The sequence below is a fragment of the Tinamus guttatus genome, unplaced genomic scaffold (assembly GCF_059628265.1).
Source record: "Tinamus guttatus ecotype Peru unplaced genomic scaffold, ASM5962826v1 Tinamus_guttatus_pri_ptg000038l, whole genome shotgun sequence".
NCBI classification, from domain to species: Eukaryota; Metazoa; Chordata; class Aves; order Tinamiformes; family Tinamidae; genus Tinamus; species Tinamus guttatus.
Genome location: NW_028288572.1, coordinates 5,571,074 through 5,643,162, shown reverse-complemented (window position 1 = coordinate 5,643,162; position 72,089 = coordinate 5,571,074). Strand labels below are relative to the sequence as shown.

General features: G+C 42.0%; 1 protein-coding gene across 3 annotated transcripts; it reads right to left on the bottom strand.

Moving 5' to 3' along the window:
- Nucleotides 1–31,223: 31,223 nt before the first annotated feature.
- Nucleotides 31,224–69,296, bottom strand: CYRIB (CYFIP related Rac1 interactor B). 3 transcript variants are annotated; one of them, XM_010224367.2, is made up of 12 exons: nucleotides 69,217–69,296; nucleotides 58,667–58,703; nucleotides 47,523–47,605; nucleotides 41,699–41,820; nucleotides 39,818–39,923; nucleotides 38,649–38,785; nucleotides 37,972–38,049; nucleotides 37,768–37,884; nucleotides 36,895–36,974; nucleotides 35,774–35,900; nucleotides 34,523–34,593; nucleotides 31,224–32,007 (listed from the first exon to the last, which is right to left on the bottom strand). In XM_010224367.2, exons 3-12 carry the CDS (start codon nucleotides 47,593–47,595, stop codon nucleotides 31,944–31,946), a joined length of 975 nt encoding a protein of 324 aa, XP_010222669.1. In that variant the 5' UTR covers nucleotides 47,596–47,605; nucleotides 58,667–58,703; nucleotides 69,217–69,296; the 3' UTR covers nucleotides 31,224–31,943. The 3 variants fall into 3 exon arrangements, with proteins under 3 accessions (XP_010222669.1, XP_010222670.1, XP_010222672.1); XM_010224368.2 differs by lacking the exon at nucleotides 47,523–47,605 and adding an exon at nucleotides 48,607–48,689 and having other exon boundaries at nucleotides 69,217–69,287; XM_010224370.2 differs by lacking the exons at nucleotides 58,667–58,703; nucleotides 69,217–69,296 and adding an exon at nucleotides 48,607–48,689.
- Between the last annotated feature and the right edge of the window lie 2,793 nt (nucleotides 69,297–72,089).

Genomic DNA, 72,089 nt, shown 5'->3' with positions numbered 1-72,089 from the left:
GCACAGATGTGGTTGGACTCAGAATTTTAGCCTGCCAAATAATACATTATTTCAGCACTGCAGTGCTCTCTTCTCAGCGCTTGTGCATCTCACACAGCTATAAAGGGTCTAAAGGAAAAAAATCAAGGTAATTTTGACAAAGACTGAATGTGGGCCCTTCACTGGATTGTTTAATGAGGAAATACAGTTTTCCAATATTTTATAGCTGCTGGTATCAAATTCACCAGCTCTTCCTTGGTAAGTTTTCTAAGGCATTAAGAGTCGGAGTAAGGCTCTCTAAAGAGCTGCCAAGTGGGTAAATTCCCTCTGATCTCCAGCACCATGTTCAGGACCAGGATGAAATGCCAAGATCTGAGATCCATGAATAGCTCTTATCTCAGCTTATTGCCCTGGGCATCCACTTACTTGCCCTGTGGAGCTTAGGGGATCAGATTGCTCCCAGCTTCGTTATTTTACAGGAGACAGAGTAGCACAGGGTCAACAGGCTGAAGCTGCACCATTGGTCAGGGGTGGAAACCCCTGTCTCCTTGCAGACATGTCCAGCCTCTTGCTCTGGGTGCGCAAGACCCATGACCAGCCCCAGCGTTATCAGGAGCCCCATCGTTCCTATCAATCAGGCAGCTCACTCCAGAGCACTGGGTCCTGCCTATCGAATACACATGCTCCAGCTGAGGAGACAAGGGTCAACTCGCAAGGAAGGCTGAGGGACTGCAGAGGCAGACTGAGGAGAGACCCTGGTCCTGCACCCAGAAACCATAGGTGCATGATATCTGCATAGACTTCAATGCGTCATCTTTCACTCCCTGAGCTATAAGGACTGCCAAGTGTCCCTGTTGGGTAGTATTGATTATGCTGATGGAAAATAACTCAGCAACCACCAAAAATGGAGCAATGAAAGTGTTGGTGATCTCCTTTCCTTAATCCCCACCTTGGGGTGAAGCCCCTGTAGGTGGTGGGGATGTTGCCCTGTCCTTGGGTGAGTGAAGGCGTCCAGGCAGCAAAAGCACAGGAGCATTTGCTGATCTGGATGGGGAAGGGGGCCTTCCAGGAGAATACGAGGTTAAACACACATGAACACACAGCATTTCTCTCCTCTCCCCACTCACCTCAGTCCTGCCTGGAGGACAGATCCTCTCTGCTTTTTTTATTTTTTTTCAGGCCAAACAGTGTTGTGGATGCTAAACCTGACTGCCTTTCCACACAGTTCTCCAGGGCTCAGACCAGTGCTGGAGCCCCCAGACAGCTGCCACGCACCCTCCAGCAGGCACACTCTCCTGGAAGGGGGGGAAAACTAGTCAAAACGCATGGCTTTGCCTTCCCATCCGAGAGCCTTTGCTGCCATCTACAGCCCCGCATGCCCCGGGGGACAGGGACCAGGTCCCTTGTGGCTTTGGAGCCAAACAAGGGCTGGCTGGTGGCTCATGTCCATCCCCAGCCGATCGCCCCTGACAGCTGCCAGGAGAGCTCCCCATGGCCGGCTGAATAATTCATGGCCAGTCACTTAGATCAGGCAAGTCGCCCTTTTTTTGTCTGCAGGTTTAATCGTTTGGAGATAAATCGCCCAAGCCATTGGCTTCCCGGACTAGGAATCGTTAGGGGCCAGACCTGCAATTTATTATGTTTCAGCAGAGTGAAGGTTTAACTGCTCTGGCGGAGAAAAGGCGAGGAAGGAAGGAGCTCTTAGCAAGAGAGGAACTTTTATGATTGCGGATTCCTGATGCTAATGCCCACCTCCTACCTCATGCCTTTGTGGGAGGAATGATTGCTGCCCTTTGGAAACACAGAGAAAGTGAGGATGCAGGACCTCTGTACCATGCCCTGTGTGTCCAAAACCGTGTGTTTGGTCCCACTGAGCCTCTTGGCCAGGCTCCCCACTGAAATATTCTGAATTATCTCACACTGCAAACTGGAGTTTTCTGACATCAGGGCTCTCTTCCCTCAGCACCCAGCAGCATCTTCTCACACCACACTCTGATATAAAATATAACACCAACCATTAACTCCTACAGAAAGGATTTTACCAGCAGACCTCCATTTCTCCCAGGGTACTGCAAATATTGCCCTGTTTGGATATAAAAGGAGAAAAGTCTCTTTGGAGGACTCCCCACGATTAAGCTGATGGCTGGAGCTGAGGTCTGCAGGAACAGCACTGATGCAGAGATAAGCTCGGTACTGCGTGTATCCATGCTTCATCTCCCCTGACATCCATAGCTAAGAACAGCAGACTTGCAAAATCTTTTCTTTTAAAGGATGAATTCCTTTCTGGTATTTTATGTCATTCATCTCCTGTGGTTGTTGGAAAAGTTTCTAGGAAGTCGCTTTACTCACAGGACAATGAAGGAAGACTTTCCTCATTTTTATTATCGATATCTAATCAGTGCTATGGTTGGTAGAATATTACATAGGAAATGAGGTCCTCTGTCATCACGTTCTGGAAAACAGTTTGGGTGAAGTCCTTTGGTGGAGATAGGGTCTGTGAGATAACAGGAGGATTTACCTATCCCTCCTGGCTTCCTTCTGCCCTTTCCCCTTACCTGCTGCCTTGTCACTGTCACAGCAACAGGTGCTGATGCTCCCTTTAAACACCATGCTTTGATCTTCACCCAAAAGTTGCTGGTGTGTTAGAGAGAAGACCCAGCATATTGCTGGTCCCTACAGGAGGAAATGAACCCGACCTGCCTGAGGCAGGAGCAGGGCAGACAAAATTCTGGAGTGCCTAAGTTTGTCCCCAAAGTCATCAAAGCTTTACTACTCACATCAAATGTCAAGCACGCTATTTAGGACCCATTTCCAGAACTAAAGTGACAGCTATGTACCATCATGCAGCACTGATTTTAGGTAAATTCCAGTAACCTAGGGAAAATGGAGCCAGGGTGGGTGAAAAGCACACCTGTGAGGAACTACTCCTGGCAAACTCTGCAGCTCTTGGACTACAGAGAAAAACCAGCAACGTTCAGCCCACCAGAGAGCCTGTGGACATCTGGGCTAATGCACAGGCTTCTCCTTCAGCACAGGGCAATGGGACACAGACAGTATCCACTCTCCTCTTGCAAGACACCAGCAGCAACAACATTAAAAATGGAGTAAACCTTGCTGGAGGATCCCTCCCATCTGTATGGCCCTACCTGATCACCTAGACCTCATCCCAACACACTTGGGTCTTTTCTGGATCCCCATAAACATCCCGTGCCATCATAACTACCCACAAGAACTTACCTTTCATTAGTCATTTGCTTTAAAAAAGAAGTAGGTCTCTTACCCTGGACTGACTGCAGTTGGGAAGCTTACTGAGGATATTTAAGGAAAAAAAGAAAAAAAGTTTATACCAGGAGTTTTTTTCTTTCCATGCAACACACTGCACAAGTAAAAACAGAGAATCCACAGCCAAACCACCCAGAGACTCATTACTCCAGTAGGAAACCCTTCTGAAACTGCTTTATTATTATTATTATTTGCAGCCTAAGTTTAGTCATGGACTATTTGTATCCACTTGACACTACTCCAAACTGGTCCTTGAACTACTTCCCACTTTCGCCATACTTCTTTCTGTAGTTCCAGAAAATATTTTCTATACACTTCTTTTTTTTTTAAGGCCCGTTTCACTAGTCCATAGTTCTCTGCCCCAAATTGCAGAAGTCTCATGCAACCATCACATCTTGGGAGATATCCACTACTGGCAGCCAAACCCTAGTGAGAAGAGTTTGAATCTGAGCCCAACCTCTCTACTGATTTAGTCTAATCTGGAAGCTGGATCCAGCCACTTGCTCAATTTTTGCTTTCTCTGCTGAGAAACAAGAAGCCAGGGGAACATCTTGCCTGTCTCTCCCAGACTCTCTTGACTACAATTCAGAAGGTCATGGTCCCCATCAGACCCTACATACTGAAGGTCTCCTCCATTTTGGTCTCTTAGGGGCTGGCAGGAGTTTATCTTTACAACAGAGGAGTTTCTAGTTTCACAGTGATGCTGGGGAGGGGAGAATTGTGTTTTCTGCAAATGTCATTCCACAGCATGTGTTTTTCAAAGACACACTGTCCTCTCAGGGCTTGTTCTGTGAATTCATTCTGGTGTCCCTTATCATCTGCTCCAGAAGCCTTCCGACAGAGGATATACAGCCTGACCACCACCTATACCAACCATCATAATTTGCCACCAAGCTCTCTAAGGCCCTGCTGGTTTGCACAGCCACAAGCAGCTCAGGATGAAGAGTGTTCAGGAATTTGGGATTCAGTCTGTAAATCCCATGATCTGAATCTAGGATCCATTCTCTGGAGAGAGTCTGTTTATACAGCTACCGTCCAACGGCTGGGCACACTGTTCATATTGCCTGCTCATCTGGCGCACCAATGAACTCTCTGTTTTAGATCCAGAACTGAAATCCTTGTGCACATCTTCCTTTGCAGCACTAGCTCTGAGAAAAAAAATAAAATGCAATTACACCTGGCACACAAGGTGGAATCCAGGCTCACCACCAGGTCATGGTACAAATGCTCCAGCTTGCTCCTCCATCAGTCCTTTTAATTTCAGAGCACATCAAAACCTGGTATTACAATCTCATTGCTCCTGCTGGCACTGCCACTCCACCCTGGGATACGTAGGGACGGATGCCCTCACAGCATTGGTAGATGCAAGTGTTAGGTCCCTTTTCACATCCTGCAAAGGGCTGAGTCTGTGCTAACGCCTTCCTCCTGGCAGAACCCCAAAGTGGATCATCATGAGTTAATCCTTGTCTCCCAGTTCTGTATCATGAGGGATCAGCATTCGCTGTTATCTCTTTTGTGACAGTACAAGTGAGTTCAATAAATCCACAGCAGGTTTCTCTTGAAAAAGTGCCCATGAAGACTCCTTCCAAGATCTTGATTAGAGAAATTTCAGAGTATTATTAGGAATAGGTAGTCAGGAGTTCCTCTCACTATAAGACCTATTTACATCGAATAGCAAGACTGTACAGGGCCAGCTGCAGACAGTCTTTCAACTCAGGGGTTGTTTATGCCACTTTTTTGTTGTTTTTGTTTTTAAGAATAACAGTCATTAACAACACAAGGTGGATGACCCTGTTGGCCTGCAAAGATTACACAATTCCTTGTAGCTATCACTCCTTCATGGAAATATCTTGCACTGACACCAGGGGCCCAGAAAGGCAGTTCTTCGCACTGGGCAGTTATGCTAAGTTCATATCAAAGTCAGATCTAGGTGCTAAGGGAACGGAGGGGCACAAATAGGATGTGGCTTTGGGCTGAAGCCAGTAGACAGCATTCACTTTTATTTCACATCTAGTTTCTCTTGTCCCAAATCTACTATTTCTACGGGTTACAGTGTGGGGTGATGTGCACATATGACTAGCAAAATTTCAGTGTTAGGAATGCCTCTCAGGGAAGGTCAGGGAAGTTAACAGCATGCCTTTTGAACAGAGAAGTCCTATTTCAAAATGGTTTTAGGCAGTTTGGAAGACAGCAGACACTTGAATAAAAGCTCCACATTGTAAGCCTGTGTGAAAAATCTATCCCACCTCCTGTTCCCTGTGAAATCCTGGTGATTAATTGCTTGCCATTAGAGAGTGAGACTATGTTGAGAAATAAGGGTAGAGGGATTGGTAACAAACAGGTTCACCTCCACATCTTTTCCACTTACATTTTTAAGTACTGCTCACACTCAGGAAGTTTAGTCTCCATATGAGGAAGAACTTCTTTCCTGTGAGGGTGACAGAGCACTGGAACAGGCTGCCCAGAGAGGTTGTGGAGTCTCCTTCTCTGGAGATCTTCCAAACCCGCTTGGACGCAGTCCTGTGCCACGTGCTGTAGGTGACCCTGCTGGAGCAGGGGGGTTGGACTAGATGATCTCTAGAGGTCCCTTCCAACCTCAGCCATCCTGTGATTCTGTAATTCTGTGATCTCTATTTCAGAGTTGAAGAGCTTGTAGTGGAGGTGAATGGACTGATTTTATAGCAAGGCAGAGGCTGTTCCCTCTGTTCCTCTGTCTTTTAAACCATTAACTTCCAAAAATAACAAAAAGTTCAACTCCTACATTTCTGATTGTTAAAGACCTGGTAATTTTTGCTGTAGCATGTTTTGGTGCTATAGGTGTCATACCTGTCTCATTCTGGAACCAAGAAATAATCGATATCTGGACCTTGGATGAAGATTTCTTAAGTTAAGCAAATATGCATGTTACATGATCTAGGTGTATTCTTAAGCAAGACATATTTGCTGACTCTGAATGATTGGCTACCATACTCAGTAGTCCTTCCTTCCTCCCCAAAATCAGTTTTCATGGTTAGCCACCCTAGTTACATCCATACTAGAAAACTAAATCTGGTCAGGGCAGTGGCTTGAGCATGGAGACGTGACAACCTTCACCACAGAAGTGCTGATGTAGCCTTGACCTGTGTCAACCACCTACCTCCCAGCTGATGTCTGGGCACAGCTTGGGGAATGTTTTTTTCCATGACTGCTTAGATGCAGCCGCTCTACTTGGTGGTAGACAAGGAGAAGGAAGTTTAGCCATGACGTTTGATAGTTGGCTTTGCTTATTAGCACAGAGGAAATCGCTGACTTCAACGATGAGTGACATAAAGTCCTGGGTAGTGCCTTGTCTTCGTCTCCTTGCCTGTCTTGTTCTCACTCCCTGTCACTCTCTTCCAAGTATTATTTTACATAGATATTGCCTCATCAAAAGTGAAGAACACAAATCCAGATGTGTTTTTAAATACACCAAGAAAGATTTGGGAATATCACGCAATAGTGACACCTAGCAGCACATGACCAAATAATAGGCATACTTAACTCATCTAATTGAAATAATGAACAATTGCTGAATATTTAAGTCATTTTAAGTGTGATATTTCTGGGATCATCACATTTTCCTGAGTAGGTTCACAATGGCTATTCAGGCTTTGGACACTCACTTTCTGCAAGCTTCCATTTAAACCATAGATGACCACAAAGATGACTAACCAATTGTCAGGTTGTATGACCAAATTATCTTCAGTTTCTACTCATTAAAGTGAAATAAAGACTTCAGGGTTAGTCGAAAAAGACAATAGGAGGACTCATTGGTCCATTTGGCCATATGCATATTGGTATTTGACACATCACTCTGTAGGGATATTTCCATTTCCAGAATGTTTCTTGGCTGCATAAAATAATATAAATTTCTCAGATCACCAGCTAGCACGATCATAACTTCTGCTGCTTCTGCTGCAAGAAATCATTTTGCTCTGATGGAGTAGAAAACAAACAAACAAAAACAATCAAACAAAAAAAAACCAACCAACCAAAAAAAAAAAAAAAGGAAGGTTTATTTTGATCTAAAGACTAGAGGGAAGAAAGAGAAAAAATCTCCCTTTTTATGCTTATTCTTTACCAGCTTAGTGCTAAAAGGACAGAATTAGACTTCAAATCTTGGATTATCAGCAGCACTGGGCATTTATGGAACTATTCAATATCTTTAATTCAGTAGTAATGCTATGTGTAAAATACTGTGATAAATTCTTTGCTGATGTAAATTTTCATCACTTCATTAGTTTCATGTTAAAAAAGGACTGGCTGACTTTTACTGAGAAGAATGACTGGCCATATACTTAGCTGGTGGAAAGCTAAGGTAGGTCATTTGTAGGAAATTTGTCATGCCAGTAATGAGACTGGAGAAGCTGAAAAGGTGGAGAAAAGCTTTCTACACCTGTAGGGACATTCCAGCTGCCCAAATGGTAATTCAATTAATTTATAGTAGCAGAAAATCTACTTTTTGTGCCCTCTATGAACCAGACTAAAAACCACTTATTTTAAGCATCAGATTTGAGACTTACCAAAAAAAAAAAAAAAAAAAAAGATGCATTTTCACACAAGGAAAAAAAATATCAGTCAAGAAAAGTGATTACGCTAATTTTACTCACATTTTCCACCTCACATTTGGACTAATCAAAGTACGTGGTATGTGCTTTGATAATCTCCCAAATACTCTCTCCTCCCAATGTAAGAGGAAAGTATCTGACTGGAAAAAACATCTGAGGCCTTATTCACCTCAGGAGTCCTGCACAGGAGCCTCACAGCTGCAGTTAGCAAGGTCAAATGTATCAACCAAATATTTTAGGTCAAGTACAGCCTTTTGAAGCTGTCCCACATCTTGTTGACGATGTGAAATCAGGACTCCCATATGTGCACCTGCCTGTATAAAACAGCAATAACGAGGAGATGTTATTACTGATGTGACATCTAGACACCTCAGCCTCACTGTGAAGAGCATGTACTAAATTTTTTATTTACAAAGAGGAAAAGGTCTTTTTTAATTCCAAAATGGCAAGTTTTTGTATGCAAGCTTTTTCCCCACACCAGTCAAATCACTGGGATTTCCTTCCATTCACCATAAGGAGAACATGGTGACGCTTTGAAGGAGCTATGTGATGGCAGGGACAGGAAGGGACTGGGCAATGTCACTGGAACATAGCAACTTCTGCAGGGTATTCAGGAAATAAAACATTCTTTTGCAGGTGAAACACAGGTGCATTTTCAAGCATCAGCATTCAGTAAAGCAATGCACAAGCAGCAATGATGACCTCGCTGCTACCGCACAACACTTCCTGCCATGGCTGCACTCCTCAAAAATACCTAACAAACTTCATAAAACAGGAGAGTGGACAGGAATGCTGTTATTAATTGGGAAAGAGGTTGCTGAAGTATTGTGGATTAAATCTTATTAATAAACAAGTTGTATTATATAAGGCCTGAGGCTTTGTGCAGGGTTGCAATATCAACACTCCCTTTCCTCCCTGTAGATCAGGAGGTAAATTCACTGTTATACAATCCTCATGCCTAATCTCTAGTCTGGTCAGATTGTAAATGACTGCATAGGAGATCACTAGCAGGAAGATATTTATTTCCAAGGCTATGTTTATTATCATAGACGAGCTAAGAGCATGTTATTTCTTTCCCATATCTGCTAGAGATGCCGACAGGGAAGGTTTCACTCTTTCTGGGAGGTTCTTGCTTTCAGCTCCGTAAGTTTCTGTTTCACTGCTGGACTTGGTGGTACGAGGTGCTCCACGAACCGGCTTCTTCCCAATTCTCATTCAGAAATACCAAGACCAACCAAGACCTCTGGCAACCCGCAGAGCAAACAACCCCTCCCAGTAACCAAGCCTGTCGTTTCTGGGTTTGCACAAACATGATGTCCAAGTAGAGAAATGCCAGGCAGTTTAGCATTACCCTTTGTGCACGCTCAAGCAGCCAAAAGGACTGACATGAGTTTGCGTCATTGCAGGAAATAAACAGTGACTTGGACCACAACAAACGCATGCAGTCTGGCATCGATGGGGATCTTGTGACTGCTGTCATTCCCACAAGACAAGAGCTCCTCTTTGTATTTGCCTGCCCCGTGCTGCAACACGGCCTGAGGCCTTATTCAAAGGCTTGACATCAGCAACACAAGTGTAAAATAAAAGGAAGGGTTGGCTGCTCTCCAAGGAACTCATCTTGCTGGCCTCAGCTGTGGCAGTTGGAGTTAGTTATCGAGGAGCAGCCACAGGAACGACCATACGTGCTGAAGGGATTGGAAACGTCATATATGGCGTAAACAGGAAATACAGAGACCCAGCAGAACCTGCTTGATCTTCATGCTATGAGACAAAACACATCCAACTTTGCTTTGTCACAGTACTCCTCACCCTGAGCATAAAATACAGGCACTATTAGTGCTATAGGACAGGTGTAAAAATGGACATATTTCTAAGAAAAATAAAATAAAATAAAATAAAATAAAATAAAATAAAATAAAATAAAATAAAATAAAATAAAATATGAATGACAAATCCCTGAAGAAGGCACATGCTTTTACCATCCATTTTACTTCTGACCTATGTCAGTGTTTCCCTAGCTCTTCCTTTCCTAGCCTGTTTCCACTGCTTTTCACCAGCAAGGTCAGCACACCAGATTCAGGACTCTCAACCTCCACCCCTGCTGTAGCTCTGATAACTAACCTGCAATCATGCTGGGGGAGAGGAGCTCCTGCAAACTACAGACTCAGCCATAAAGCAACAATTGGATCTCAGACCCCTGTTAACCTTATCCTCGAAAGGGGCCAGCATCAAGGTACATAGACAGATTCTTGGTATGAGTTATAGGCAGTCTGCAGACTTCACTGAGGTGGGACAATTGGATATTGCTGGTTCTGTCTCAGTCTTTACTCAAGTGGCAACTGATATAACCAGGGCAGTGCATTCCCTGTATCCTCCCCTGAGACATATTCATGTGCCCTTGCTGGAAATGCTTCCAGAATATATATAAGCCTGGGAGTTCTTAAAATTTCCTCATGTTCTATTCACTGTAGCCTTGGTGCAAGCCAAGTAGCCAGCCAGTCTCAACATGCCAACCAGACACAGCTCTCAGGCAACTTCTGTCGTATTGCTGGAGGCTCGGAGTGCACAGGCTGCCATTCCTGACAACACTCGTGCATGAAGCCCCACCAGGAATCACAAGATGACCTGAAACAGGAACACACTGACCTCTGGGGTACTTTAAGCTCTGGTCAGGACCAGAGAGAAAACATATTCGTCAAAAACGTGATCTGCTTGGGAGACCTATGAGGAAAATGAGTAAAATGCACCATTTAGGTTTGACAGTTGTTATTAAACCCACACATCTCTCTTTACCTCCTTGCCCCTGATTTATGAATCGGATGCCACATCCTCTGGACAGGCACACACATGTTTCAAATTGACACAGGTTTTCTTTCCCACACATGGCTGCTGTGTAAGGTGACCATTTGAACTCATTAATCTATCACACAAAGCAAGCATGTTCCTAGCGGATGTCCTAGAGAGCTGGATCTCAAGTTAAGGGCAGAAGAGAGAAAAAAAGACTCCCAGTTCTGGGAAGGAAAGGGGCAAAAGGGAAGAAAGGACGTGCAAAAGCTATACTTTAACACAAAACAACTTGCCTTTCTCCATCTGCAGCATGTGGTGTGCACATGATCCAAAGGCAGCAAAAATCCCATCACTTCTTGCAAACCAAGCTCAGCACATATGTAACTAACTCTGATGGGACCCCAAGTCAATCTGATCTCAGTGATGCAACAACCTACACTTTGTCCTTACTAGAAGCAGCACATTTCCCTCAGTGTCACCATGATGGTGAGGTGCAACATGGCCTCACAGGTGAAGAATGCAGCTGGCCAGCCTGTTTCTCACTCCATCCCTGCACATCCTGGCCCTGATTGCACTTCCTTAATGCAGGGCCTGTTCCCCTGCACGTGGAGAGCCACCCTTGTACCTCCTATTCTGCACTTTGGACAGCCAAGTTTATTTTCCAATCTAACACTCAATGCATTTTTTAAATATTAAGGAATTAACTTGGATGGGCTTTGGATCAGGGCTTGAATAGCCAAGATGAACAAAGCATGCAAGGAAAAAAACTTATTAATCTTCCAAACAAATGAGATACAGGATACAAGAGGCCAGCTGATTTACCCACGAGACACACGAAGTCAGTGGCAAGTCTGCTTGTCTCTATGTAATCCAGGGACCCTGACAGCAATGTTTCACAAGGCTCCTGCCAGCACTTCTACTTCTGTGCAACTCTCAGAAAAGGCAATAACTCTCCAAACCCAACAGGACTATAGGACTCCACCTTTTATAACTTCAGGTGCTGACATTATGTGTGAGTTTGTACTGGATAGTTACACAATTTTACTCATTCAAGAGGCTATAGGACACTCGCAGATTATGTATAATGTTGTCCCTTTCAACTCCACAGAGAAGACAGCTGAAATGTGGCAATGTGCACCAACTTTAGACTTACCCTCAAATATCCCTAATACTAGAGGTTCGCAGAGCATGTTTGTGACACATGCAGAAAACAAAGGGAGGAAACAAGAGAAAATAATTGTTGGGTAGTATGCCTGTAAGGAAATAAATGCATGGTTAAAACTATCTCCGTGGTCAATAAATGAGTTTTTCTATAAACATTAGGGGAGAATACCTGCTTATGATAAATCATGGAAACAAAGGAAAAGAAAAAGCTTTTTCTTTGTTAAAGTGCCTAATGTGAGCAAAAAGGGAGCCACAGTCTCCCAGGGAACTTTGAAGTTCTTTCTTTGTAATATTCCCCAAAAATCTGTCACTCAGAGTTGGAAGAGAAACAAATAACATCCGTTAAGATGCTCTATGTGCACACCTCCCACTGACAGTCCCATCCCACTGCCCGAAAACCAGGCCCATAATTAGTAGCCATATACTGTGGATGGAAAAATCCACGCCAACTATTACTAGAATCTAGTAACATTATTTCCAAGGGCTTTTGAGATACATCCAGGGAGAGGAAGACCTGACTCATTTCTTGTTACTTATTTTTTGGCCGGGAGCAGTGGGGAAAAAAAGGGTTAGACTCAAATTGCCGAAAGAGAATGAAAATGATAAACTTGCTGTGCCGAGGTTGGGCACAGTAGGTCACTCACTAAGGGCCGCATGGGGAAATCATTTCTGTCCCTTCCCCACACTTCACAATGCCAAACACCTCAATTCATGTAAATTATCCTTCTCCTTTTGACTTCAGTGGCATCATGCCAGTGTGCAGCAGCTGAGGATGTGACACAATGATTTTTCACTCTCTGTGAATGTGGGTAAAACTATGCAAAAATTCAGTAAAATGCACTTGAAAATTAACCATCTCTGAACTGTGTCCTGGTCTGGAAAAAAATGTTTTAAAACTGCATTTAAGAGCTTGAGGTCTAGCATCCTGCTGGGATAACGCTGTTGGTGGCAATGGAATTTGCATGAGCCTATAAAATAGGCTTCTTAATCTTTCTTTCTCCTGACCTTGTGTTTAAGGTATTACAATGTTGGGTGATAAACAGGCAAATAAATTCTTATGGCCAGTGAACAGGGGATCATCACTACCACACTACTCCTGAGCCCGGGTATTATCTCAGGCAATCAAAACTTTAAAGAGAGACAAAAAGTCAGCTGCAGCAAAACCACAGGCTGTGAAAACCGCATATGTCCTTGTGTCCATATGGCCGCAGCATGCAGAAAGGGGAAATGCCTGTAGTCACTGACACCAGCCCACAAGGGGCCAATTCTCCCAGCACAGCACTGAATTAGCAGAAAAGAAATGTGTCCTGCACAGATCGGAAGTGCTACCTTTGCAAATGGAATTTCGTCTCCCGAGGGAGACCATTAAGGGTTGACCTGCTGGAAAGCAGCTCTGTAGAGAGCGATTTGGGAGTCCTGGTTGACAACAAGTTAACCATGAGGCAGCAATGTGCCCTCGTGGCCAAGAAGGGCAATGGGATCCTGGCTGCAGCAGGAGGATGTTGCCCGCAGGTGGAGGGAGGGGATCCTGCCCCTCTGCTCAGCTCTGGTGAGGCCGCACCTGGAGTATTGGGTGCAGGTCTGGGCTCCCCAGTACAAGAAGGACATTGAGCTTCTGGAGAGATTCCAGTGCAGAGTGTCAAAGATGATTAAGGGACTGGAGCATCTATCTTATGGGGAAAGACTAAGTGAGCTGGGCCTGTTGTGGAATCTTCGCTGGACATCTTCAAAACCTGCCTGGATGCAACCCACGTGCTCTGGGTGTCCCTGCTTGAGCAGAGGGGTTGGACTAGATGGTCTCTAGAGGCCCAACCTCAACCTCCCAAGCTTCCAACCTCAACCATTCTGTGTTTCTGTGAGAGAATGGTCCTTGTCATCCTAGAGGGTTCCCATGGGAGACACCCTGGCATGATGCTGAGCCAAGGAGTTGCCACCAGGCCCTGTGTCTATCCCTTCTTTTGTAGTTGAGATGGGCTTTCTAAGATGTTCCTGAAGATGCTCCTGCTAAGCTGAGGCAGGCACAACTTATAAATAACAAGTCGAATCTAGCAAACCTAGTTGAATCTTGGGTTCAAATCACATGCAAGAATTAAGTAGTATTGATCCCATTTAACATCTCTGAAAATTGTTGGCCTCCACGTTTCAGTAACACCTGGAGACTTCCGCAATATCTGACTCACGGCTGTGGCTCGGTACAGATATGAGCAAGTGTTAACTCCACCCTATAGAGGTGTCTGCTACTCCAGAGACTGAAGAACGGGGCGGAATAGTGCATTCCTGGAGATGGTCTAAAATACTGACTTTCTACAATTTTCCTCATAAAACAGAAATCAGAGGGGAGAAAAAGAGTCTTTCAGTGAACAGCCGAAGACTTGACAGACTAAAGAAAGACGTCTGTTTTTTTCCTCTAACATTCTACTAATACAAAGCATTTAACCACCTGCACTATTATCCACAATTTTCAGCCATTTCAATGTCAGTAAAGCTAACTGTGAACATCACAAACTGTCCTGAACAGCAGCAGGCTGGGACACAAGCACTGGCCAGACAACACAAACAGTCCTTTTCCTGCTATCCCACCAGTCTGATTTGCTTCCTACAGCCTCACAGCACTAAACAAATTCCCAGTTTAGGGATAGATCGTTAACTGGAAGCACAAAGACATTTACCAGCATAACCAAGATACAATTAAAAGTGTAAAACAAATAAAACCTGGCCTGCCACCAACAGTGGAAGAGGATTTTTTTTTTTGTCCAGATTCTTCTTTTATACCTCTGCCGTGTCCTGCAGTGCTTGTAAAGCATCCTAGGAAGCAAATATATATGCCGTAGGAGGAAATCTTTGATACTTTGTCTTACCAAACATCCCCTAAGACTTTTATTACAACCATGCAGGTATCCTAGTGCTTTATCTGCTTGGATCCCAAATGGAGTTAGAGAAGATCATCAGGGTCCATCTGTGGATGAAGAAGGCCAACAGCCAATGCTGCCATTGTGGGGGGCTGGAGGATCCGAATGACCTACAGAGAACTAGGGAGAAGCTCAATGTACCTCTGAGGAAACATTAGTTCAAGCTTAGCCTTCAATAAAAGCTGCACATCTGCAGTTTCTGCCATCTTGCAATTTCTCTTCTCTCTGTTTTCTTGTACGGCATTTAACATGGGTGCCAAACTTCTCCAAAATCTCTCAGACACAGCCACAATACTTGCCAGATGTATGGGGGAGCCTCTGATTTCACACTGTGAATGCACAGAAATGTCCTGTCTTTTTAAAATATTGTTTAATTTCCTCAGAATTCCCCCCAACAGGAACGATTGTCAGATACATGATATCTCAGCTGGACAAAAACCAGACAATGGAACAAAACTTATGGCCATGTGAGTTTTCTGTGCAAGAACAAAACATGGAGGGGCAGCAAAATGCAGGATCTGGTGGGACAAGGTGGCCATTGGGTCTGTGGGTTTTCTATTTGCAGTTACATATGATCGTTTCTTCTCCCGAGCTGGAATCCTCAGCCAGCAGATGCTTATTTAACTCACATGAAGATTTTGGCAGGCAGTCTGACATTTTCAGAAGATAACTGTACTTAATAGCATAGATCTACTTAATCACTTCAGTCAGGACAGAATGACCTAATGTCATCTTCTTATATGATTTATGAAATGATGGCAATCAAATAGGATAAAGCAACCATCTGCTACAGTGCCAATGACATGATGTTCCTGTGCCTGGACACATAGTTTTGAGTAGGATGCAGGAGCTACCTAACAAGGTTGCAAAGGCAGTTACATCTTCCTCAAGGCTCCCTAATGCACACAGCAATGTCTAAAGGGACAAAGCAACATTTTAACAAAACAAAATATGGCCTCAGAGTATCACCCCTCTAAGAGGAGGCTTTGAGGCAAACAAAAAAAGTCCCGAACTGTCAGCCTGTGTCAAACCATCCCACCCTTCCCATGTCAATATTTCCAGCCTTCTCCTTGTTTTTAATTCCCCTTAACTACTGCTCGCCTCTTCCAAGGGGTGAACACGGCCACCTCTGCTCTGCTCAGCACACCAGCACCCCACGGAGAGCTAGTAAATCCTGGCAGCTCCTTACTGCAGTCCCTACACAGTCTGCTTTGCTTGTTCAAAGAAGTGACTCTATCTGTTCTTTTGCAGGATCAGAGATCTGCCTGCCATGAGACACACGGGTCCAGATCCCCAAACATCTTCTAAATCAGTAGCTTTAAGCCTGTAGCATGTGGAGCAAATGGTGACAGGCTCAGAGGAAGTTGAAAATGGTCTACAAAGTGCTTTGAGGAAAAATAACTTGTCATAAAAGGACTTTCCATGAATCTAAAGGTGTTTGACAATGTCTAGGGAGAATGCAGGTGACTGGTCAATAACTCTTCGCAAACAAACAACAACATTAATTTTTCATCTTCATTTCTGACTTGAAAAGTTTATAACCACAGTTTTGCACTCTTAACATTGTGCAGTTCGGTTCTGGTGGTTCACTAATTCAGTTCTGTTGGAAAGCAGTGCAAAACAAGCTGCTCTGTGGGCTATTCTCAAAATACTCTGTGGTCCAGTCATCTAAAATCACCGCTCCACCAGCTTCATGCTGACCATCCTCCCCACTGCTTCCAGTGAAGGAAAAAAAGAAAATGGAAAAAGCTAGTCTATATTTGCACTAGGGGTTTTGTAATCTCTCTGACCCTGCAGGTCTTACAGCACAGATGTCCATGCCATGAAGATCAGCTATACCTTTTGCTCAAACCTGTTTTGAGCCTTGCTGTGATGAGACATCCTTCTGGCAGTTAGAGCTGACGTACGAGCACAGGTACAAGCAATGTCTCTAGCAGGGATTAAACTATCCTCTGTCTTAAACTCATAGAATCATAGAATCGTTAAGGTTGGAAGGGACTTTCAGAGATCATCTAGTCCAACTCCCCTGCACACGCAGGGTCACCTAGAGCATGTGGTACAGGGTGGCATCCAGGCAGGTTTTGAAGATCTCCAGAGAAGGAGACTCCACACCCTCTCTGGGCAACATGTTCCAGGGCTCTGTCACCCTCACAGGAAAGAAATTGAATCTTGGGTTCAAATCCTGTTCATTCCCCCCCTTGAGGTACTTAAATACACTGCTCAGGTCCCCTCTCAGCCTTCTCTTCTCCAGGCTGAACAGGCCCAGCTGCTTCAGCCTCTCCTCATAGGGCAGATGCTCCAGGTCCCTGACCATCCTCATAGCCCTGCACTGGACCTTATCCAGCAGCTCCTCATCCCTCTCGTACTGTAGAGCCCAGAACTGGACACAATACTCCAGATGCGGCCTCACCAGGGCTGAGTAGAGGGGCAGGATCACTTCCCTCGACTTGCTGGAGACGATCTTCTTAATGCACCCCAGGATCCCATTGGCCTTCTTGGCCACGAGGGCACACTGCTGCCTCATGGTCAACTTGTCGTCCATCATGACACCCAGGTCCCTCTCTGCAGAGCTGCTCTCCAGAAGGTCAGTCCCCAGCCTGTACTGGTGTCTGGGGTTATTCCTCCCCAGGTGCAGGACCTTGCACTTGGCCTTGTTGAATTTCATGAGGTTTTTCACCGCCCAGTTGTCCAGTCTGTCCAGGTCCCTCTGGATGGCAGCGCAGCCCTCTGGGGTATCAGCTACTCCTCCCAGTTTGGTATCATCAGCAAACTTGCTGAGGGAGCACTCTGTGCCTTCATCCAGGTCATTGATGAATAAATTGAACAGGACTGGACCGAGGACTGACCCCTGGGGGACACCGCTAGCTACAGGCCTCCAACTAGACTCTATGCCTCTGATCAGAACCCTCTGAGCTCTGCCGTCCGCCAGTTCTCAATCCACTTCACCATCTGCCCATCTAACCCACACTTTGGAGCTTGCCCAAGATGATGCTGTGAGAATTGGTGTCAAAAGCCTTGCTGAAGTCAAGATAGATGTCATTCAACTCACTGGTATTTCAAGTAAGCAGACTTTTCAGCTATCCCATTCATCTTCGCATCAGTAGCCAACAATTTTCAAATCTATTCAAATCTATTAACATTTATGTCTCTTTCTCTCTGTTTTTGTCTCCAGCTAACCAGTGGCTCTCTGCCAAGAGAGGTTTTGTGTGTGGGTGGTGAGTCCTGGCCCCAGGGCAGCCCAGAAAGACACAGGTTGAAGAGTCTTCAATTGCTTTTTACCTTCCACCTCAGATATACCACCAATCATTTATTCAGGACTTCAAGGAGCTACTTTAAGGGGAATGATGGAGAATAAGGGCTGGGAACATAAATCCCATCTCAGATCAGGAAGACATTTTAACAGATGCTTAACTTAACTCAAGGTCCAAGTGAACTGAGCTAAGGGCGTTTTTATTTTTCCTATATTGAAGCCATTTCCAAGGAGAACATTACATCTGCTCAGGGAAAAGAAATGGGGAGTTTTCTAAGGGAGAAAGATGTTGTGTAAACCTGAGTATCAGCTAATGTGCAGAGTGTAGGAAACCAGAGAGAGCTCTTCTTTGAGAGAATGTGCCCTTCAGAAAAAGGCAATAATACAGGACAGGATTCATCTCACATAGCTTGAAACATCTGAAAAAAAAAATGGCCAGCTAGGTTCTCCCTGTAATCATAGGGAGAGGGAGAGGCACCTCTGGAAAGACATTAATCTTACCTGCCTAAGCATCATAGGACAGGACGAATGAGCCTGGAAACGTCTGTCTCTTCTTTCTCTATAGAGAAAGCTTAGACGAGACTGCTAATCTTCACATGGTTAAAGTAGGTCTAGTTAGTCCAACACAACATGACCTAACAAAAGATGCTGGGGGGAATCATTCTGCTGGTGCTTCTGTCTTCCTCTCCTAAATAGCCAGTTCCTTTAAGTGCATGCTGCAGAGTGCAAACACATTCATTGAAACCATCCAAGGGCATCAAGGAGCATGGGGCAAGGCCTGACCTCAGCCAGGCTGCCTCCTCCCTTCACAATGCTCTGGCCAAGGGAAAGATTCCCTTTCATTTCATCAGGTGTCGCATCAGGCCTTTTATCTGCAACAGCCAAGAAGGAAGACATGAGAAGCAGGGATATAGCTCATTTTTCCAGTGCATCATTTTGCAGAACATTCCCTCACACATACATAGCTATTCGTAAAAATCATGATGATTTTTACTGGATTTTTTTGGAAGGAAAGCTAGGTGCTTGTTCTACACACACTTGTTACTTCCAAGCCTACAATCTCAATGATGTGAATGAAGTTCTGAAGAACAAAGGTCATATTGTTTCAGTTACTGGCTGTTGATGAAATGAAAAACAAGGAAAAAGTGTTTCCCTCCCAATCAAAATTAATGGAGATGATCCTTTGTGCTCTTGTTGATGAATCTCATACCACGGAAAACCATGTAATAAGGTCTCTGCACAAAATGCCAGAGGTTTCCAGGCAAACCTTACAGACCACAGTATCATTAATTTAATCTTCCACTACTCTACTCTTCTCCTGACTGAAAAATCAATGCTAATAAGGAGCTCTGGGAAAAGAGCGTGTTGATTCCTGATCTTGTATGGACTAATTTTAACCTGCTATCAAATGACTAAGTGGCTTTAAAGAACCTATAAACCCAACAAAGAGATTTTTAAATGTCTCTTTCCCAGTAATCTCTGCTGATGAAGGCATCTAAATGCATGAGGATGGGTTTATTTGCTATCTCAGCCTCTCTGTCAAGAATGCTGAGGATGGAGGCCAAAATCTATCTGTACTTTAACTGCATCAGCCGCTAGGCAAGAGATTAGGAAAAAACGCGGCAATGCATTTTGCAAAGAGCAATTTCAAGTGGTCAGAACATAACAGAATCCCAAATCAGCTGCAACTAAAAGAAAAAGTCTTGGTACTATTTGTGCATTCTGGTAATTTGTCTGCTTGAGCAATAACCAAAGCCTGAAGAACAGATGTGATTTTAAGCAATAGTTAAAATGGGATGAAGAACAACATCCTCAGTATTCGCACTGTCACCCTTGAGTATCCCTCTCCAGCACTGCTCTATGCGTCTGCCTGTTTAACATCTTCGGGGACCCAGCCCAGGAGACCGCAAGTCATCTCTGAGATCATTCTGCACCTCTGTAATACTCGGTCTTTGAGTCTGCATTCTCCTACTTTTGGCAAAGTTCCCATCAAAAATCACAAAGAATATGTACATATTTATCCTATTTTAAATTCCAAAACAAAGCCTGTTTCAGCTAGGAGTCACTAAGTCTTTCCCAGAAGACAGCAGTCAGATATATTAGGACATTATCTTTTCTGAAAAACTTCCTTAGTTTTATGACTAGCCAGTTCTTCCCATTAGTTTCTCTCTTCTATTCCACGTTCTGCTCACAACACATAACCACTAATGGTGTTGATCTGACCACCAGAGCAGCTGCTGTCCTATTCCTTATTTCATTCTACAGCTCCCAGCACTATGATGGCTTGATCTTTAAATCAAAGGTCCCCCTTGAATACAAATAATCACACTGAAATTGTTGGATATTTAGAAGGAACAGTCTGCTTTGCTTTCTGAATGTTCACCCGTTGGTACTGTTAACATAGGAAAATGCCCATGAATTTTTCAAGCAAATGCAAGGCCTCCCCTACAGTGCATAGATTATTCACTGAATATTCACGGCACCTCTTGCAACATCACATATAATTTCTTTCCCCTTCTATTCCACAGCTTTGACTATGGAGGCAGATACAAGTAAGTATCTGAGTAATACTCAGCCTCTGAAGACTTTAATCTCCCCCCGGCCTTGCACAATTCCCTTCCAAACAATTCTTTTCTATTTCCTACTATTAATAAACACACATAAAAAAAAAAAAAAAAGCTGTGGAATTCAGCAGAATTTAACCCAACTAAACATCACTGTCTTATCACTGTGACAAGTGAGTGAAAAGGAAACTGAGCTCCACTTCATCCGTTCATCAAGCCAACCTTTAACACGGAGATCTAAACTCGTAATATCACAGCAAATGAAACTCTGAGCCTGCAAGGAAAAGGGAAGGACAAGACCTGATCCAGCAACACCTCACACCTCCCACCAGGGCTATGCAGTGGCTTCAAGATTCCCACCTATATGGAGCTATGGGGGTGGGAAACAACCCCAGGGGTCCAGACACAGTGTCAGAGCCTGCAGTTGCACTTCTTTGCTCCTGCTACAGTGAGTTACATTAAACAGACAAATAACTGCATGTAAGAAATCTTTGCTGTTTTTCAGTGGTTTCCCCAAAACCCTTATTGCTCTTTTTTCAGTCATTCTACAAATCACTTTCACTCATCCTCAGTCATCGCACATCAGGAAATGGGATGAAGCTCAAAGATAATAAAAATTGCTGGCAAGGCGCCAGACACGATTAGACAATTCCATGAGTAACGAGCACGAGCGGAGTCACAGCAGTAAATATTTAAAGTTATTTTTGAAATAAAGTCTCAGGAAACAATATAAACTCTCATGATTTGAGGCATTAGCTAACCTCTAATTGCAGAGGGAAGGAGGGGGGAATGGAAACTTTTTGGAGATAAGGGATAACCTAACTTCTTATTGCAGGGTTTCTTGGAACACCCTCTGACCGCCCAGTTCTGGTCACTGTCAAAACACTGGACTAGAATGCTCACAGGTCTCCATGAGTTTAGCAGCTCCAGGGTTCCTAGAAAAGCAGTCGTAACTTATACTTTACTGGCTACAAGCATTTGATTTTCTATAAAAAAGATTTTTAGAAATATATTATTATACAAAAATCAAATGTTTCATTGCAGGCAAACCATTACCATAGTCAAATTCTTTTTTCCCTAGGAGTTGCAATTAATAGTTCACCAGCTAAAAACATCTGTTTTTATTTATAGAATATGTACGTTATATACATATACGCAAAATCAGACATTGCGAACTATTTGCTAAAGTGAATCTGGTCATGGAAACACAAGCCAGGTTTGGTGGCGAGGCCTGTCCACGGAAAAATGTAGGAAATACCAGGGCAAGTGGCAGGGAGCAGAGAGCAGCAGGGCAGGGAAACGCAAGGACACTGGATGCACCAAGGCACAGTGAGAAAAAAGTCAAAGCTCAACTGGAGACTGAGCAAAGGGTGCAAGATTGGACAAATCAAGCAGACTTTGATAAGCAGATGCAGGAGCTCAGCAAGACGCCATCAAGGAGCCAAGATCAAGCGAAGATGCTGCCTCCAGTGCTGTTTGCAGGGCCCTGCCATGGCTGCCTTGCAGGACCTGCTGGAGCCTGCTCTTTTAATGTCTTCTTTTAGTGTCTGGTCCCCTTCCAGCCCAGCTTTGCATGCACAGGTTTCTCCTCTGTCCTGTTTTCAGCATGTCTGAGGCAGGAACATGCGCAGAGGAACTGTTGCAGAAGTGGATTTGGATGCCTCTTTTTGATTGTCTGTTTATTTTTAATATACTCAGGCTATTGCATACTTACACAGTAACAAAGAGTACAAAAAAAATTTCTTAAAGCTGGGGTGATTTACAGTGGTCCTCAGCTTTAACACAAGAACACGTCACCTCTTGCCCAAACGTGTTTTCCCTTGCTGCGGCAGGTTGCCAGCGGAATTCAACGGCCAATGACAAACTCCAGATCTCAACTTCCAGTTGGATGTTTGGATGGATCCATGCACCACAAAAAAAAAAAAAAAAAAAAGTGTTTGACAGATTTGGTTTAATGGGGTTTGCTGCTGTTTGGGTGCTCCCCTGCTGAGGAATGGGCATTTTGGGCAACAGGCCGTTGGGTGGAGGAAGTGACAAAAATATCAAATGGTTGCATGGTTGCTGAAGAAGGGAGGAAGGACCTTTGGGACAACTTTGATTAGCATCCCCAGGAACTATTGTAATTCAAGGTATGACAGGTATCATCTTTCGCCATTTATGGCCACTCTGTGCTTCTCAGCATGCAAAAATCAGCTTAAAAAGGTGCCCCAGTCACCAGAGACTGGGGCAGATGCTGTCATTTGTGCTTTGAAGCTCTTCTCGATGCTCAATGCATTGCTATTTTTTTAATCAAACCACCCGAATCAGCTGCTCTGCTTTGCTGCTCTCCGGTCCCGCTCCTGTCCCTCTGCAGCAGCCTCCACGTCCAGCGCCGAGCAGCCCATGCTTCCAAGCGTCTGGAATCGTCATTGGGAACAGGAAGCAGCCCAGACCGAGCAAATTCCAATCCCCTGATACAGCCCCGCGGAGCGGCTCGCGCGCAGGCCAGCGCGGCGCTCAGCCGCTCGCTCGGGCGGCGGGGACGCTGCCGCGCTTCGCAGTGCCAAGGCAGCCCCTTACGAGGAGGGTGGGATATTCCCAACCTCGGGCTAACCGGGTCCCAGGAACCTCTCAAGCTGCTCCTGGTGGGGCTGATGTATCATGACAAAAATACCAGCCCTGGGCACTGTTGCAAAGTCCCGTCCCAGCCCGGATGGGCAGCGGGGAGGCAGCACGGCCTGTGCACAAGGCAGCTCCTCACGTAACGGCAGCAGAGGTTTCACTGCAAACACAGAGCGCCCGCGACACTGGCACAGCAGGTTAGCTGGAATATTTATAGGGACGGATCTCACTCAGAACTATCCTCAGAGCAATAGCTGTGAAGGCTGATCCAAGGCCAGATGGCAGGAGCTTCTCATCCTCTGCTCCCCAACTCCCACGCGCTGGAGAAGAAACCTCCCTGCCACAGGCAGGATGGGCTTGGTCTCCCATCAGATCCTGCCTTATGGATCTGCACTTCCCAAGCACTCATGATGGCAATGGGCAGTAAACCCGTGCCAAAATACCACAAAAATGTTCAACCAGATGCATGAAGAGGCACCTTTCTCCAAGCACTTCTCCACTTCTCCAGCTTCACCACACAGTCCCTTTCCAAACCAAATCTACCCTGAGACCATGCACTAAAACCTTTAATTAACTTTCAATTATCCATGTATTCCAAGCTTATTTATACCCTTGTAAAAATCAGAAACAGAGCTTTGGAGCTCAGGGTTGTTGATTTTTAGGTGAGTTCCTTGGCATGGAGCAGATGCAAAGTTACGCCGCTGCATTGGTTGTTCCCCCTTTGCAAACCCAGGGCATGAAGCAAGTTGTGTTAATGTGTTGAAACGAAGGGAGAAATAAAGAGAGCAATGGATCACTGAGTCTTTGAAGGGAAAAGCAATATTGCAGTAATTCATAGAAGGGAGAGTTTGTGGGTGGGACAGTCACTCTCAAAGAATGGTGGCATTTGGCCAGGAAATGCAGTTTGTTTGAAAAGAGCGTCACTGCCATCTTCAGGACAACCGCTTTCTCTTCATGAGACACAGCAGCTTTCGTGGGAGTGTTTTTTTGGTTTATGCAGTACAAAAAAGTGTTTTTGACAACTCCATTCAAAGTCACAGTCCTTATTTTTGCTTATTATTGATGTTCTGTGGATCAGATTTTGGCTCAACACTGCCCAGCTTCCGAATTTTGACACTTCCATCTGCCTGCACAGGAACTCTTCCTAATCATTTCCAGGGATTTGTTTCAGTTTAAGATGGAAAAGACGGGTCATTCCAACCCAGCCTGTTTCAGAGCAGAAAGACTGCCTAAAACTCATCTCTAGCCCTTTATTCAATCTTAGGAGCCTCCAAGGAGGCATCTTCTTCCACTTCTCTTGCAAGATGTTGATGGTGGTTTAAGAAAGCTGTTAGGGAAACTTCTCATGACATCAGCCAACTTTCCTTCCCTTAGCATTAAATCACCCTTTTTCTAGCCTGAATATAGTCAGTCAGCAGATAAACATAGACAGCACTTCTAATCTAGGTCCCAAAATGACATTTCACCTGTTATTCTTAGTTGCTGAAAATATGAGTTCAGAATATACTATCTTAGAAAAAACAGTGGTAAATATGTTAAAGATGATAATCGCTTAAAAGTGAGGAAATAGCACAGTTTTTACTCGCACATTACGTAAGCTCAACGCATTCGGCGAATTCACTCCCACATGGCTTTTACCTGCACCAACGTTGATCAGGGGTCACGTAGCTGGTGCTGGAGCCATCAGCTCTGCTCTGCAGCGTCTCCCCTCTGCCCTGCAGTCCCTCACGTGTCTGACATCCCCCTTCACGCACTGGGCGCGTTTCCAGCCGCACGCGACGCGCTGGGCGCGCGACACGCTCCTCGCTGCCCTGGGCCCCGGCCCCTTTTTTGGCCAACGTTCAAGCATCTCTTTGACACAATGGGCGCATGTGAAGTTACCCAGCAAGGGAGGATGGGAAGCCAGGATGAAATAATAAGGTCACAGTCTCTTCTGGATCCGTATCCAAGGGGAAGCCAGGCCACAGCTCAGACCTCACGTGCGGCTCCTTCCAACGCCAGCTCCGGCACGGGGCTGTCTCAGACTGTCCTGGCTTTGGAGCTCCCTGCTGCTTCTCTCTGCTCCAGCCAGGTTGCAGAATATAATTGCAACCTCCAGAAAGGAGGTGGGTGACTCAGTGTGGATTTTCATCATGAGTATTTGCTACAAAACTCTTGGCCCTATCCAGACTCCATCTCAGTGCCGCATGGACATGGCTGTAGGCTTTTGCACAGTCCTCACCAGCTATTCCTCGCCAGCTTCTTTTGCATCCCCTTACAAGGTTAGTAGTGAGCTTTCCTATCTGACGTGTAGCAAAGGGCAGCCCAGAACAGCATCAGAACCGCCCATTAACACTGGGCTGGGGGGGGCATGGGGGGTGTCAGCCTAAGGTGCCTCCTCTGCAAAAAAAGTGAAGCCATGAAGGATGCATCAGAGAAGTCACCAGCAGCAGGAGCTCTCCACACCTCAGCAGATGGAGGTTCACACTGGGTAGTGAGGAAGCATGTGGTGACATCACTTGTGGACACCTTGGTATCAGAGTGGTTGGCTACTGCTACCAAGGAAAGGTACAGCGCGACACTGTCCTACCCCATCATCGCTGGTCACCATCTGCTTGTAACTCTGCCTCATTTGTCAGTCACTTCTTACCTCTGCAGCAACATGGTGGCCTTGTGGACAGAGCAATGCAGAGATGGCTTGGTGTGAGCAGAGCCTGTGTGTGCTGCAAGCAGGAGCCTGCAGGGGTAGCAGACTGATGTTCTCTGCCCATGGCGGAGAAGACAAATAAGCCTAAATCTCTCCAGCTCCAGCTTATGCATGTTGGAGCCCTAGGCACACAACTCCTAGTTTTGACATCACTTGGAAGGTGATGAATGAGGCCAAAGCAGTAACTGGAGACTTCTCCAGCCTTTATCAAGAGAAAAAGTGGGGATCTTGGGGGAAGCAATACCTGTAACTGAGGATTAGGTAGACACTGCAGAGCAGGGCAGCAATAGGAAACCTCCCAGTGGACGTAGTTCTCCAAAGACGGGAGCTCTGGGACCAGTCGCGTACAAGGGAAATCTTGGATAATCACGAAGCCAAAGTGCTGCAAAGGTCAGACTTACTTTCATTACAAGTTCTTCTCTAGTACAGGAGACAAGGTGGACGACCATCTCCAGCAATGAAGGCTAAAACTTGTGCGCTCAAGGGAATACTCTGAATGAAGAAGTGAAAAAACGTACTTTGGTTCCAAGCAAGCCCTTAACAGGCAGTGGATTCTTTAACAGAGCAGCATTTCCAGAAAACAAAGAGTAACAGGTGATACGAACTAACAACATCACCTAACTCTATATTGCAATACTTTTTACAAAGCTGTCATTGTGACAACTCAAGATCATTTTCTTCAAATTACAGCTTTACTCCTGAAATAGCCTCTGCTCTGGAACCAGACATAACAGCACAGTGAGGAAGCAGCTTTCAGTAAATCACAAAATTCCTTGACAGGAAAAAAAAAATTAAGTGCTCTCTGGTCACAGTTGGGGTTGCGCATCAGACAGGTCCTCATGGGGTTGTTGCAGAAGGAAAGAAAACATTTGGAGTCTGTGTCACATGTCAAGAGACTAGCGAACATTTTCAGATATAATCGGTTGAATAAGGGGAAGGATAGAGTTTCCTCTTTTAGCTTTATAATCCCATGAGACTCCTGTCTAGGTATATAGAGACAGAAATTTGAGAAGAAATTGCTCTTGGTAACAGAGAACCAAGAAGAAATTGAGAAGAGCAGCCCTAAAACTAAAAGCCTTTTCTAAAGCATGCACAGTTAATTCTTGTGATTTTTAAATATACACCCTTGAGTATCTTGACTTTATGAGGCAAAACCATTTTACTGACAGAGCCTGTAAAACATCTAATAACGTGCAAGAAAACAGAGCAAGAAAATTCATTGCCCATCCTCTTTACTGCACACCCATTTCACAGCACAGTTTCAGAACAGACCCAGCTCTCCATCCCAACACTCGCGTTCATTCCTACAGCTAAACTCCTAGTACACACAGCCCACATTGGCTACTGGACTACCACGATGTTGAGTGCTTACCAGCAAAATAACTACAAGAACAAAGCTACCACTTTGTCTAAGCCTTCTATAGTACAAGGTAACTTCACCTCTTCCCCCTAGGCAAGTTAAAAAACCCAAACATTAGTTGAACAGTCTCACCCACTTACTCTAACTGTGACAAAAACGCAGCAGAACATATTGCTGCTTGTTCAGATTCAAAGCAGTGTCAGATTTTAATTTTAATTTGATCATTGAGCATCACCTTCTTGTGCTTCAGCTTTTCATGGAAGTACTAAGCTTGTCCAGGCATCTTTATTTCTTAACAGTTTAATAAAGCAGGAGGATAGAATAGAACTGAAGAAATCACTAGTACTGAAGTAAGGGAAAGCAAAGCAGTGTTGCAGGTCCATAGCACTGAAGTGGATTCAATGGCCCTGTCCTGATTACCCCAAGGGAGGACAACGTATTACAAAAGTTGTAAGTGAATTGAGAGGATGAAATTTGTTCTGGATCCCTGGACTCCTTATTTCACTCCTCCCCGTTGCAGCCAGGACACACTGTAAGACCAAGGCAGAGCCTCCACGCCAGCCTTGGGGATTAAAATGATCGGGTATAAGACGTGCTTAGCGTATAGGCATCGTTCCTGGCAATTTGAAATATGGATTGGGTTTTTAAGCAGCAGCCAACAGAGAAGAGATATTTTAGGACAGACATTTCTGCAGTCTGTATATTTTGTCTGTCAAGATTTAAAAATCACAGGCATCATCCACCCATAGCAGGCAGAAGAACAAAACCAGCGAGATGGACATTATATTCGGTGCAGTTCTGGGTTCCCCAGTACAAGAGAGATGCTGAGCTTCTAGAGGGTGGAGCATAGAGCAACAAAGATGATTAAGGGACTGGAGCATCTATCGTATGAGGAAATAATAAGCGAGTCGGGCCTGTTTAGCCTAGAGAAGATTGAAGAGGAAGTCTGATCAACATGTACAAGTACCTGAAGGGAGAACGTAGGGAGGTGGGGCCAAACTCTTCTCCATGGTGGCCAGTGACAGGACGAGGGGTAATCCCCGAAGGGTAACAGGAAACACAGGAAGTTCCATCTCCATGTGAGGAAGAACATGTGAGGGTGGTGATCAGTGGCGCAGAGTCTAGTTGGAGGCCTGTAGCTAGCGGGGTCCCCCAGGGGTCAGTCTTCAGTCCAGTCATGTTCAATTTATTCATCAATGACCTGGATGAAGGCACAGAGTGCTCCCTCAGCAAGTTTGCTGATGATACCAAACTGGGAGGAGTAGCTGATACCCCAGAGGGCTGCGCTGCCATCCAGAGGGACCTGGACAGACTGGACAACTGGGCGGTGAAAAACCTCATGAAATTCAACAAGGCCAAGTGCAAGGTCCTGCACCTGGAGAGGAATAACCCCAGACACCAGTACAGGCTGGGGACTGACCTTCTGGAGAGCAGCTCTGCAGAGAGGGACCTGGGTGTCATGGAGGACGACAAGGTGACCATGAGGCAGCAGTGTGCCCTCATGGCCAAGAAGGCCAATGGAATCCTGGGGTGCATTAAGAAGAGCATCTCCAGCAGGTCGAGGGAGGTGATCCTGCCCCTCTACTCAGCCCTGGTGAGGCCGCATCTGGAGTATTGTGTCCAGTTCTGGGCTCTACAGTACGAGAGGGATGAGGAGCTGCTGGAGAAGGTCCAGCGCAGGGCCACAAGGATGATCAGGGACCTGGAACATCTGCCCTCTGAGGAGAGACTGAGGGAGCTGGGCCTGTTCAGCCTGGAGAAGAGAAGGCTGAGAGGGGACCTGAGCAGTGTATTTAAGTACCTCAAGGGAGGGAGTGAGGAGGATGGTGCTGGTCTCTTTGTGCTGGTGGCCACTGACAGGACTAGAGGTAATGGCCACAAACTGAAACACCAAAAGTTCCACAGGAACTTGAGGAAACAATTCTTAACAGTGAGGGTGACAGAGCACTGGAACAGGCTGCCCAGAGAGGTTGTGGAGTCTCCTTCTCAGGAGATCTTCAAAACCCTCCTGGATGCCACCCTGTGCCACGTGCTCTAGGTGACCCTGTGTGTGCAGGGGGGTTGGACTAGATGATCCCTTCCAACCTCAGTGATTCTGTGAAAAAGAGGGTTGCAGAGAAGAGGGAAGCACGAGCAGGCGATGCCCCACTCTGCCCACACTCTGCTCCAGGCCAGCTCACAAGTTGCAGCACTGCCGCCCGGCCCTCATCTCCTGTCCTGGGACAGGAAGGCTGGAGGAAAGAAAAGGAAAGCTCTCATTTGTCTCAGGCCACAGAAAGATCAATGTTGAAAAACAAAACTATCAGCAGAGAAACAAAGAGCTGACCGGAATTGATACAGGGAGAGCTGCATGGTGTTAATCATGAACCAGCGAGGTGGGTGAAGAGAAGGAACTCAGATCCTTCCACTTTTTCAGGAACGACACCCTCCTGCATCTACCGCTTTGAGCTTTCTTCAAAGGAGATCTGAAATAAAAACTGATAAAGACCTGACTTGTGCTTAAAATGGGTACTCTGCAAAATGTACTTCCTCGAGAAAGCTTTATTGCCTAAAAATATAGCACAGGAGGAAAACCATTGCTGCTCCTCTGGATTCTATTCAATGATATTTACTCCGACAAGGCCGAGAGAAAACTGATTTTCTCCTGTGGATAATGAGCACAGGACATCAGTTAAACTTTCAGATAGGCACAGAACAGTTGGTTGCGTTTCAGAACAATATTTTTAACATTAGTAAAACTAAAAGATCTTTTTTTTAAAAAAAAAAAAAACAAACAAACAAATTCATCGTTTCTCAGTTGCATTCATCTGTGACACTGCCAGGACTAGAGAGAAGTATAAGGTTTAAGTAGCGGCTTTTTATTTCTGCAGACAGCACAGCACATGGTTTGGTGTCTTCCTAGCTTGTATCACTAGTAGGCATCCTTGATAGAAGAAAAAAAGCAAAAACAAAAGCAAAGCAAAGCAAAACAAAACACAGAATAAAAACCCCCAAATCTCTAGGGTAACATCAACAACCTCAGATGATCTGAACGTCTCAGTAACCTAGTTACAGGTTACAGAAGGAAACAGCACCTCATGAAGAAAAACCAATTGGACCAGTGGTATCTGTATGCCTTTTTCACAGCTTCCTTAAACCTCATTATTTATAATTATGCAGACCCCCTTTTACAAGGAAAAACAAACAAACAAAAAACCCAACAGCAAACAACCAAGGAGAGATAGTGAGAATCTTTTCTGACGGTGCATGAGAAGGGTGTCCACAAGTAATCAAGGAGGGTCACACCGTTATGTTCTACTTGGAGCTAGCCACTCTGTACTAACACCTGTCCAGTAAATAAATCCCAAGGTGTTCAGAGTTGTTTGGAGATTTCAAATCTCCTCTCCCAAGCATTACTATTTTTGGCATAATCACACAGAGAAACAAGCAGCACATTACTGCTTGCCCGCTGATGAAAACCATGCCACCTTCAGAAGATGTTTCTTCTAGTGCTTCTTGATTCTGTTTTTCTCCTTCAACTCTCTTCCTCCCTAGAAAGTTTTCTCCTTCACCTATCAATCACAGGTTACAATTTGTTCCAGTAAAGCCAATGAGCACAAGGGCATTATTTAAGATGTTAAAATTCAGATCTCCGATATGATTCAAAATACCTGGTTTTAAAAGTGGATACACTGACAAAGCCCAGAGAGAGAAGTCAATCTCCCAGACACGGACACTGGAGAACCCAACAGGCAGCTAAACTTGGAATGTCATTTCCGATGACCTCACATGATGTAGGTTCTTCAGCAACGTCCACAAGTAGCTATAAAGGACTGCACAAAGTTCTGCCTCCAAAGCCCAATATGAGTAATATTTGTGAGGACAGAGAAACAGCATAGAGTGGAGAGCTAGAACCCTGAAACATGCTAGGTGTAAATTCAGTGGATTAGACTCTAGTGGTTATGGGCAATGAAACAGCAAAATTTTCACTATATAAAATTTATAAATTTATTTTTTGTAAAAATCCAAAAAGCACGAAGACATCTCACTCAAAATACTGGTAAATCAAACCACACTTAGAAAAATGAAAGCTGATTTTATTATCTTATCCACAGCCAATCATTTGACATGAACATGCATACGTAATTTTGCTACGCACACACCACAGTTTAACGTTAGTTATTAAAGGTTAAACATACAACATACATTCTTACAAAAATGAGTCAAAATGCAAACGTAACTTTTAAACAAAACAGTTTTTACTCATTTAAAAAAACCTTTGTGTTGGGTACCATTTTGTACAAACACAGTTAATTTAAACAAATCTGCTCTTAGTTTCCTCATCGTTGCACATGAAAAGCTGCAATAGAAAATGAAGTCATCAAGGTATTTTTAAATAGCAGAAGTAGGCAGTCTTGCCATGCAGAAGAAGCAATATTAAATATTAGTTTTTCAAAAAAAGAAAAAAACACAAGTTTAAAAATATTTAGTTCAAGTCACAAATCTTTCCCCAGTACAGAGAAATCCAAATGCAACGCATAATTAGCTGCCACTTAGGATGGCTATTCTGGAAAGTTTCCAGAATTTATAATTTTCATTGATTTGGCACAGAAAAGAAGTCTGAGTTTACTTAAGAACAAGAAAGAGATTAAAAAAAAGGGTAAACAGGAAGAGAGAAGAGAAAAAAAAGCAAGAATGAATGAGATAGTAGTTGCAATCACTAAAAAAAAAAAATCTGTGCATCTCAGTCATTGCAGAATACTGTTTCTACAGCAGGTGCTAATTCCAGGTAATTGTTATTGCAACATGGATTTAATTTGCTTGGAGGTAGTCTCATCATTCAAATGCTTTGTTGTGTACCTAAAAACAAAAACAAAAAAAACAGGTTATCAGGTTTACAAGAACATAATTGAAGTCTTATTTTGGCACAGACAGACCCAGGAAAAAAGGAAGTTACAGGTTTAAGTTGGAATAAAACCCTTACCCAGCGTTCATCACCCACTCAACTGTTACACGAAGTCCACAAGAAGGACATTCTCTTCAGAAAATGCTTTTATTAATCAGATCTTAAGAAATGCATATAAGTTGGTTTTTGGCTCTGATGCTCATAGTCCACTTCACAGTGAACTCATGTTACCAACTTCAAACAGAATAGTGTTTCAGAGGCTTCTCCTTAAACCTTTCAAGACAACGAAAATCAATGAAAGTGACAACGAAGTCAACAACTTTTTCAACCTAATTTCCTGTTTATTTAAAAGTAACTACACTCCTAAACTATCTCTGCAGCCTTCAAATTTCTCAGGGGTATTTTTGAACTTATATTTGAATAGAAAGTACTGTATAGCCTCAGTATGGTGATTTCTTCACTTATCTTTCTCTTCAGTGCCAGCTAAAGGTAAATATAAAACTTATTCCTGTAATTAAATTTATCATGTTAATTTAGTACTTTAAGATTTGCAATTGCAGTGATATATTATTATTTGTTCACCACAAAAATATACAATAGTTATTTAAAAGAATATATAAGTCTATTTCTTGTATTATATTTATAATTTATATTATATTGATATAGGGGTTTTTTTTTTGGTATTTGTATTTTCCAAAAACATGAGGCCTAATGTTCTCTAAAACCTAGAAAAGCTATTGCATTTGGTACTTTGCCCATGTGAAAAAGCTGAACATGATTAAAATATCTGTATGAATTTCAAATTATAAACAGCTGATCTCCCTCCAAATCTATACCACCTTCCACTGGCTTTTAAGGCAGATTATGTATCCCTTGAGAGAACATGAGAACTTCCAACACTCATCCATAACCAAAGACTCAGATCTGAACTTAACTTCCCATTACATCATCTTGAACCTCTCTGCCATCTATGCAAAAAACAGCTCATCAAGTTCTCCCACTTCTGCAGCTTTTGCTAGTAATTCCAAACTTGATTTTAAACAGTTTTAAGTATCATAACCAAGTAAGAATCAATTCTACGAAATACCAGGATTGCTAAGATAAAAAAGTAGTACGAAATGGGTTAGTGAAGGATCATCAGGAGAGCACAGACTAAAATTCATACCACAAACTATAAAATAATGCACAATGGAGCAAGAACCTGAGCTGCAATTTTCTGTATTCTTTATGAACAGTGTCAACTATGAGAGGAAAGAATGAAGCTCTATCCAACTACATTCAGAATAGGTTAGTAAGAAAATGTTAAAACTGTTTTTTCTCTGAAAGCTTGGATTTTCACTGATCACCATTTCACCAATTGTGACTTGAAAGATGGTCAGAGATGAGCAATAAAATGATTTACCCACAAAAACACCCATATAAATTCTCAAGATCATCATCTCAGGTGTGTATATATATATATATATATATATATATATATATATAATATATATATGTATATGTGTGTGTATTTTTTTTTCCTTTAGCTAACAATCTGAAAAAAAGTTTCTATGGGAAACCTGTTATAAAATAGTGTATTATTTCACTTACCACAACACATAAAAGAGGGAAATGAAATCAAAGTAGTTTCACTACTCGTTAAGAAAAAGAAAGCTTAACTGCACACCGGAATTTCCATGCTTCGAAGTGAATGAACAACAATACCCAGTTACGATCAAACATTACCAGAGTGGTATGATGTTTTTTTCAAGTAATGATGAGAAAGAAGCCTTCATCTGCCTACCACTTTATTGCTATTTTTTGCTACTTCTCTGACATTACTAGCAGGTACTAACTGTACTACTAAAGCTGTATGATTCTATTAGAAGTCTTTATGTTTCTATAAGATGATTATTTTTATAACATCTCCCATCAATGTTATCTTCTTGTCTTCGATATTTATGGAGACTCTGTTGCTTCAATAACTCTCAAATAGCTTGGAAATAAGAACAAGACTTTAGTTATGGCCAAAGGAAAGTAACCCAGGCATTTCTATGGTAGGGAGGCACATTGTGCAACTGCAGCTTGTTTGGCAGTTCAGTCTCCATAGATGTGACCACAAAGCTACAGAAACCCACACCCTAGTTAACCTCTGATATGTACTATACTTTGCCATGAGTTCTTACTGTAGGTAGAACAGCTATTCAGTCACTACTACCTCTGCAGACTCATCCTACAGGCAGTTTACAAAAGCTTATCGTAGGGTAACAACTGCAAGTTTGTAACCTTGCTTTTAAAGCTCAGCAGCTTCTTCAGGTGTATCCACATTTGAAGACACACCTCAAGAGAACCTTGCAAAATAAACAAACAAAAAAAATATAGAGCTTTTACCCATTACAACGGTTGGTTGAACTCCTTAAACCTGAACCAAAGGCCGTGGACAATTTCTGCAAATTCAATTATTATTTCAAGTGAAAGAATAAAGAATACCTGAGAGCATTTAGAAGGCCTTCTACGCTGTTAGGAGGCTGGTCTTTAAGAACTTTGATGCATCCTTTCATCTAGAATTATAAAAAGAAAACCAGAAAATAAAAACAAAGAAAATATTTTTACATATAAGTATGAGCTTACAGAAGTGTTTTCTATTCAGCTTCTCAGATTCAAAAAAAAAAAAAAAAGGTTTAATACTGCAGCAGGGTAAAGAGAGCTTCTTGATACTGGAAGAGAAGTAAGCTTTCAGTAACCTGCTTGGAGTGCTGCACATCTACAAACAAAGGAACACGGACATCAAACTGCTGTGTCAGTCTTAAAAAATAACAAAAATCTTTGTTTACTATAAATCCATTATGAACAATTACATTCAGCCAGGGAGAAAACGACAAACTAACAAAATGGGATAACTGTTAGTTCAAAACTAAACTGCAGTTGTTAACAACACATATTCCGTAGATGATCACCAGGACCAGAAGCAGAAATTTAACATTTGAAAACTGTTTGGAGGACAATGAAACTAGTCAAAGTGAGGAAGAAGCTGGATTCCACTTGCATATCCAGTCATTCTAATCATAGAATCATAGAATGCTTAGGGTTGGAAGGGACCTCTAGAGATCATCTAGTCCAATCCCCGTGCACACGCAGGGTCACCTAGAGCACGTGGCACAGGACTGCGTCCAAGTGGGTTTTGAAGATCTCCAGAGAAGGAGACTCCACAACCTCTCTGGGCAGTCTGTTTCAGCGCTCTGTCACCCTCACTGTTAAAAAAATTTTCCTTAAGTTCCTGTGGAACTTTTGGTGCTTCAGTTTGTGGCCATTCCCTCTAGTTCTGGCCACCACTGGAAAGAGGCCAGCACCATCCTCCTCACTGCCTCCCTTGAGGTACTTATAGACACTGATGAGATCCCCTCTCAGCCTTCTCTTCTCCAGGCTGAACAGGTCCAGCTCCCTCAGCCTCTCCTAATTTTGACTTTTAAACACAAACACTATTATTATATATACTTACAAGCATTTCAAGACACTAGCTGAATTTCATAAAAACAGACTTTCCAGACCCTAACAACCATTTATGCACTGGAAGGTCTATTCTGTAATTCTCACTAGGCATGTATATGGTATGCTGACTGTAAATATCTTCCATTTGGTATCATTCCAAAGTATACATCTGTTACTAGCACCTGAAGGAAAGAAAAGCAGCCTATATGCAATTTAACTCCTAAAATGATTGTTTAGTAACAGTAAACTTACATCAATTTTTGAAGTTTTGGCAAAAGCGCCCACCGGATGCACATGGTCATAGAGTATGATGACACCCACCATTACCCTCAGACAGAATGATACTGTGTCCTCATTTGTAAACCTGCTTCTGTATTCACTGGAATTGAAAAAAAATAGCATCATCTAACAAACATAAGATAAGGGTATTCATTTGTAAAGAGAAAAGAAGATCAAAGAAATAAATCCTGCCACAAATCCTTGGAGAAAAAAAAACATTTTGAAGTTTTTCTTTTCCCTATTAATAATCTGACCACAACAGTCAGAGAACTCCTTCAGAAGAAATATCTGGAGGTTAACAAAGAAAAACTGTCAGGTCTAAAATACCAGCTGTTACATGATTTCAGATACTATTTGTAACTTCGACTTCCTTATCAAGACTTATTAATTTTGCTTTCAGGGCTGCCTCATCCTTTCCTCTCCAACTGCTTTCTTAAATAGGATAGACCATAGTAAGAATATAAACATAAAGAGCCTCCAAAACAAATGTACTGTGGCAATCTGTCTGAAACTAAATTAGACCTCATGTCTCATGCTTAAAGAGTTTTATTAATGGGAAAGTATTTAGAACCCAGAAGAAAGAGAAAAAAAAACCAACAATTTGACTTTCTGCTTATACTCCCAGAATTGCACAAATTTGCAGTGGTCAAAACACTGTCTTCTTGCCTGAAGCCACTTCATAATTCCCCAGATAGGGGCACTATAATTTGGTGCAGCCAAACTCGCAAGGAGGTACCATTCACTGCATTGCTCAGAACCCCTCTTTCAGGAGGCTCTAGGCAATCACGCTCTAAGAGTGTATTTTCCTGAATTATACATGAGAAAGCCATTTGTAAAAAGTGCCAAGAGGCTGTTTAGCTTTCATAGCCTCCCACTTTTAAATATTAATTTGCTCGGAAAAGTAGACTACATGATTTGCATGGCTAGCAAAAAAAGACAAGTTAGTCTCAAGTCAAGGGTAACAACTGAGTTGGTGAAAAGCAAACACCACTCTTCCTAGTTTCCCAGTGTATGTTTCTTTCACCCTATGCATCACAGGTTACATCTTAAATACATCACAGATGATTCATAAGACAAACACTCTTCATACTCACGGGGTTTCCAGCATGACCCTGCACACACTAGCCATGGTGCTTAAACAGTCTGTAGTATTCTCTATTGGTAAATTTTTATTCTGCAGAAGGAGATAAGCAGTTTGCAAGTTAATTATGGTATAAGAGTAGGCTACAAAATCTAAATCAAATCAGTGATCGGATGACAAGTCAAGGGGGAGGAATTAAAAATATCAATACAGCTATGGTAAGTTATTAATGTGGCACTAGTTTTAGAAGTGTTATAATAAGAAGCAGTGGCTTAAGAGTCATGTTCACGCTACTGAAGTCTGCTGTACGGGTTTCTTGCTTATTTGATTTTAGTTAGAAAGACACACTATCAATATTATTAACTTTTGGAAAAAAATTAAAGAAAAATCTAATTTGGCCTTTAAAGACAGAAATTTCTATAGATGCACTTCAATATTACAAGTTACAAATGAACATCTTGAAGGTCTCTTGAAAAGGAGAGAAGGAAGCTGCATTTCAATTTCCTTCCTTATTTCAAGCACAGAAAATCAAGTTGCTTCCCTTTCAGCTTTCTGAAAGACAAATATAATCCAAATACCCCCAAAACACAGGCACCACCACTGTGGCCACCCCCCATTTCTTCCTGGAGGGAAGCAGTGTTGTAGTGTTAACTACACAACACACCACAAGGTGGCTAGCTGAGGTTACTCTAACTCCTGTAGCATTCAGGATAGACACTTCAAGCTTCTTAAAGCTCAAAAATGCAAGTTCAACTTCTGGATGACAGATCAGGCCAGAAGAATTCTGTGTTTTTTGTGTGATTGTTTTTTTTTTGTTTGTTTGTTTGGTTGGTTTTGTTTCCTAAAATGATGTCCCTGCCCTGCAGGAAAAAGCCCCGCATTTTACCTCTGACACAAACTTTGTTGTGGCATCGCTTAAGGTTTTCAACATTGGCGTTGCTTCAGCGTAAAATAAAGACATTCTGTTTGCCAACTCGTTATTTACTTCATTTTCTCCCTCTGCCTATCAAACAAAAAGAATTAGTCATTCTGTGCACACACAAAAATATTAGTATAAGATTACATTTTATGCCATCTAAGGGTTACCTACTGGGACATTGTTAATCCTCATACGGCTCAAAGTTCTTCTATAGTAGCTGAAGTCATTCTGTATAGCGGGATTCGTCATCTGTATAGACGTGAAAGCAAAACAAAAGAAATCTAAAGACAAGTTTTCATAAAATTCAATTATGAGAACATGTTCAACCTTCTGAAATAAATAAGCCCGTGAGAAAACGGGAAGTGAGATACCTAAAACATAAGGCCTTGTAAAAATGTTCAGAACAAGATCCAACAAGAACAAAAAAAGAACTATGTCTTCTAATTTGAGATTAGTAGTTAAAAAAATGTATTGCCAGTTTGACTGCGTGGATTAGACCAGCACATCAGTATCATTTCAACTGGGCTCTTCGTGCATTAGCAAGAAAATCAGCTGGGCTATGGATGTAACATAGCAGCTTCATCCCAAGAGATTACACCGAATTCAACTGAAGAAGCATGATTAATATTAATTGAAATATATCAAGTGCATAAAGCTAATATGATATTTCATCTGCATTTCATTTTAATCTAGCTCCAGGTCGTGAAGTAGGTGGTTTAGCATAGCAGAGATCTGCATGTCTAATGTGTCCCCTACTCTGGGACAGCACAGAGCCCAGACTGCTTCAGTGAACAGTCCTGTTTTCTTTCTTCTAGTCTTTGGGTTTATGAATTATATTGAGTTCTTACCTTAAGCTCATCAAATCTGAGTGTAAAGTGAAGAATTTCTGCAAACTGCTTAGCAAGAGCCTGCTCTCGCTCCAGGTGTTGCGTTGGTGAATACGGAGTGCTCGTCAAGGCTCCCAGGAGACCTCGCAATCCCGCCTCTTAAATGAGAGGAGAGTGGTTTTCAATATACAAATGCACCTGCTTCTCCTATTTGTATGCATTGATACTCTGCATGCTAGATTTAAAATATCTATCTGCCAAAAGAAATGGTAATTAATAATGCAAAAAGGGGCTTGATAAATTGCTGCTTTGTGCCACTGTTACTACATTTACTTACAAAGCGCTATAATGCAAAGCTTTATTCAAATCTTTGCCTTCAATGTTTAAAATACACTTCAGTATCCTGTGTTAATGGACCGCAAACTCTTCAAGACAATGAGACACAGATTTAAGAGACATACACCTACCTGCAGGAGCAAAGTAGCACTTTATTTAAGACAAACTGATAATCCAGCTTCTTACCCTTGAGGAAAGTACCTCAATTCTTCATCTAGGGAAGTAAACTCCTGAAAAAGCTACTTTTTGGACAGCAAATACACAAGCTCAGTGAGCTAAGCTAGTAACACTACCTAAGACTTACACGATAGCAAAGCATTTGCAAAGAACCAAATGAAGTTGACTATGATTCAACAGCCTGGACACAGTCAAGCTGCTGTTGTAAAAGGTGTGAAGGACTCTTCACACAGTATTGAACCTACATGGAGCAAGCTCAAGCATTTCCACAGAGCAGGGAATTCCCAGAGTTCGCAAAGAATAAGCCTGTTATTTTTAAGTACTCTTTGTATTAGAAAAGTTGTTTCACATTAAAAAAAAAAAAAAAATCATACTCAATGGCTTAAGTCCACCAACTTTCAACACAATCAGCTGGTTAGTGCTCTGCACAGGTACCAGAGCAACAGGAAAGACAACCACAAGTCTGCTCCCACTCTCGCTCATCTCTCAGGTTCCTACAAATTACTTTCACAAGCAAGGAGGCTTGTAAATACAGGATCTTAAATCCAGTGCCTGAAAAGAACCTATAAAATAAGAGTTCTTATCTAATAAGAAGTGGCAGACCTAGATGTGATGTATGTCTGATTACAGAGAGGTGGGTGGTGAGGGAAAAGAGAAAGAAATGGCACTCAACTTACCTAGCCTTTGAGAAAATTCATAGAATTTCTTTAGTTTGCCTACTAGTGGAACAACTGCACCCCATGCCTTCTCTTGAAGCTTCTCATCACTGGGATGCTGTATTGCCTTAAATTTAAAAAAAAAAAAAAAAAAAAAAGGGAGGAAGGACAGGAATTAAAAGCATGCTAAGATTAATAATGACTGTGACTTCACTGAATATCTACCTGGAGCAACTGCTTGAAGAAACAGAAAGTAACAAAAGTGGCCATTCCCTCTCAAGAGAGATACAAGGTTCTCCACTATCTGCAGTTCTACCTACTGAGATGCTCCCAGTTAGCAGACACAGACTACACTAATCCAAGCCCGTTCCAAAAGCTCTGAATGCTTCTATTAAGCACAGTATCTTGAATAGACAAACAACTTTGGCACAGAGAGGAAGAAATCATTAAATATAAAGCTACTCAAAATAATGAAAGTTACATAATCGCATCTAATTTAAACTGATGACTTAATTGGGGCATCTCTGAGCAAAACTGCTTACAGATCAAAAAAGGCTAGTTCTAATGTCATTGCCTACCACCAATTTCTGAAATTGGGAAGAAAGATCAAATACATTCAATTATGAATTTGGGCTAAAAATCAGAAACATTCAGGCCCAACATCCAGCCTCATCCAGACTTGATCTATTCCAGAGTTTTGAGGTACAAATGCCTAGACCCTGTAAGTGCCTAGACCTTTATAGTAAGCATCCAGAAAAATGAAGCCTTAAACTCAAACCCCGTAGGTCTAAGATATAAGTTAGACTAAAGAAGACTACACTCAATTTACTAAGAAAACAGAAACCAAAATGCTCCTAATGACTCCTGCTGCCTCTCTACAGCTACATCCTCGCTTTCAGGATCTGTTTCAGCCACCTCTGGGCTGTGGTAGCAGCACACTCCTTCCTCCCTGCCTTGGCTACACCTCTGCCGCCGCCGCTGCCTCCTCCTCCTCTCAGGACTCTCTCCTTTCTCCATGGGAGCTGCAGACTGTTGCAGTGACAGACGCTCCTGCCAGAGCCTACAGACTCTCCCTGAACATGTTCCTTCCTTGAAGGACAAATGAGCTATCTCCCCTCCTGAGGGTCTTGCATGACCCAGTTCTGCTTCTTAAACTTCACATGTGAATTCAACAGAGACAGACTAAGGAAAAACTCAGAATACTTATTAAAGTGGAATGACTATGAGTATCTAAAATTCATCTGGAGAGAGCAGAGGCTAACCTAGTAGGATTTATCAGAGCTAAGTGTAACCTCCTCCCTTTGAGAGCCCCTGATGCTGCATCTGTTGCAGAAGGGCAAGAGCTTTGAGGAGGATTTGTTCCACCCTTGCCTGAAGGTAAAGGACGAGTGGAGTGAGGTGCTATGCAGAAACCTTGCTTCCATTTCAAACACTTACTTTTAAATATATACTAAATAAAAGGCAATTAAAGGAGTATGAATATGGAACATCTTTTGTCTTAGGACTCGCACACATTGGACTTCCCAAGTTATCATGGAAAATGAAGGTCAGACTGCTCAGCATCCAACTGCAGCCACATCATGCGCTTCCCAAATCAGCTACCAATTCAAAAATAGGTTGTTTGGCTTTGGCAGAAATATAAGGAATGCCCAAGAGCAACAACTCTTGACAACTCTTGTTCTCTTGTTAAGGAACATCTTTTGATATTATACATGTGCATTACTATTACTCAAACAAGTGACATCTGTTCTAGTAAAAGGGAATTATTCCAGAGCAGAGCTCCCTTTAAGACATTAACTTGAATAGACAAAATGTTCCTGCAAGAGAGTTACCACCTCATGGTGCTGGAAAGGATCCCACATGAGCAAACCTGGGTTATGCAGTCGTAACATCCTTGCTCACCTCTCGGATTTCGTGGCCAGCTCCTCTATATGACTGCAAATCTTCCAGTATTCCTTCTGCATCCTTTAATACTACATTCACCTGATTATATATTTCCTTTTCAGACTCTGTAGGTTGGGCATCTAAACAGTAGAACATATTAAATACATATATATATATATATATAAACAAAAACATGGAGTTCATAGGCATCACCTAAGGGAAAATTCTTCCTAGAAATAATTAAGAATCTTTGTCCTCTGAAGAGCTACTACAATACATGAGGATATCCAGGAAAAGTCACTGTATTTTTTCATCTTTTAGCTTTATTTAGCATTCCAAATTATCAACCTGGAATCAATCCTTCCCCACTTATTTAAAATTATGTTGGGAAAGGAAATCATGACAATTTTTCTTTTCTAATTTTATAACAACATGATAAGTAACGCCCATCTTTAGATGAAGAAAAGACTTAGGTGAGTATTTGAAAAACACTTTCAACTACAGACATACTTTTACAAGAGGCATTCATTTATACTAAAACTTTATACTAAAATCATTGCATTAAGTTTAATTAATTTACTTCTCCCTTGCTTTCCAACTGAAAAGCTGGGAATGGAGCTATATTTCTCTACTTCTAACTGTATTTAGTTCTCAAAGCATGTTCTTTATTGCACTAATTGCAAAATTATAGTTTAGTACAGAAGGATCTAGCATCTCCAAGTTTTTCTATAACATGCTAAATACTTATCAGAAGGATATTTGAACATCACTTCAGAAAGTTGCACATACCTGTTTAAATAACTGTCATTCACAAAAGAAAGTATGTTCTGAGGAAAAAAAACTATTCATCCAAGAAACAGCTATAACATTAAAAATAAGCACTTATACAAGTATATCTCTGACCAGATTTACCTGATAGATCAATTAAAAATATATAAAAAATTAAAAAACTTAAAGCTATGAGGTAATTCCTTTTACCTCAATCTATAAAAAAATAGTTAGGATAATGGCCAATATCAAAAAACTTTCAAAAAAAACTTCTTCCATTTACATGGGCAAAACAAGTTATGAAAGTCAGAATATTAACAAAAGGACTTAAAAAAAAAACCCACAGTCATCCAATCATCTGTGGACTATTTATTCTCAGAATTTTGTGCAGTTTAAAGAGTTTCCTTTTTTTTTTTAATACAGTACTTCGTTTTTTTCATGATCTGTATGTGTATTACTCTCAGTAAAGGTAATGGAAGTTAGGCACATATGAAAAATAAAGACAATATCCTAGTGTTACACACTAGAAAAACATTATGAAACAAAGTCTGTGTTAGGAGAAAATGAAATTTCGCATGCATTGCTTGTCTGGAATTTCCAGTAATTTCTTTTGCATAATGCTTTTTTTTTTTTTCCCCTAGTTTAATGCATATATAGTGGGCATTAGTAGTAAATATGCTTATATAGACCTTGCAACAGTTTTAACAGTTTAACTGACTTATTTTGAGAACCATCTAGGATGGTTCTCAAGGATGGTTTTCACACGTTGTAGTGTGAAAAGCTTGTGGCTCCTAAAAAAAAAAAAAAAAAACACGCATGGATAAGAGCACCACATTGATTAGGCATCGAGTAAAAGTGGCCAATGCTTTTTAGACCATCACAAGAATCACATTTATAATTTTGAAAGCTGCTGAAGACTGCTGTAAGAAATGAAGACAAAAAAAATGAGGGAAGAAAGCAGACAGGTAAGCACCAGCCGACCGGCAGCAGTTCATGCACCAACATGAAATGCTCTAGTGGAATACAGAATAAAACGTGAAGCTCTGCAGCATTCCAGATTGTGCTGTTAAATAATGCAATCAAGACTTGCCACTTGGATTGTCTCACGCCAAGCACATCTCCCACCTCTTGAATTTTTCAAGTCTTTTTTCCTTCACCCTCTCTGCTAAGGGGGGCTCATTTTTCAAACATGGCCGGGGACAGCGGAAGGGTCCATGAATATTCCTCCTAGTACTCTTGATTTCAAAACCCACAGGCAAGCAAAACAGATATAATTGCATTCAAAATTTTAAAATTGAAAACCAGCCTTCAGATACAAAATGTGGCATGAAGGGCTGGCCATGCAAGTCAACCCCTCCACCTCTCATAGCCTCTTTTGCTTAGCATGTAGTCAGCCAATCACTGTATTTCACTTGACTAAAGTGTTGCTGAAAATCTTAAGCAATAGTTTATACTTTTTTTTAAAAAAGATATTATTATAAAAAACCTCCAAATATGTCTCTTTCAAAATTCAGTGAGCTTTCAGATTATTTCTTTAGTATGAATTTCATTTTGGGCGCAACTAATCTTCAATTGAAAAAAGCTGTAAATCTGATTGTCCCAATTAGGTTCCTCTCCTATCTGTAATTCTTCTATGCCCATAAGGGTTACCTTTTTTTTTTTTTAATCTAGCAGAGAACACAAATTAAGAAAACAAATGTACTTTCTTCCTTTTCTTTCTTTTTTTTTTAAAAGAATATTTGACATTCTTTTTAGGTTCACCTCACATTCCATCCAGGATGGATTTATAAGATAATGTAGAAAGTGTCCAAGCCTCATTATAAGTTATTTGCTTCTCCAGGTTGGTTTAGGGCACTGTATTCTTCAAGCCCACCAAAGATGGGAAAAAGGGAATGACTCCTCTTTCCAAGCTGTGGTGGAAGCTTGAGTAGATGGAGGTACATTCCCATATCAGTATTTATCTGTGCATTTAGGCTACGTGACTGTCATTTATGAATCACTAAATATGGAGCTCATTTCCCTCAAAGTGCAGGGCCCAGAAGAAGAAAGTGAGCTATGCTTAGGGCATTCATTTTGACAACCAAGGAAAAGCAACTAGCAATGCCAGACATCCAAAGGGCGGGACGAAGGATGCCTACTATGTCAGGCATGTGTCCCCCCCCGTCCCTTACCTGAAGGCAAGTTCCTGTCACAACTGTACTAAGTTTTGTATTTACCTGGCAACATTTCCCATCAACAAAAATAAAACACATACACAGGCAGAAATACAAACAGCAAGCGCAGCACAGCTCACATGTCCAGGGGCTTGATATTGTTGCCACGGGGGTCAACCCCCAGCTATTTAAGCCAACTTTCCTGTATTCTATGCAATACTAAGGGAATGCTGAGGTACCTTTGCAGAAGTGAGGAATGTTTCACTGTTTTACTTCGTCCCTTCAGCGGATTTTAAATTGAATGGGAATGTGACTGCACTAGATACAGCATAGATCTGGAGCTGGGAAAGCTCACACGGTAACGTATTGAAGACAAAAGAGCAGGCTTGAAACAATACACAAGTGCTCTTGGGTGAACTACATGTTATGAAGGTACGAGAACATACTGCATGCCAGCAACACAGGCTTAGTGACAAAAAATCTGGATAGGTACAGAACTAATAGGGACAGATTGAGGGGTTGAACTATCTTTAGATTCGTTATTACAGAGAGCACTATCATCGTGGTTGTTCTGAAACAGGGCCATGTTCTTTGCAGGCACTGCAGAACATTGCTAGCTGGAGAGGAGCACTTGCAATCAAAAGTCCTCTGCATTTTAGCTACTGTTCAGGAATTTGAAAAGCATTTACACTATCACAGTAATGACACCAATGTCGAGCTGCAAGTCTCTCAAGTTCTATGTGCTCATTTATCATTTCACAAAACGTCCTTATAAAGTTGAGCACTTTTCTCAGGTCATGTTATGAGTGGTACTGCACAGACATTAGCAGAAAATTTAAGCCAACTATTTGTTTGAACTAGCTAAGTGAGTAACTGAGCAGAACATAAGTGTATCCAGCATTAAGGTGATGAAAACTGCCCATTATAGCATTTATCAAAAAAAAAAAATTTTTTTTGGAGGTATTCTGACTCACTCGATGTGATTAGCTCACACAAAATCACTGGAATCTAAGGCCAGATAAAATACCTGAAAATCTTAGAAACTCATTTAAAACATTTTCTACATTCAGTGTCTGTATCCCTATAAAGCTCTATGGAGATTACATTTTGACTATGTAAGGTATTGTGTGAGAACCTTATAATTAATGGGCTCACACCAAAGATCTACATGGATTTATAGAAGAGAAGATTTAAAATAGCGTATTACTGGGCCAAGTATAACATTGCATTGGCAAATTTGCTTTTAATTTGCTTATCCACATGAAAACATAACATTGAGAATCACAAGATTAAGTGCCAAGTCTTGAAGAAAGATCTTGACTGTGTCAAAGCCAAGATTCTGTCAAGGCAAACTATCTGAAACAGAGTAGAAAGAAGCAGGGATACACAGTATAGCAGCAGAAACAAACGCAGGACAGAGTTCAGAATGAATAAAGAACAGTCTAACACGTCAGCCATAATATCAGTAACTTCATTTGACTGCATATAGAAACACTTTATGTCAGCAACCTGCTTACTCGCATGCCAAATCTTGTTCATGCTCAAAACATGCACTTTAAAACAAAGTTGACAGCTGAAGAACCAATATACTAAAAAATTAAAATCAACAATTATTGCAATTGATTTTAGAAGTATGCCTCTTGCATCCAGCTAACTTGAATTGAATTTAGTCCTATTAAACGGTCTAGTATTTGCAGAGCAAGTTAAGCTTTACAAACTCCAACATTCTCCCGCATCAGTTCTCTCTAAGTCACTAAGTTATATCTGTTCTGACAGTATAATATGCAAAATGTTAATTGTTTTTAACCGGTTTTGCTTTCTGATTTTTGAACAAGGCACTTGAACATGTTCCTTTTATGACTGATTTGTATGGTGTACCATGCCACTGCCTTGTAGTAACAGCATATTCAAAAAAGACAACTGACAGCCAACAGCACAGGACAAGGGTTTAGAAATCTTAACGGTCATTAAAACATAAGCACTCTCTTTTTTGAATTAGAATTAATATAACCAATTGCTACTGTTTCACCAGGCACAATGAAAAAAAAAAAAGTTTAGAATTAGAAAAAAATAAAATATATCTCAAATTATCTTTTTTTTTTTTTTGGTTATAGTATTCCATTGCATCTTATTTCACGGGCAAAAACCACTTAGACATTAGTTCACTTATTTTACACTTGCTGGTGCACGGCTGGGTAAAGCAATAGCATATCCAAAAACAGTAATAAAACATGCATAGCAACAGCCATCAACACTTACCTGCCATTCTTTGACTCTATTATATCATGCACCAAAAACAAAAGCAGAAAGAGTAATATGTGAAACTTCCAGAACGCTTGGCATTGATCAGACAAGCGTTTCTTCTCTTCACAAGCAATTTGGGTTACACATTTTCTGAGCCCCTCCTTCAAGGAGGTATGAAGTTCACCACCAAATTTCAAAGCCAAATCAAATAAGCTGCACATATGTACCTTTAACAGGATGATGTTAGAGAGCTAGGAATAGTTTTGGTGAGCCAGTCGGTATTTTCAGCACTATTCAGCACATAGTAGTGCACTAGAAGTGCACAAATTAGAATTAGGTTCCATGTTCAGTCCTCAATGATGCGTATCTCCTTGCAATTTTAATAGGTCTTCAGTAATCCAAATTCTTTTTGAAGTTTTTGGCTTAGAATGAGAGCCATATCAGACTCCATAATTTAAATATAATCTGAAAGCTCTCCCTGAAACAAAGACTTTACATTTTTAGAAACTGCAATTATTTTAAAACCGATTGTTTTCTGCAAGCACTCACTGAACTATTCGTAGCTCAAGCATGCAAAGCTGTTAGAAGAATGGCAAAGTGAAAACATACATTTAGTACATGACAAATGCAGTCTACTGCAGGCAAAGAGTAATAGATATATAAAATCATCTTCTCACTTTCAAAATCAAGGAAAAAATTTGGCCCCTGCTCAAGGTCTGTGCATGTCAAAACTTTAAGAAGGTTCCCCATGTTAAGGTACCTGCCAAGACAAGAATGAGAGAGAAGAAAATTTCCCTTTACAAAGAGCAACAGCCCAATTGTAGTTGAATGCAGTGGTGAGGGGAGAGCCAAGGAGCTCCACGAGGCAGCAGCGCGGCCTCCAGGCCCCCGCTGCGGCCACCGCCGCCTCGGGGACGCGTGGCCGGGGATCCTGGAGGCGCTGCGGGGCTCCCCTGAGAGAGGCGGCCTGGAGGCGCCGCGGGGCCCCCCTGAGGCAGGCGGCCACCACACGAGCGCCTCCCCGGCCGCCCCTCAGAGCGAGGGCGCCAGCTCCGCGCTGGCGTGTCCTGAGCAGAGGCACCACACGTAGGGCTACGCGCCCTCTTGGCGAGCACCGACACGGGAGCCGCGCTACACGTTTTGAACCTGATGCGACAACACAGGTGAAGAGCTTTGATTTTTTAGAAACCCTGATCATTTTGTCAGAAAGCCATCAGAGGAAGTTGTATCAGGATGCAGTGTCCCAAACGCTACCCTAGGTAGCCACAGATCTTTTACACCAGATGCCTAAAACATTTGTGAGGCCCAGGCAGGCATCATTCCTTTTTGGACTTTTGGATGTCAAAATACACTCTAGGCGAAGCATGGATAAAGAAACCAGGATCAGACATGATTTAGTACTCACTCTCATGTAGGACAGCATTACAGTGAACAACTGCTCAGCACACACTACTATGGCATACTGACACAATTCTTCGCTTTATGATTACTTGATTTGCAGGCAGATGAGCAGACATCACTGACCACAGAGACCCAAAATGACTAAGCACAGGAAAACAAAATTTACATGGTAGTATGATGGTGGCTTGGCTACTACTTGAGAAAAAGAAAATCAAAATCATAAGAAAACACCCACACATGCAACCCTTTTTCAAATTGCAGATTTGCAACCGAGTGCCCCTGGCCTTCACTGCAGCAGGTACAAGCAAACCTCTTGTCACCATTTTAAAGGCACCAGCTGTGAAGGGCTAAAAGACTTACTTTCAAAATCCAAGAAAAAATGTGCTGCATTGTGGTCTATGTCCCTGGTTAGCACCTTAATGAGATTACCCATGCCAGCAAACCTAAAAATAAAAATGGCAAGATAATTTAGTTCCAATAATCATTTCCTATCTTCAGTCCATGCCTGGGGCTCGGCTGGAGCAGGGCTCCCATCCACTTCTGCACACGACGGATCCATCTCCTTGCGGTGAGAGGCAGCAAACGTGCCCTTTGCAGGGCACCTCTTCTCCCCTTCTTCTGAGGGGGAAGCAGTGATTGAAAACTGAAGAGTAATCATGTTCACAAAAATAAATTTTTGGATTATTGTTCCCTTTTCATCTGTAGTTTAATACAATTAAAGAATTATGGTTATTTACGGAGTCTGAGTGACTGTTTTGTGTAACTGCAGCAGCTCACAGCCAATAAAATATTACTGCTTGGGACCAGAGCCACCTCATATGAGCCTGGTGTTACTTTAAATCTGCTTTTGAACATCTCTCCACAATCCAAAACAAATGTGATTTCAGAAAGCCTCTTAAGCAGTAGTCATCTGTGGCCAATGAACAGTTTTCCGCATCAAATCAGGTAAAATGACAAGTGACTTAAACTTTTCCAAAACAAGGAGATAATCAAGTTTCAACTTGATTCTTCTTATGTTTGCTGTGAAATCCTAGCTAAAAGAAAAGCAGAAGAAAAAATAAATAGCAATTAATCTAGCTCAGATAGATTCACAAAACAATTGCAAACATTACCCACGTTTCAGAAATCAGTGTCTTTGGCAGGACTAAGAAAAATGCATGTCATGAAAAGCCAGCATTTTCAAAGACCCTCCCGATGGTTTGGAGACTTTAAGATCCTGAAACAAATTTTAATAATAATTACCCTGAAGCATCAGCAGGTCAGTGGGTGTTGCTGCACAACAAACTCATGACACTACCTTGCAGAATTACCCCATTTCAGTGTCTCTCTGAAATATTCATTCTCATGTTCCAAATTAGTGCAACTCTATTGGAGCAAGGTTTATTTGGAGGGAGGCATCATGATGCTAAGAATCAAGAAAACTGAAGCAATGTGAAGTTTTCAAATCTGCCAGCAAGACATTCACAGTCTGGGAAGTGCTCAAATACACAGGCATTCTTGAACAAACCCTTTCAACGGGGCAATAAAAAGGCAGAAATAAAAGTTGCCTAATGCCAATTGAAGCCTGTACGGATCCAGATTCAAAAAAACAACATGCCAATCTCAAAGCAGTGTTTTAAGTGGATCAATTCTACTGTTAACAGGCAAATTGCAAATTAAAAGCAAAGGGTGTCAGACGCCTAAAGAGAACTTTATGTGCAATTACTCACATGCATTCACTCCTCAGATGTATCATCCCTCTCCATATAAATATCTTCATTCCCTCAAGCAAAAGTCTATGTAGTTTTGCCTTTGTTTTGGCCAGTCTCATAATAATTTACAGGATCATGCAAGTAGTTTAAACATTTTGAAGCTTAGAGAAGAGCAGCTAGTAACTGCAGAACAGATGGCTTAATGGAAATCCTACTGCTTCCTAGAAAGAGTGAGGTAGGGACTCAGTTTTGCCATACAAACACCTTCTTACAGGTATTTGCATTCATTGCCCTCCAAAATTTGCAAATATTGATATATGGTTTCTTTTTGGGGAGTGAGTTTAACAAGTAGTAAAGCACAATAAAAGGTTTAACACTATGGTGAAACAGGAAATATGCAACAGGTCCAAACATAAGATACCCTAACCTAGAGGTAACGTTCTGCAAATTCCTTCTTTCCAAATAAAGGGAGAGCAACAACCAAAGGACTTGTGATGCAGAGATTAATACAGAGGTATATGTTCCCTTCTTAGTAAAAAAATTTTGTGGCAGTTTTAAGCATGCCATAAAAAAAGAAAGGTTTACAACTTTAGCCACAACACAGTCCTTTAGAAGAGATCGCTTTTGTTTTCTTGGTGGTGAAACTTTCATTATTTAGATAGCAGTGAAATCTGGAAATCTGGCAGAAGCTGGACAGGCACACTACTACTTTATGAAGATGAATTCTAATAGTTACTCAGGATCTCAAAGCTTCTTTTTTTCTGTTTTATGTTCTGAGTTCCTGAATTTACAATTAGGAGTCATTCAGCAAACCAAGAAAATTACATAATTTGGCTGCAAACCCAAACTGTAGCATCTGTCATCATTTGATGGGATGTGCCTTTCCTGAAAGAACTTTATTAAATCAAATCTTACATCTTGCACCTGTGCAAGAATTAATAATAATCTGCAATTTGCAAGTTTATACGCTTCTGCTGGCTCTGATTCCTACCATCACACCACTGCAGTGGCAGATGCCCCTGTGCCACGTGCTCTAGGTGTCCCTGTTGGAGCAGGGGGGTTGGACTAGATCTCTAGAGGCCCCTTCCAACCTCAACTCTTCTGGGATTCTGTGATGGTTTCAGACACCATGCAGAGGTCCCTCAGAACAGTTCACAGCTCCCAAGGCAGTTCTTGCAGTTCAGGAGGTCTCCTTTAGTGTGCAGTACTCCCTGGAGTGTGCAGTGCTGGGTACGCACCCTGTATACCCACATCAATCACCTCCCAAGGACTGCACAGCCCTGTCCATGCAGGCATGCCCGTGTGCTATTTCAGCATCACTATTTTGTGTTCTAGCTAGAATTACACTGTTAATCTTCACCTTCAAGATCCCATGGGGGCTGGACCAGAGGAAGTTTCTGCTATCAGTGTGCCCTTACCCTCTTACTGCACAGAACAATTTCTGTTAAGGTCACACAAGAAGAGTTGCTGGAAACAGGGGAGAGAAAGCGAGTTAAAAGAGAGGCTGCTGCATCTGCAGAGCACCTGGATGAATCCCTGCTTGAGCAAACTAGCTCGAGATGGTCTCCAGGCCCTGGGCTCTCATCCAAGGCTCCTGACAGAGCCAGGGTTACCATGGATTCTTGTTCTGCTGGCCCCAAAATACATGAAAGGGATGATCGCTCACGGCTTGAGGATGAGAGAAAGAGAGGAAAGGTATCTTCATGCCAAGACGATGACAATCTGCATGCAGCAAAAAGTAAGAGCCTACAAGTGGACTAGTCACAGTTGTCTTTGAGGCCCTCTTCTGCTACCTGATGCTCTGTAAAAATATCAACATAGAAGATTCTGATAGTTTTTATAAAGGTGTGTCTCTGTAACCAACCACCACGGTCGCATGCGTGGTTAGTCTTGGTCTACCAAGCGCTCTTCCGACCTCCCCGCAGGCCTCCCCCTCGGGCTGAGCAGAATTACTTCTTTAGAAAGTGAGATCTGGTTCCACTCAACTAGCTCTGATGTTAACTGTCAGTGTCTACTTGAGGATGTCACCTTCCAGTGGCAACAGGGTCCTCCTCAAGCACAGTGCCACCCCAGTCAGCTCCAATTCAAGAAAGATTTAATTGCCTGGGTAAAGGCCAAGGATCACCGAAAGCTACTCCAACCGCCTGCAGCTTCTGTTGTGTAGTTTGACCTTGTCCCAGGGCTGAACCACCACTTACGGACTCAGAGCATTCACTGAAGACGACTCTTTTGGGGGGCAGAATCTTTTGATCCACAATTGTTCAAGTGCAAAGGGAACAAAATCCGCAACAAAAATTGTAATTTTTATCTAGAAGAATTTGGCACACTGCAATCACAAATGTCAAAAGTATTCATGTTCCTGGTTATAAGAACAGCTTAGATTGCTACCTACTCGATCTCTCATAACTTCAGAGCAGTCATCTCTGTCCATTTTCTTTTTATGGTATTCGCACTGAGAAAGGGACACTATTATTTGTGGCCCTTTAAAATTGGAAATATTTTATCCTCAGGGAAGATTCACTGATTTCAGGATTTTTATAGCACAGTTTCCAAAGGTAAAAAGACAGTGCAAGGGATTCAGCAAAATACAGACTTTTGAACATGTTTTGTGGCCAGGAATCCATTATCGCACGTCAGATCAGGGGGAAAAAAGTAATATACATTATTAGTCTCTTGGCAAAAAACTACCCGTCCCTGTGAAGCTGCCCAGAATCCTCCGTGACTTACTCTGCACTCCTAGCACAACGCGTGGGTCACATGGAACAAGCTGTGGAAATGGGAGGGCTAGCCAAGAACACGGTTTCAAACTTGACCTACTTCTGCGGAATAAGACATACGGAATGCCACATTGGATTACCCTGATTTGCCCCATTTCAGCCTTATGGGGTTGTATGATGTTGCATGCAGTGCCATGATCAGACAAGCGGAAAGCAGAGGCATATTTTCAAAACAAATCTTGCACGCATGCCCTTCATGCTGAAAATATCCCTGACACATTTCCTTTTATTTTTTTTTCTCTCTTCCCTAAGCAAAGCCCAGAGGAAATTTATTAGAAATACATGATGTAACCAGATTCAACCAAGCACCAAAGACATTTCCCCTGTCCCTCACCTGAAAGGGGAACTGATTGCATTTGCAATTGGGAAACAGCTGGGAAAAAAAAATTCTTGGTAAAAGACAAAACACCAGCAACACATTTGAATGTGAAACATCTTGCATTTTGCTTCGGTCTACTGGAATAATAGCATACTTTCAGAATACTATAAAACAGCTACAGAAGTAGATGCAAGACATTTGTGATCCTGAAACAAAAATGCCTGCTTAAGGAAAGTTTCAGCTTGCCTTTTAGAAGGCAACAGCCCTGTGGCTACATTGAGCAAAGCTCAGGCCAGCTGAGCAGGAACATCCCTAGTGTGAAGACTGCTCTGTTACCACCCAGGCTCACCTAAGCTTTGGAGGTAATTCAGCATCACACTACAACAAGCAAAGCACACACAGTTAAATAGCAAACACTTTCTTTGATGGGGGAGAAATTGTATTTTTGGTTTTCAATTGGTCAGGCATGTGTGGCACAAACCTCTCACGCAGACTGATTATGATAATATTATATTTTCTAATTGAAAAGAACATAAACCCTGCACAAACAGAAACCAAGCTGAATGTCTCTCTATGTTTTTTCTAGCTTGACAGCCTTATCAGCCTGGCAAATTTTTTCAAGGCTTACTGAACATTTTCTGCCTACAGTATCTTGCCACAAGCAGCAAAAGGCAGTGAAGAAGTGGCTGCCCACATTCGCTGGATCAAAGAAAGACCTTAGCAACACATGGTATCAAAAGCAGAAGCCAGTTGGATTCAGAGCTGTTTTCTTTCCCTGAAGAAATAGCTCAGCTTCACAGCCAGTGACAGTATTTCTGCACTCAACCTTAAAAACTAAAAGCTGCAGAGACAGAAATAGGCTTGTGAACGACACTGCAGGAATTAGTCCTTTCAAAATATCTTAATATTTTCCTTGGATCATATGTTTTTTTCCTACAGTATTTCTCATCTGACCAGTGAAGAAACCCTCTAAATTATCTTCACCTGCACTACTGATATTATTAAAAGGGTTGAAAGTAATTAAAGAAACAAAGTTAAATCAAGTCAAAAAACAATAGTAATACACATTGGTCAGATAAGAAATAATTTTCTGAAATAACAGGGAGAGAAAAAAAGTAGCTATTGCTCAGTCTGGAAAATAAAAAGACCAGCAAGTAAAGTTGGCCTCATTTTCAGGAATGACATTAGTAGCCCTAATGTTTTTAGAAAAAAAAATATATCAACTTGGATACTAACACTCAAATTTAACTCAAATCCTTGATTAAATGAATACTGGAAATGTCACACTCATCACTTCCAGGAACACTTTAACAAATAAATAATTTTCCTTCATTACTAGATCAGATTTGTCAGTTTGCATGTCTACTCTTACAGAGCTTCCCTATCTAAACCCAGGCAAAGATCTCGCTCTACTGTTTTCCACTGCTGACATCTAGTGGGTAGCTCTTCCACATGCCACTGACTAGGAGGAATTTGTTATAATCTCTTCCCTGAAGAATAAAAAAATGCAAGCCAAAATATACTACTGAATGCCAGGGGTTTGAATCAGCAGTATCTCACCTCAACAGGGAAAAAGGGCTATATTGCCATGCAGAAAATACTTCTATACATAGAAGTATTCAGCATACTAACTGAAAGTGGTCCTTAAAACACTCACGTAATGCCACCTCTATTGATGTCAGTGTTTTGGCTAAACTGAATTTGATGCAACAAACTGATTTAGTTGCAACTGAAGTTACTTTTTTTGTGTGTGCGATCACACCAGGTCTCCTTGCTGCAGGAAAGGATGGGTTCAAAACCTGACACACCAGGCAGAGAGCTCTGCTCGGCACACAGTGAAGAACAGGCTCACAGTCCTGCGGTCAGTGTTCACTCATTCATTCCCTTTTCCCTCTCTGAGGGAATAAAGGAAAAGACATCAAAGAATCCACCCCTCCTCTTGGAGGAGAGGAACGGGATCTTAAAACCCTGTTGATCCTGCCTCTCTTCAGAGGCAAGAGTTACTCTTCGTGCTTTCTATCCGAATTCTACATAGCACTTAGTATTTAATTCAATTGCAAACGTCAGAAAACCACTTTGTTTTAGCTCAGAGACACTTTGATCCTAGTGCAGTTTATACTTTGCCTTCTCCAGGGAGGCAGGAAGCCCCGAGTCCTTGCAGTGCTGCAGCTGCTCCAGCGGAGGTCACTGCTTCACCACGGGACCTTCCAGGTGCCACCAAGCTCCGACGACCCCGGTACCATCCCAGGGCTGCCGAGGCTGCCAGCAGGAAACTTCCTCCCAGCCCAAACACTGCCCAACACCAACCGCGACACCCTGCCAGATCTGTCTTCTTTAAGCAAGCTTAGTGCCTTCCATTTCCATTTTCTTGCATTGCAAGAAAAAAAAGCCAGGAAGGAAACAAAGATCCCCAAATTACTACATTTAACAGGGGAAAAAAAAGCCCACGAGATGCAATCACTGAGAATGGTATTGCCCATTCCTTGGCAGGGGAGTGCTTTGCATGACAGAGCTCTGATCTCAGCCTGGTCTGGACTGATGCTGCTCATTGCTCAACCCAACGTTAAAGGTTTGGTGGGGCACATGATGGAGTGTTTAAAGGACACTTCTGCGGCACCTTTTCCCTGTTTTATGATTGTTGCAGTTAAATTTTGAGGGGAAAAAAGGCAGGTTTTCAGATTGCTTTTTACTGCTTTACAAGAAACTTTTATAAAAGTTTTTTTTTTTTTAATAAATCAGAAGGTTTATGAGATTTACAAACCAGAAAAACTTTTGTCCAAGTTTTTTTTGTACATCGAGAAAAAGGTGACATGCCTATTGAAACTATGCTACCCTGTCCTAAGAACGTTTCCCGCTACAAGGAGGCCAGCATGATTTAACAGCTGGCAAGCTTCCCTCTAAGGGGAAAACAGTAACAAAAACCAAACACACAAACAAAGGAAAAAAAAGGGAAAAAAAAAAAAAAGCTTATAGTAAGTTCTTCTCCTGCTAGATCTTCCAACACGATCTAGAAAGTCTTATCAAATTGCCATCTAGAAAGAAAATGTCTTCAATCCCTAACTTCACTACAGGAAAAACAAAAACAAAACTTCTTCCCTCTGTGAGCCTAATTGCATTTGGAAATTTTATTTATTTATTTTTTCCCCTAAAATACCTGTATTCTCATCCACACAAGCCTGAAAGCTGAAAATGGCCCCTGAGGTTTTGTGCATTACGCTGATGCTACCACACTGGAGGACTCACTTAAGTGATGCACCAGCTCCAGGTCGCCGAGTGGGGGAGGAAGCCCTCTGGCTTGCCAACCACATCCTTGGAAGGGCTGACTTGTGCATTTCAGTAAAGTTTGCTGAATATCCACAGAGTTGTCCCTCTCCAGTGCACCAGTTCCATGAGGTATGTTTGCAGAATGTAGAAAGGCAATGAAACACACCAAGTTGCTGATGGCACAGTAGAAGAGGACAAGCAAGGTGACATTCCTTCCCACCTCATCTGCTTTCAAAAGCAGTGACAAAACTGAATAGGCATTAGACCGGGGCAGGAAAAGAAAAAAAAAATCTATTTCTACATGGAGAGAACCGTAGAGCAACCAGAAGACAGAAACTAAAAGCAACCATAGGAGGAGAAGGAAGATTCCTAATGCAATGTTAAAAGGACAGGAACGGAGGAAGGGAGCAAGTGATCAGTGCAGTGCTGGAGTTTCACAGGGCTGTTCAACGTACACGACCTGGGACGGCCCAGAGCAGCGTGAGGAGAAAGTCTGTGGTGACGCGAGGGTAGAGGGAGGCAGGAGAACTACGGAAGAACCTCAGACTAACAAGGCTTGACAATAAAATTTAATGTAGGAAACTAAGGTGATGAATCAGGGAAAAAATCATCCCAACTTCACACTGAAGATTACAGGTTCCAAGCTAGCCATTGTGATTCTGGACAGAGAGCTTTGATTCATGTTAATTTTAGCTCAGGTTTGTAGGTAATTCTGCTCATTAACAGTTTAATTTAGCGATTTGGTTTGAAAACACTGATTTATACAAGGAAATTGTGGTTTCTTCATCTCAAAAAGAATATGGAAGAAATGGGAAAGTTCAGAGAACCATAATATATATGATCAAAGGTCTAGAACAACTTCTGCCCACAAAAAAACTTATCACTTCACTTACATCTTATTCATTTAAAGAATATCAAACACAGGGTGATACCAGTGGGATAAGAAAAATACTTGAGCTGAAAATATTTTGGCACTGAAAACACTAGTAAAGGCCCTCCCCATTCCTGGTCTTTCCTAGTAGATGACTGCGCTGGTGTGTGAAGGTGTGGAAGGAGGAGCACGAGGAAGCGCACGCGTTCAGAGGGAAGCAGGACGGTGCAGACCTGTCTGCACAGAGCCAGGGCTGACGCACGAGGGCGGCTCTTGCACTGCATCCTTTGCCACATCTGCACTGGTTCAAACGGTGCCTTTCTACCTTCCGCAGTCACACGGGGGAATCAAGAGCCATCAAATGAAAATGCTCCCATCCCTGGTACTAGCTATTTTCCACTGCAGTTTGTTACAGATCAGGAAAACATCATTATGTGTTTGTTTTGCTCCTAGACTTCTCCTAAAAGCCTACAAACACAATATTGGGTAAGCACACTGTTCACCTGAGCCTGCAAGCTGAGAATTACAACAAAAATCTGAAATAAATCTCAACAAAATCACCAATTTTTGTCCAAGAAATATTTTAATATATTGATCAAATACCGTAAGTCATTGGGTCATTATAAAGCCTCATAATCTTAATTCTTCAACAGGGTGTTCACACATCTTTAGATGTGGAGATGTTTTCCACTATTGCCAACCCAGCTGATGACAAATAATTAATCAGCTCCCTGGAATTCAAAGGGCTTTTGGATGACTTACCAGATTTCGAAGAAAAAAAGTAGATCCTACCTCATATTTAGTACCATTTCCTTCACGGCCTGACAGGTGACACACAGCCATGAGGGCACAGCACAGTAGGCATGAAGTCTAACACACTGAATACGCTGTATGGTAGCTCACATGTCAAGTAGCAGGTTTTAAAACTAGAAGGCAGAACCATCACATAAGGCCATGTCCCATTTCACCTTACAGGCTGGTTCAAAATACTGGTTCCTGGCTTAAGGCACTCCATTCAGAAAAAGATTAGAAGTTCTTATGTAACTTCAGCAAAGACAAAAGAATAATTAAATAAATTCTGAAAAAGAATAAAGTAACATTCTCTCCTCGTTCCAATCTTTTAAGTTTAAACCCAATCTTTCAAGATAAGCTCTTAAATGCTGCCAAATTAGTATGCTTTGTACACACTGAAAATGCCTTTTATTTCAAACAACAGAATTTCTTCACATGGCTGCAGTGAAAATCCTCCAAAGTGGCTGCTGTATTGTCTGTCACACAATGCTGTGCCACCTTGCTTATCATCTTTAACTAGAGAGAAATGGATTCAGTTATAGATCAAATTACTTATTGCAAAGAGTAGGTATTTCAGAAAATATCGCAGAAAATGGGGGAAAAAAAAGAAATTCTTGAAGAGCAAATTGGTAATGTTCAGCATAATCTGTTTTTGCCTTTTAAGAGATCAGGAGAGATTTTAAGCAGGGTAAATTTCAGTTCTTACCTACAGCCAGTGCTGCTCTCTGTTCTTGGCCTCCAGTCTGTTTTAAAAGATAAACAAGATCATGAAAATACATTCTTTTCCATCAAGCAAGTCTTTAATTTTATGTTATGTGACCTTGTAAAGGCAAACACACATTTCTGTTCTAGACTGTTCTCAATCTACTTTATAAAGGTAATACTAGATCTACTCTGACTTTTGGAAAACAGGTTGCAAACAACTAGTATGCAGAACTGTGCTTTGTTCTCCAGGCACGTGCATAAACAGAGAACATAGTTTGATTTTTGGCAAAAAAACTTGTTTCTAGGGAAAAGGTTGTTATGATAGATGCTATCTGGAAGAACACACATCAACTTAGACACCAGAAGGTCAAAGCTGCAGTAAAACATCAATGGCCAAGTTTTTCGCTTGCAGCAAGAGACAAACTTTAGGAAGTCAGAGAGCAGTAACACGATATCCTTAATTCAGCCACACAAACTAGCTCTTGAGAACCCATGGCCCGGACGCCAACCTCCCAAAGACACGTGCACCAAGCAAGCACTCCCAAGGAGTCACTAGAAAGCAATTATTCAATAAGGAAAACCAGCACCACACTGTAAAAGAGAAAATCTGGAGTAGAACATATCTAATAAAGCTTCAGCAGCAACATGTAGCAGTGCAAAGTCCATCATACCACAACAACTAAGGGGGCTCTGAGACCTGCAGCCCCAGGGGCAAGCGCAGGACAGGGGCCTTGGTCACAGGCGAAAAGCGAGTGCCTGACACTGCTGGGAGGACATTTATTTCCCTGTTCTCTCTATGCAGCCCCTACTGTGATTTCTTTGTATCTGAGCAGCACCTGCTGCTTCCCTCCCCAACTGGCTCCGCTTCCTTATCTTCCTCTGAGGAGCAAGAGCCAGAGGGGTGGCAGGACGAGCAGAGCTGACAGCGCTATCTTTGTAAGAGTGGTTGGGTTCCCGTAAATCCCATCTACTCTCACTAGACTCATTTAAAATATGTTTTCTTCTTCCTTACAACTGCCCGATTCATGTGCTGAGACAAACAACAAATGAAACTGACTGGGCAATGCTGAGCGCATGGAGGCCAGTAGTGACCATAGCTCCTGTCTTGAGCAGACACAAAAACCAAAGTCAGGCAAACATAAAACCTCACCTCCCAAGACGAAAATAAAATAATGACAAAACAGGTAAGAACATAAAAGTTTCTACCTAAAAAAAAACGAAAGATTTTGGAGTAGCTAAGAGCTCTGATTAAGGTAATTTTGTCCAAGTTAACTCACTGAGCTGCTCAGAGACAAGGAAAGTTCAAATTCATTACAGCAACCAGACTCTCTCTCTCTGTATATATAAAACAGCATTGAAATAGTATTGGGGGGTGGGTGGGAAACCGGTACCAGCAAGGCTGGGGATTTCTTTTTTTGGAAAGTGAGCTTAGTAACAGTATTAGTTTGCTCCTATATAAAGATGTCTAAATTTCTTACTGACAGAAATATTACAAAAAACAACTAGAACTGCTGGCTCTTCTTTCCAGCCAGAACACTGCGTTTGTAAACACAAGCAGCGAACACTTGAAAGAGAAGGGGGCTGGCGCTTGTCCTGGAGACTTTTAAGGAATTAAATTTAACATTAACATTTAGCATTAAGTCTTGCAGAACTCTCATAATAACTGCAGAGCAAGGAGATGAAGAGAGTTAGCACAAAGCCATTACAGAAAAGAGAAGCAAGCACAAAAACTGAGAATTACAAGTCAGTTTGACCAACATCAATAACAGGCAACCAGATATTAGCATAGGAACCCACTGACCAGATTCCCACCTTTCACATCATCATGCAAAATAGATCAGACTGAGCACATCTGATGCTACCAGTTTGTTTTACACAGCCAAGCTCATAGATATTTGGTTTTTTCACAGTGTGACTTCATATCACGGGATATTTTAAATTCAGAGGTTAGCACTAGGTTATGCAATAAGGCATAGGCCAAAGGGCCGAGGAGTTGACTCGGAGGTTTCTAGCAGTCAGTGGGATGTAACCACGGCACATCCATTAAAAGTGGCCGGATACCAAGTTAATGGTGTGACAGGGTCTCCACATCGATTCACTTCTGGGAGACGCACCTCAGTTCAGACACAGAAGAGTATGTGAATAAACAGCTTCCTATTCCAAGCACACTACTTGGGTTCTCCCAGGATCTGCACTCTATCCGGGCTCCCTTCTGCCTTGGCTTCCTTACGTCTGCATCTGCAGAGTAATAGTTTCCTGTATGATCTACAGGCACAAGAGGAGACGCGTAGACTATACAATTTAACAGGTAGTTCAAAACGACTACTACAGAATCGAGCATTTTTCCTATCATTTGTCATTCTGAGGCAGCCAAGCATTTAACTTACGAAGAGCATTTAACTTATGTCATGAAAAGAAGCAGTTCCAGGCAGAAAAGTTACCTTTTTTCCATGAGTTAAAAAAGGCTGGCTAGTGTGTTTGTATGTATACATATATACATATGTATATACACACACACACACTTGCACACACACAGCCTCATCTTTTCTTATGCATCTATGGCTTGCAGCCCAACTTCCCTGCAACAGGCACGGGCCAAAGCCTAAGTTAACATCTTCTATAGCACGGATTCAAAGAGTTGTGGCTGCAGCTGGAGAAGAGCCATCTACAGCCATTAGTGAGGAGCATTAAATCATCTCAACTGCAGCTACCCATTTTTTCAGAAGAAAACAGCACCGAGTATCACTCAGCTTGCCAGAGGAAAAGCCTGAAGTTGATAGAAATCAAATGTTACCCAAATATACAAGACTCACTAAGTAAACTCGCCATCCCTGTGGAGAAGGAAGCTGGAAAAGATTTGGATCAGGCTAACCACCGAGTAAGTCCTGTGCTTCGTGTATCCATCTTAGGCTCCTGCTCAGCTCAGCAGCAGGTGGAGGCAGATTCTGGCAGAGCACAAACCAACCGGTAACTTCCAATACGAAACCGGTATCTTCTGCCTAACCTCGACTGACCTGCGAGGCCTCCCCATAAGCACAGACTGGGATTGAAGGCTGCTGACAAGATCTGCTTACAAGGAAGGTGATTTTGCAGCCAACATTCAGGTTTTTCTGGTTGTTAGGAACTGATAACACGAGCAGAGAGCAACTTGTAACGAGACTCTAGATTGATTGCTTCCAGTGTGATAGATTGGTGTTGCTCTCAAGTTTTCTGCTGAGCTGCTAAGTACGCCATCCAACCAGCTAGCTTGTAACACTGCTAAAAGAAAACATGAAGTACAGGAATGCCTTTGTAGGTTAAGTATTATGCACAAAGGCTTCACTGCTCTTCAAAAAACAACCCAATTTGCTGCTTTCCAAAGCAGGTAGCATTGCTTCCCTGAAGTTCCAGACTGCACTGAACCTTCCCTTGGTGAGTGCCATCAGTCTGAGGAGTCTTAGTGGCTCTCAATCCACAAGTCTTAACCAGCCTATCCTCATAGCACTGAGCAAAACAGGACCTGGTTCACACACTGTAGCGCTCAGGGCTATTTCCAGACACTCCTGCTCTCTTCCCTCAGGCACAAGGTCAAAATTAAATTCAAGGAAGCCACTCCAAAACCGAAATCCTTCTGGAATTAGAAGCATACGTTAAAGCATGCAACAAGAACAAGGCAACAAAGAACCAACCCTAAGTCACATACATCCCACACCTTGTGGGTATGAAAGAGAACAGAAACAGGAATAAAATTTACGTTTTACACGTTTTACAGGAATAAAATTTACCTTACACAAGTAACGACAGCAGGTGGCTAATCCAGAGAGTAAATGCAGCCTAAGATCAAGACCATGTTTCAAAGAAAGTTTTGGGGCATTTGCAGAGGAACCCCTGTTTAGTGATACATGGAAACCAGCTCCCAGACTAACCCTGCTGACTAAAAGAAGATTCTGCTGTATATGTAGGGCTATCAAACACTCATTAAGTCTACTTAATGGCAGTAAGTAATGGCATCTGTTACTAGTACAATCTTAGTTCACATAAAATAGCTCGAATCTTGTCTCCTCTATTCATTTCCTGTCATCCTTCTGAAGCTAAACTGGATCCTTGAGGTTTGTGTGTTATATTAAGTCTCTCCCTAACCTCTACTCTCTCTCAAGGCTGTTTTATGGCCTCTCACATTAATTGCCACACTGAAGGCTGTTTCAAAGGCTTTATAATTTGATGATGAAAATGGCAGTCCAAATAAAACTTTCTTGGGAATTCGAGTCCTGCACTAGACATTTGCCAAGAGCACGGATGTTATATTTTAGTCTTCTGTTCACAGACTAAAATGCAGCACAACTGATGTGAACTTTTCACACCCTCCATCCAAATGTCTATTGGCGTACGTGGCTCCACAGGCTAAATTTAACGCCGGTGGCTCTTGAGCTGCACTGCAAACCAAGCCCACAAAGCACTTCTGCAGTTTCTCTGTAACTTACTCTGCATATTCAAAGTAACATAGCAATGAGCTATATTCAGGTTTACTTTGAAGTAAATATTTAAAGGAAGTTTAGACGATGCACGACAGATTTAACAACAGGGTGACAGGTTATACCCGCTTTATTTGAAAAAAGCCGGAGGGAAAGGGAAAACCACTTGTATGGCATAAAAAGATGTTCACCAATATAGAAGCCAACATTCTGCATGAAAACTTGTATTATTTCTACCTCCATTAATTCATGGGAAGGGGTTAACACCTCAAGTTCTTCTGAAGGAAAATGGTACATAACATGTCTAAGAGTCTTCATTTGCTGAAAGCATTCTAAAAACAAGCCATGATTTACATAACATGGATGTGATGAACCATAAGGCAAATTACAGGATTTATAGAAAGTTACAGTTAAGATCCTTAAAGTACAAGCTACTTAAAGCTCTGTTTTCTGAAGCACCCCATAGATAATTAGCTAACACTCAGGCAGCAATTGATGCTAGCTAAAGCTCAGAGGCTTAGTGGAAATAGCAAGAGGAACCATCATAATCCTGCTTTTTGCATACTGGCAAAGCTTTACATTGGAAAAAATGCACAAGTTGAAGTCGAAAGCATTTTTCACTGAATCAGAAAGTTAATTTGAATATTTCCAGGTCATCCTTATGGATTTATCAAAGCTTGATTTCAGCCAGGAAGAAAAACAAGGAACAAAGATGGGGGAAGGGGAGGGGAGAGGGAAGCAGAACTGATGTGAGTCTGGGCAAGGCAGCTTCCTGTTTTGCTGCGAACGGCAAAAAAATTAGTCACACAATAAAACATTCAAACTACTGAACTTGCTAATTCGGAGAGCATACTGCCTCCTGAATTCCTTTTAAACTGTCACAAATCTATATCCTGAAGCGATTTAGCACTTAGTATGCACATAGTATGCAAGCAGAATTTTGAAGAATCTTGAAGATCAGCCAACTTTTCCATACTCAAAATTGCTCCAATATTGCTAGTGCAGGGTAGGTGCTGAATATCCTTGTGACACTGAGTGATACTCTAGTTTGCCATTTACTGCACATTCACCTCCCCTCTGACTACCTGACTTTGCTATTTGTCGCCAGTCGCTGCTTCCTTTGATGCTCTGCTGTTAACACCCGTTTATGAAGTGTTCCCGGACACCGAAGGGGTGATTCAAGCCCTTCTCATCCGAACCACACACGGGGTATCACGGCGCCTTAAGACTGTGACGAAGTTTAAGATGGAAAGTTCAGGGTGACTCATTAACAACAGCGTCACAGAGACAAAACAGTAGCCTGGCCCAGAAAGCCTGCAGGGAGACTCACCAACTTGCACAACGCAAATTGCAACACCAAAAGCTAAAAGGTCTTTCCCAGGTAGCATTATTAGCAGTTTATTAGCAGCTCTGAGCAACCCCAACTAAGGCCCATGGCCCTATATAGTAACACTTATGCAGAGGGGTTCCTATTTCACAATTTCCGCACTCAGAGCAAACACTGAGATCTTCCTTCAGGACTACATTAGGTTGAGCAGAAAGGAATGTACACCAGAAAAGAAACTGAAACAAAAATATAGAGCAACTTGTCACCTACAACATTTTCATGGGTCTTGGTGAATTCTAACTATGAATTGATTCCCCAGTGGTATCAGAAAAGAGATGAACTGGTGAAAAAAACGCCTTCGTTAATACTCAACAAAAACATAAGATGAACCTAAACCTAAGAAAATTAGGCTAGAGCTTCATTAGTGCTGCAGACAGCATCTCTGCAGCTCAGAGGCAACACGGCTGGTTTAGTGCAGGCTGGAGAATAAAAACAGGCTGTTTAAGAAGCTTGGGGAGCTCTTCCTACTGACACTAGCCTCAGTCACCTCTGCCACACACTTCCCAAATGGCCCAGCAGGTTAGAGGGGACAGGCTTTAACTTGGAAACGCGCACAAAAATCAGTTACGTATGAATACAGGGCCAAAAACAGAAATATGGGAAGACAACTTTTGGTCGAGCTCCTTATTCAGCAGCGATGGCCCCCAGAAAGAGGTCCAATTCCTTCACTTACAGCCCCCGGGCTTGCAGGAACGTTCCCAGAGCAGCCATCCCAGCGGGCTGAAAACCAGACCTGGAGAAATAAGTGCTAGGAATCCTGTTCTCTACTGAAAACAGGGCTTAAAAAAGAAAGAAAGAAAAAAAAACACTAGAAATTTCCTTCAATAAGCACTTAAAAGCCCTTCTGTAAGCCAGGAAGTGAGATAAGCAACATTTGGCATTAACCTGGTGGAAGAGGCCCCATAAGCCTGAACGTGAAAGCCCAGTCACCTGCCCACCAAGTGCAGCTTTCTAGGTCAAATGTCCTCCTCGTGAGGAAAAAAGTTTACATATTTTGCAGGTCTGTTTACAAGTGACTTTTAGAAAAGTCAAAACAATCCTTGAATTAATGTGTGTGATTTGAAAGCTCATTGAGCAGACAGAACTAAACACTTCATGTTGTCCTGAGCAATTATTTACAGGTGAAGAACAAACAGCAGCTTTCCTTCATGAACAGCACTACATGGCTAAAGGCTCAGGCAGAACACAGAGTTACTACACAGGCCATTAAAGCAGAAAAATTCCCTTTCATAAAATAAAAATCTGCAAGCATTGCAGTTGAACTACTGCATTTAAATAGAAGGTATTTCGGAAGGATTTTGCACTGATCATCCTGCTTCACTGCAGTCTAGAGCATCCCTCATGGCTTTTAGATCTACCACCACTTTCATTCAAGCTGTTAAATAATTTTAAGGCCGCTGTGGGAGCGGAGATACTGCCCTAGAGCACATGAGCACACCCAGTTTTACTTGCCTTCAATGAGCATCTGCTATTAGAGTTTAAAATAGCCAAGACTACCCAGGTTTTTAAGCTCAACAATCTATTGCAATGCTATTATGAGCAAACACATTAAATAAGCCCCAAGACGCATCACAGCAAGATACAGGAGCTCACTTTGGCCCTAAAAAAAATTAATAAAATTCTCAGCTCAGTATCTGCAGATACCAGCATTAATTCAAAATAAATACCCGCTGGTAAAGCAGGAGCCAAATGATCAAGAGCTCTACCAAAATATTTTCTAGGCAGTGACAGAAATACAAAGAGGAGCTGTATTCAGTGCCCAGACTCAACGCAGCATTTCAATAGATCCATTATTGCACAGAGGAGACAAATCAATCCCATGAGCTCTGCTGAACTGCAAACAGAATTTATGGACAAACCTACAGCCATATTTACAATAATACTAGCAAAGGAGATGAGTTTTAACTTGTGGCACAAATGGGAAGTAAGAGCGGTTTTGGTTGTCAGAAAGATGTACATTTTTCTTCATGTATTTACAGTATGTGACCTCACTGTGAATGATTTTTCTTTTACCCCAATGGTTTCGTCCCACTGTTGCTATCCGGCTGGCTCTACAACGGAAGCTTTTCAAGTTCTTCCAAAGCATTTTTACCTTCGCTACTCTCGATACTGGTTATCTAACATTTCACAAAATAAGCAGTCTGCTCTTGAAAGCACCTTTGAAGCTGCAGTTTTTATTTAACACCTATTTCCTAGTAGAGAGGAAACATTTGGGTCGAGCAAAACAGAACAGAACCTTGCACTGCAGCTCTTGCCACACGCTTGTTTAACTTGCATATAAACTTCGAAGGCAGCTAAAGACAAGCAGAAATCCCTAACGCCGGCTTTTCTCAACACAGGATCTCTAAATGAGGCAATTTGCTACGCAGGTATGGGGACAAATCAAGTCTGCCCAAAAGGAAGCTGCCGATTTAAAGGTTTCTCAGGCAAATACTGCTCTCAGAAGAGCTGCACAAGCCACAACAAAGAGCTCTCACAATTAACAAGATGATGGCAGGGATGCATTTGCTTCCAGTTTGCAAATACCGAAGGTGTTTTCATATTTATTAAGTTAAAATGCAAAGCCTGTTAATCCACAGGCAGTACAATATCAATGGAGCAGAGACTCCACAACGTGACAAGCTGTTGACTTGCCCTCCTCCTCATCACCATTACAGGGAATTAATTCAAAGTTAAACAGAAAGATTTTTAAATTTTTGCGCATGCAGACATGAGATATACAGCCCTAAAAAAAAAAAAAGAATAATTATCTGGGATTATACTCAAAAGTAGGAGAAAATAATAAAGATCTCCTCTAAGTGACTCTGATATTGCAGAAAAAAAAATCTCTCCAAGTCTGTTAATGCAAAAGAAAAGCTGCTACATGAAAAACAGAGAAAACACTAACATATCGCATGTCTGTCAGTGTCTGTGATTAGGGGCACCTGAAACATCACACCCAGAAGGGACAGATGTGGACAAAACAGGCACAACAGCTCCACACAGCCGCTTGGGCTGCTCTGCACCACACTGAGGTCCTAGCAGGTCTAGCTCAGTACCAGCCACACATGGAGGCATGAGGGGAGCTGGAAGCAGGAAAGCAGACGGATGAATCCTCACGCTCCTCTCAACTGCTACTCTAACTGGTTTTTCAGTTTTCCATATTGGGCAAACTGTGACAGACATGCACAGTTTGTTCCTATCATACACAATCAGAAAGATCCAAAGGATTAAAGTTGCCTCTTGGATAATTGGCGCGTGGTTCGAAGCTTGTTTTGATAATGCAATACTCTTATCGCAAACTGTGACACACCATATGCCACAGGTTCCTTCTTCCGCAAGCCAAGGGCCATGCACTTACAGACTTGGGATTTGGGAAGGAGTCCCAGACACATCTTAGTATCAGGAGACATCATCTTACAGAGTCAGGCACCAAAATTCTTAAATTAGTGCCTCCAAATAGCTGTATCATGCAAGCCATCTCTATATAAGAAAGGGTACATGAAGTCAGACATACTTTTCACTGTGCTATTTCTGACAGACACATGTGATTTTGCTGCTGTTAACACAAGTTTGGCCAAGTCACTGAACAGAATGTTTTAACATGCTTTCTCTGTAGCAAACGCTACCCTGTACATCTTTATAAAGCCATCCTCAACACTGCTTATAAAACTTAGGCAAGTAAATTAGCGCAGGAAGCTTAATAAAGCATCTGTAAATATTTGGGTCATGAAAGGTGAATGCTTCCTTACTGGTGAGGATGCCTCTTCTCTCCACATTTAACTCTGGACCCAGCTGTTTGTCCCATTTAAAGGGACACTAGTTTACTTAGTTCTGTAGCTCCGTAGTAACGGTAATAAAAGTTTATGTTTTATAGCTAGTATTTAGAAAGGGATAATCCCTGCAGAAAACTCAATATATATTTAATTCACCACTCTGTGGAGGTTTTTCCCCCCATCGAAGGCTACTATTTCATTTACAACATGGTGTTTTTGAGAAGATAGCTGTCAAGTCAGCAGCGCCTGTCTTTTGGATGTATCAATTTGTATTCCGAAATCCCAAATTCTTCTCGTATTTCCCTATGATCTGTTTGCAGAAGTTTGTTTGCTCAACCTCTTACTTGCAGCTTGGTAAACTGCTAGGAAGAGGTCACAGATATCCACTGAAAATCCTCAGTTTTCTAAATCTAACGACAATCTACAGACGACTTTTTAACACTTGCGATCTTAAAATACATCCTTATATTACCACATAAAGTTAAAATTGTTAAAGTCAAAATGTCAATTCAGCACTCAGAAAAAAAGAATAACTCAAAGCACATTAATGACACCTCTTAAAGCATCTGAAATGAGCAGGCTTAGTCACATTCTATTCCTAACCTCTATTTTAAAGTTTCCTTTTTCTCTCCATGTTTGCACTACTACACTGCAAATAGATAGCCTTTGTTTAGTAAGGAATACAGACACACTAGTTTAGACGGAATAGAAAATATAAATACATCTCTTCTGGTAGAAGATGAGGAATTTATATCATTTTATATTCTGCCTTTGCATTCTGACTTAAATATCTATATATTAAACACCAGTACTCTGACTTCTCTGACATTAAACTGCATTTAATGGCCGAGAAATACCCCACGCCAACTATTATGTAAACTACTCCCTGCTTTCAACAGACTAACTTAATGGAAAATACACATATTCTATAAGCAAAGATACCTAAACAAGTGTTTACCAGTTGGCAGAATCTTCTTGCAGTCTTAGCAGAGAACTCCTCTTCCTCAGGTTGCTGGTGCAGCAGTTTGTCTTCAGAACCTGAGCAAACAGGAGAACAACAGTAAGAATAAGTAAGAAGTGACGTTAGCTGGGCTAGCTCAAAGTTAATCCCCTGTCGCTGTGATGCCATCGAATTCTTGGATTCTTGGTTAAGAATCCAAATAAAACACGCTGATTTCAGAAATAGTTGGGATTTTACAGAAGCGACTGTAGAAGCTAATGGAAAGGCATCCTTACGAACACCTCTGAGTCAGAGAGGCAATTAGCTCTCCATGATCACAAGCACCAGAAATAGAGCATTGCAGCTCAGCACTGCTGAGCAAAGATGTAAGTAATTGCAGCACCAAAAAATAGAGCATTACATCTCAGCATTAGTGAGCTAAATTACAAATAGTTGCGATAGGGAAAAAGAGGAAAAAAACTACCCTCTTTGTTTTACTTATAATGTCATATGTTTTCTACAGAGGGGAAAAAAAAGCCCACACGCTTTGTAACTACAGCTTTCACCAGGTAAAAATAATACAGTTGGCAGCAACTTTTACTGTTCCGAGTTTACTCTAAAGTTACTTACATTTCCCTCCCGCAAACAAAGCCTCTGCTTTACGAGTTTTGGGCTTGCACACTCAGACCAGAAGAGCGTTTCCGAAGGAAACTCTCCACCGAGCTCTAGCCACATCGCCCTCAGCACTGCTCATTTGCAGTAGTTCTCACATGGAAAACAAATTCCACCTCTTTTTTAGTACTGTAATTGGATGACAGTTTGGTAGTTCTTTTTTATTTTGACTATCTTAAATACTTCTGAGTGTTCCCAGCTAAACGTGTTCCAGTAAAACAATTGCAGCTGTTCCTTCTCTTTGTATCAGACCTATCCTGTCAGCATTTAGGATTTCAGGTTTCTTTTAAAGAGCAATATTCCCATTTTGTACTACAGAATGACAAGGGTCTTCCTGATACATCCTGCAATGAAGTTATTTTTATTAAAAACTTGTTTTAAAAACACAAAATGCCTCTTCTGTTAATGACATTTGCAGATCCACTTGAATAGGCCAAAGTTATTCAATGTTAATTTGTATTTCATCGGCTGGGAAACACTCCTTGTATTACCTAATCCTGATTAACAAGTATTTAACACAAAAACATGCCACACTGATGTAAAACTAATCATGAAGGCCAAAGTACTGCTGAAAAAGGAGGGATGTGATCTTAGTTATAGTGAGAAGTTGCTCCACCAGAAGTTGCTCTCCATGCATAGAACCAGTCTGCAACCTAAGGTAGGAGTGCAGGGAGGAGAGGAGAAGAGGCAAATTAAGGTTTTTACACTGCAAATGTCATTGCACAAAGCACCAGCTCTCTCTGTGCAAGAAAGATTCCAGAAAAGACCCAAGACCCTGGGTCAGACCTGGCTCCTGAACAACTGCTCTGCTCCCGTTGCAGCGCCCTTGGGTCCCGGCGCCTCCTGCCAAGCGCCTGCCTGGAGCCAACAAGGGCCAGCAGCTTGGCCAGCACCGCTGACCGTCTGATTAAACGGAAAACGTCTTCAAATATCCACTGCACCAACTCGCATATGACCACACTGTCAGTTCTGCACGGTTAGACTTTGTTATAATCAGCTGAAGTAGCGCACAGAGTTTTACTGATGTAACCCTCCATCCCAGAACTTCTTCCTGCCCCAGACCCACATTACCCGCATGCTGCTCAGATTTGTATAAGAGCTCAGTATTACTGGGAATGGCAGTTTGTAGGCAGGGGCTTAAACTTATCTGGAAATCTTTCCAGGCTTAGCCACCATTGAGGAAGGCTCTGTGGTGAGTCTGTGTCAAGAGCTGCTTGAAAACCTTTGCAGAGGGATATCAGGAGTTCATCAGGACCGAGATGCAGAGGAGACCTGAGCTCAAATTCCCCTCAAAGCGCTGCCTGCCAAGCTGAAATCCTGCATCTACTTCTCTTCCTTACTCCTGGCAAATATTCCAAAGTATTCCAAACATCCCTCTCCCACAGCTACTACTGGACAGGCTGAGGCAGTTGAAGAGATGCCATTTCACTGCTTCAACTATTGACAAATTAGGCTGCATCTTCGAAATTCAGAGAAATCTGCATTTTCACAGCTTCATATAGGAAGTTACTTCACCAAACATTAAAATGTTTGGTCTGGTGCATATTTAGGAATAACTCTAGCCAGCATTGGCCTCTAATACCAAACACTGCAGGACAGACACAACCCACATTTAAAAATCACACGCCACGCACAGCACCTTAGCCTGTGTATTTCTGTATATATACGTATTCTTATAAAGATCCTTAAAGATAAGGAGGTGTCAGACAGCATCAGAAAGCTTATGGTAGATGATGCATGACAGCGAAAATATTTATAAGAGACCATACTGAGCAGTCTAAATAATTTTTGTAGAGCTTCTTATGGATGAAGAATATAACAGATCCAGGCTCCTACAGAGGTAACAAAACCTATAAATACTAAAATTCACATGGATTGCTCCATGGAAAACAAAACGTGTTAGAAAGTTCATCCCTAATTAGAGCAATTTTTTTTTCTTCCTCCTTAAGAACATATTGCCAAAACTTTAATTCCAAGTTAAAAGCAGGAGCTCTCCTGTGATTTGTGGAATTGGCAGCCAGAGAACTATTAAGATATTCCCAGGAGTTTACTCCTACGCAGCGGAAAGGGGAATAATTTATCATCTGCTTATTTTCAGCAGAGTAATGAAACCGAATATTTCAGATCAAAAGAATTACACTCAAACTCAATAGTTTCAGCTTCCACTATGCATCACTGATAATTAGTAACGATTATGTTACAACACATTACAAAGAACA

Coding starts and splice junctions, on each gene's coding strand:
- CYRIB (XM_010224367.2), bottom strand. CDS start 47,595: ATGGGGAACCTTCTTAAAGTTTTGACATGCACAGACCTTGAGCAGGGG. Junction 39,924..41,698: donor CTGGCCACGAAATCCGAGAG/GTGAGCAAGGAT, acceptor TTTAAATTTAAG/GCAATACAGCATCCCAGTGA. Junction 36,975..37,767: donor CAACAAAGTTTGTGTCAGAG/GTAAAATGCGGG, acceptor CTCCTTCTGCAG/AATAAAAATTTACCAATAGA.